The 60,948-nt window shown below is 37.2% G+C and overlaps 1 protein-coding gene across 2 annotated transcripts; it reads right to left on the bottom strand.

Annotated features, from left to right (window-relative positions):
- Positions 1–11,849: 11,849 nt before the first annotated feature.
- Positions 11,850–49,478, bottom strand: LOC149830327 (outer envelope protein 80, chloroplastic-like). Of its 2 annotated transcripts, XR_016433856.1 has the most exons (18): positions 48,910–49,478; positions 48,126–48,219; positions 47,908–47,990; positions 47,711–47,808; positions 47,551–47,620; positions 45,912–46,005; positions 41,648–41,729; positions 41,542–41,577; positions 41,106–41,259; positions 40,872–41,012; positions 33,764–33,834; positions 33,543–33,621; positions 33,350–33,465; positions 30,847–30,994; positions 13,316–13,385; positions 12,861–13,075; positions 12,528–12,749; positions 11,850–12,300 (listed from the first exon to the last, which is right to left on the bottom strand). XR_016433856.1 is itself a non-coding variant. In XM_090016448.1 (16 exons), exons 1-16 carry the CDS (start codon positions 49,456–49,458, stop codon positions 12,921–12,923), a joined length of 2,040 nt encoding a protein of 679 aa, XP_089872574.1. In that variant the 5' UTR covers positions 49,459–49,478; the 3' UTR covers positions 12,805–12,920. The 2 variants fall into 2 exon arrangements, 1 of the variants encoding a protein (XP_089872574.1); XM_090016448.1 differs by lacking the exons at positions 11,850–12,300; positions 12,528–12,749 and having other exon boundaries at positions 12,805–13,075.
- Positions 49,479–60,948: the final 11,470 nt, after the last annotated feature.

Raw genomic sequence — 60,948 nt, 5'->3', positions numbered from 1 at the left:
AAACAACATGCACATAGTTAGATTATGTAGCAGTCTAAGGCGTACGAAAGTACTCCCCTTAGAGAAGATTCGCCCCCACATACTGTGCAAACCAGGTTCCGGCGTCCTTCCCCCAGGATACAATAGCCACGACGAACCGAACGGTGCACTTCGGCGGGTCGTCCTTCGAAAACAGCCTCTTCGAACCAAAGTTGCAGAACAACCCCTTTCGGAATAACTAAGGAAAGAGAGAGTAACAGAGAGATGGGAAATCGCAGAGCTTCGGCCAGAAATCGCCTGTCTCAACCTCCTCGTAACCCCAGCCCTCACCACGCTTTTATAACCCACGAACGGTTATGAAACGTGGAAGGAGACCCGTTACGGATTCTGAGGAGACGTGATCCGTCGTGACCCGTTATCTATTCCCATAAATACTTGTCTTGATTGGATATGGCCCTAAAGGGCCAATTACCCGAACCCGAACCCGAACCGGCCTGGCACGGTGGGCGGGCGCGTGTGTGTGGTGGTCATCCCACTCCCTTGTTCTCAGGAACAAGTGTATGAGCTCACTAGTTGCTTATAAAGCCCTCAGAAAACTCAAGCAAAAGCAATATGGGACTATTCCACCTCATCAAGACCTCTATCTCTAAACAACCCATTTCTTCTTTGAATTTCTCTCCCTTCTTTCTTACACCTAACAAATTTATCTTTTTTTTTTCTTTCAAAATTACAACACCCTCAACAAGTGACTGCCTTGAAATAAGTTTGGTTATGCAAGTTGCATTTTTTCTCAAATTAAGTAAATAAAAAAAAACTAGGCTTTTTAGTTCTTAATCGTTCTCTTTTTTGCTGTTCTTTTCCAGGCATAATGACAAATTTGTTTTCCTTTCAAACTGGACCACATTTCCTTACATACATTTGGCTTCAAGTAAAGAAGAATCCCTTGTAGTTTCTTCTTTTATTCTCTTCTCTTTGTTCTATTAATTAGTTGTCCCTAGCAAGAAAATTAATGAGGGTCTGATTTTGAAGTGATAAAAAAATCGTTCTCTATTATCTTTTGCCTAGAGCTCCACTCCTTTTGAATGATGGAGCTTTAATAAATAAAAACCAATGACAAGCTTCTGTGCATGAAGAAAAGTCATGGCTCCTTTTAGGAAACTCATGCCCTCCAAAAATCCTTTTGCCCAAAATGGTACTTATTCAGAGGGCAATGAAAACCTACCCACTAAAAAAGCCTACCAAACTTATCTATTAAAAGCATTTTATCAGATTTTTGGTGTTTTTTTTTAAATTCTGACCTTGCAGATGCGATCTATGCGCTTGTTTTTATAGGAATCAGTTCTTGGAGGATTTGATTTCGATGCATGGATAGGTTTGTGTAAGGTTTCAAAAATCAACGGCCTACAATTTTTAGGCTCCAAATACCATTTTTTTCATCTAAAATGAATGATCCAAGTGTCAATTTTCAGTAAGTCAATCCCGCTAAACACATCTATAAAGTCAGAATTTCGAAAAAAATGCCGAAAATCAGATAAAATGTTTTTTAGTGGGTACGTTTGGTAGGTTTTCTAGTGGGTAGGTTTTCATTTTCCCTTCTTCAAAATCTAAGATACGGAGTAGGCACAATGTTTCCTTCTAGCAAACTCATGCCCTCCCAAAATCCCTTTGCCCAAAGTGGGACTTCTTCAAAATCTAATGTATGGTCCTCTCAAGATAAAATCTAAGGTATGGCACATTTTCCTGCTAGAATTGATGATTTTATAAAGTATATATTCAACTCTGATAAGTTTTACCATGCACATAAATGAATTCATCATTTATGGCATAGATTATAGAGATTTCTCTTTGTATTTATACCGTCATACAACTTGTCTAATCATCCTTGGGGAAATTTTCAAGTATAACTAAAGAATAAAAAAGAGACATCTAGAGCTTTATTTGACAAAAGTGTTTTCTTTGTCATTTAGAACTGAATTTCAGCTCAATGCACGTTAGATAAAAAAAAGTGACCTTTGCTTTATCTTTCAATTTCCACATTGGAATGTAATTTTTAGGTCACAGTGCTGGACCTGCTCTAGCTATTAATTCCTTGCATTTAGTGGATGGTTTTATTATTTTAAGCCTTGGTGTCAACATTGTTGAGCTGTATGTTTATCCAACTTTAATTAGAGGCATTTAATAAAAAGATGTGGTGAGAATTAAATTGAAAGTGAAAACACATTTTTAAATATTGAGCTATGGACTGAAACAATCTTATCACAACTGCATGGATCATAGATATTATTAGCACATTAAACATGATCTTTTAAAATGACATTATAAAGGGTGGAATTCTTTTTTCTTTTTTTGAGAAAAAGGCAAAGTATTCATTATATATATAGCATTTTTTTTAGAGAAAGGCAAGTATATATTCATTTAATATATATATATATATATATATATATATATATATATATATATATATATATATGTTTGTGTGTGTGTGTGTGTGTGTGCACATTTGTATCTCATAATTGTATCCTGTGCTTGTCAACCAAAGATATAAACCAAAGTTAAAGACCACTTGTGTGAAAAATAGTGCATGCCATTAAAAGGGCAGCCATAAAAGCTTCTGTACTGGGGAGGTAAAAAAAAAAATTAAATGGAATTTAATTGGGAATGGATTTGATGAAAGCCCTAACAGTACTAAAACAGGTCCAATCAAATACAGTTGCCCTTCCAGCCCTCACTGTGCATTTTTTTGGCCATTACTGCAATAGTATGTAAGGCCAACATGCAACCCAAGTGGCTCTATTCTCATTCACATGACATGATAATTGGATGTGACAAGCAAAGAAGATAAGCAAGTTGAGGTACCTGCACTATTCAAACACAACAACTACAGTGGATTGGACACATATCAGACTGGATCCAGTGTCCAGACATATATCAATATGGTCCAATTCATGAGACAAATCCTAATATAGTTCTAGAGCTTTTCTTTTATTCAAAAAAAAAAAAGGCCCATATTATATTTTAAGGTGCATTTTGGGTAGGGCTGGTAAACGAGCCTAAAAACCAAACAAGGGTAGTTCAGGCTTGGCTCGTCTGGCTCGTCTGGCTCGTCTGGCTCGTGCAAGCTGAGCCGAGATCGAGATGGTACAATCCCGAGCCAAAGGAGCTGAGCCACGAGCTGGTTCGTAAATAAAGAAACAATTTTTTATAGGGTCCCTAGTGAAAATGGAAACCCTGACCTTGCCTTCTTGCCCAACTAAACCAATTGAGCTTCCATATGTTTATTAGCATGCATCACACAAATCCCCTGAAAGCTCATCTAAAATAACTTAAACAAGTCTAGCCCAGATGAACACCCATTCTTCATGCTTGCCTCTATTGCACTATACCAGCAGCTCATGGCTCATCTCGTCGAGCCAACTTGATGAACACAAACAACCTTCAGGCGAGCCAAACAGAGTCGAGCCACGAGCTGTTAGGTTCATTTGCCAGCCCTGATTTTGGGAACATGGCCTGGCTCCTTCAAAATTAAGGTTCATGCATATAATCATGCACTAGTTTAATGACTTTCATAAGTTTATGGAATGGCTCTCAATGTTGCAGCAGTGAAATCATTCACCTAGTTCACAATGAAAAAAAAGAGTGATCCACTAGTTGTAGTAATAGTAGAAAGTTTGGAATTCATGAACTTGGTTACGTTTTACATGATGTCAAACATGCACTTAATAATTCAAACAGGATGCATGTTTTCTTTTGTCGAAAATGATTGTGAATGCGTAAGATGTGATCTGTGTAAAAAACAAAAAAGGAGTGATACACTAGTGACTGTGTCACAAAGACACGACAAATGACACCTGATACGTCACTTTTTGTGCATTTTTTCATGAAGAGTAATATAGAAGAGGACACGACACAAGGGTAGGTTGGAGTGTCCCCGTGACTTAGACTATTGATAGTGGTAGCTAGCTATGATATTTAATCATGCACAAAGTTTCTTGATTTTGGTAGGCAATGCAACTGGACCCGGGGAAGGAGCAACCTGGGTCAGACTGCTCACGGGTGTAGGTTCCACATCACCTAGTTTAAGGAGGTCAACTTAATGTGAACAAATATGTACATTAAGGGTGTGTTTGAATCACGGGACACACCCGAACAGGAACGGGACTAATGGGTCCCTGCTCGGGTGCAGCCCCACGTTTGATACGTGGGAACCATTGCTTCCTGTCCCTTTGTATTTACAATGGGTGGGATGGAGGGGTGCGACTCACTGGTCCTGGACAAATGACACCGGGCATGTCCAGGCAATGTTTGTCCAGTCATGAAGCAAACACGCCCTAAGGACGAGAAAATTTAGGAGGTCAACTTAATGCGAACAAATATGTAAATTAAGGAAGAGAGGATTGCCTTAAGAAAGTGGTCTAATTCTTGTAACAACAAAGCTTAAATTGGTGGGTATAATCACAACTATGTGCAAATATTTTGTAAATATCACGATCTTATGGCAATATATGTGGAAAAAACAATATTTCACCTGTTTTCAAAATATCGTGATTTGGTTGTGATATTAACATGCTTTTTATTTTACTTTCTTAAAAAAAAAATCTTTCATGTTACTATAGGTTTTCATAAGATTTTATATCATTACATGGGGCTGATATTTTCCTGATAAAAAATGTGGGTTTTTCCCTTGCCATTTGAGAAAATCTGCACATTTGGGTTTTAGGGTAACATGCTAATCACCTAATCCAATCCCAAAAGACAAGATCCAAATGTATCGGGATCGCCCCAAGGGGAGTTGGCGTAGTGGGGTGGGACCTTGGCTGCTAGACGGGCAGTCAAGGTTCGATTCCCACGGGTGTCACCCCTCTGCGCAAGCCAATGCGTACCATAGGCCCCGAGGGCAGGGGTCCTAGCCTTGGAGTTTTATGTTGTCGGCGTGACGACCATAGGTATGGCAGGCTGAGTCAGCGGGATCAGGTCTTGGTGCCGGTTGCTGTTTCTTCAGGTTATAAATCCAAAAAATGGATTGGGATCCATATCATTGCTGGCTTTTTCTTACCAGACTTACAAGTATTCATATGTGAAATCAGATCCAACTTACATGGATCTGACCTATATATGTCTGCATTAGGATCCATGTCAATGACACTCCTCTGATCCATAACAGACTGTTATTCCAATCATCAAGTATGGAAATTTTGTGCATATACTTGCATAAGGGCCTTGATTGGGGTTGAATTGTGCTTGATTTAAATCACGGATACTCAAAGTATCTAGGATCGAATTCCGCTGGTGCATTGGGGCTGCCATTGCTTTATCAAGGTTGGGGCACATAAGGCCAGGTGAAAGTGTCTTCAACCCGGAGTTTTACTTCGCAGGGAGGCGGACTCATTAAGCGACCCAGTTCTCAGTGAGGGTTTTCCTTGGCCTTCAAAAAAGGCTTAGAGTATCCATGTAGCAATCTAAACTTTAAGTGCATGTTTGGATATGGGGGGACTTGTGCGTTGGACTTGCTTCGCATTGAGTACCACTTACTCTTTTGCATTTTAAAATCTACATCCAACAAAGCAGTTGACCAACCATTCACTTTAACCACATAAAAATATTAAATGAGTCATTCAAGGTGAGTAAAGAGCCTTAATGGTCATTAACTGATCATTTTCACTTAATAAGGCAATTATGACCTTTGATTTCTAAGGCCATTATAAACCTCAACCCACTATGTGGATGTACATGGATCATGTTTGGATGGTTCAGGTACCCTACCAACCCAAGTCCATTTAACTCGCTTAAAGTTAGTATACCACTACTATATCCATGTCATTGTCATATAATTGGTGAGTTATTGTAGGCTTTATAGAGCCTGATCTGTGTGATGAGAGAGAGAGAGAACATTCACCATTCAACATTACTAAAATACATCCAACAGAATATTGGATGAGAGCGGAACATAAGAGTAAGACAGCCACAATCTCGATGGTGACAGTTCAGAGTACAAGCAGATGTAATTTAAGAGTCAGATACACATCATACATAACCTGTTGAGGAAGCCTTCCAAAATTGAATTTGATACCCCTGAAAAAGATGTCATTTCTTTCCGTTCAGATCACCGACCATGCTGAAACCAACCATACCTGCCACAATAATCTTTATTTTTTTTTGCATCGTAAAATCATTGGACCAAGCAAGAGGTTCCGAATAACGGAACTCAAACAAGTTTGAACGGTGCACCCCAAGTTTGAAAGAATAGGTCTAGAACCACCGGGCAAAACCAAAATAGGTGAGTCGTGTCCTCTATTGCCTTCTCGCAAAGAACACATGTGCTGAGAAATTGAAGCCCTAGAGAGACTCAATTGCAATCCAAACTCAAGTTCAGAATGGTTTACACTGTTGAAACCTAATCAACTCAGCCATTAAATCCAAGGTTTTATAGCCGTTGGACATTGATTAGGGGTTGTTGACTTTACCAGTATCCTCAACCCATAGCCAACTGTGCATGACAAAAGCATTCAAGAATTTAAATAATGAATTTTAGTGCATTTCTAGGTATCTCTAGGTTTGCTGAATTTTAAAAGCCCTAAAACTAGGTATGGCATTTCCAAAATAAATGCTAGGACTATTTCTGTAGTACAAAGCTAAATTAAACCTAGTTTTCTAGTGCTTAGTCATATGATGTAGGTTTATTTGCCTAACAAACTACGTTGAATCATGAATTCCAAAGGCAAGCTCTCTCCTCAAAAAACATTGCTGAACAAGTAGTCACAGATCCAGGATTTTGCTTAAAGGGGGTCAAAAAAAAATTTGGTTTCTAATAGGGGTGGCAATTTCTGACACGACCTGCCAACCGGCCTCTTAGGCGGGTTCGGGTTGGGCTTAAGCCAACCCGTTTAATAAACGGGTCGACCCGCGTAACCCGTTTATTAAACAGGTCGGGTTCGGGTTGGGGGTATGCCAACCCGCCAACCCGGCTGACCCGTTTAATAAACGGGTTAGGCGGGTGGGTCAACCTGCCAACCCGACCCGCCAACCCGTCTGCCAACCCGCCAACCCGCCAACCCGACCCGTCAACCCGTCAACCCGACCCGCCAACCTGACTACCTGCCAACCCGATCCGCCAACCCGCCAACCCGACCCGCGAACCTGAAAACCCGTTTACCCGACCCAACCCATTTATTAAATGGGTTGGCGGGTCGTGTCGGGTTACCCGTTTATTAAACGGGTCGGGTTCGTGTTTGCCACAGCCGACCCGTTTAATAAACGGGTCGGGTTCGGGTTGAGGTATGCTGACACGCCAACCCGCCAACCCGACCCCATTGCCACCCCTAGTTTCTAATATTTACAATTTTCAAAGAGGCATCACTTGGTTGAAAATTTTCAAAAAAATTTGCTTAAAGGGGGGCAAAAAAAAATTGGTTTCTTTAAAAATTTCAAAACTTTTCAAAGGGGCCATCACTTACTCGGTTGAAAATTTTCAAAAAAAATCTATTTTTTTTTTTAATAAAGAGGGGCAAAAAAAATTTGGTTTCTAATATTTAAAAATTTTAAAACTTTTCAACGGGGGCATCACTTATTTTCAAAACTTTAGGAGGGGCTCGAGCCCCTCCTCGCCCCGCTCCGGATCCACCCTTGAGTAGTTCCATGAAGAAGAGTTTGGCTCAAGTTTCTGGCTAGGCTGGTCCATGATTTCTTTTTCTCAATTCTTCTGTTTAGACCAGTTCATCAATTTTCATGAGATTTCAAGAATTTTTGCAATATATATATATATAGGATTCAGGTAATTCTTACACCGATTATAGGATTTTGCAGTAATTCTTATAGGATTCAGGTATGGTTTCTCTTACTGTGGGTTCGATTAGACCAGGATCAAGGCCTGATACCAGTATCTCAAATCAAGTCTGGGTCTGGTTTCACCTGGGTCCGAACCAAACCTGACCGGTTGACGCCCCTAGATACAACATGTCGGTTATGGATCGGGTCATGCTTGACCAAACGCTTTTATCTGTTTTTATCAAATTAGGTCCTAAGGTCACATGGCGGTTCCTGACCTGGATGTGATCTAAACCTTTATGGTACCATATCCAATAAGCAGATAATCTCCATGGTTTCTTCCTAGCATAACTAAATTGGGTCTGGTTAGATCTGATTCAGACATAAAGGGATCCGAATACGGTCAAATATTCGAAGCAAAACCGAACTCGTTTACAGCCCTGGTTTGGACCCACCAGAGAAGGTTCACGAGGGCCCCTGCTGGGGCCGGTGGGTTGGGAAAATCGAGGCGGGTCGGACCCAGTTATTGGGATCCAATCAGGCTCACTGTTCTGTCGAGGGCGATGACGTCATCATGAGAATCCCTAAAAGCACGTGCCAAGTGCCGACACTTCCCTTGTTTGTCGTCTTATGCCACCTCAGCTTTTTTCTTCCTTCCTGCCAGCTGCCAGTTGACCGCTCCAAATATGCTGTGCTGTCAATGGGTTGGGTTTTTCTTTTTTGGACCCAACCTATATTTCTCTATTCAGGTATGGATATAAAGTACTGATCCGAATGTTATTTGGGTAAACCTGACCCGATCAATATGTGGACAATGATATTTGCCGGATCCAGCTGACCCAAATGTTTTCTTATATATTTTTAAGTGAAAAATATGATCCTAAATGCCCTCTAAATTATGTGGGTCGTAAACCGAACATGTTGACAGATCTAATGAAGTGTTGCAAGAATGAGTTGCTTGATTAGGGTTGCCAATGTGTCGAACCCCAACCGAAATGTTTGGGTCTGAATCCAGATCCAAGTAAGAAGTGTTGTACTCTGGTTCACCCAGACCTACCATAGGTAAAACCATACCCCAAGTCCGATTAGAAATAGATCAACCAGAATCGGCCTGTACCTGATAAACTAATATCTTTTATATGTTTTACATTGAAAAAGTATGAAATTTAATAGGAACTTGGGTCGAATTGGTATGAAATTTCATAAAAACCATACCCAGTCCGTATTTTAATCCAACCCGAATTCTTAATTGGATCTCCTTCGTTCATACCAACCCCAGATCCTATTAGACCCAGTTTTCACCAAGACCTGCGTGTTGATAACAAAACCAGCAGTCTTGTATGGTCGCTTCCCAACCTTGGGCTCCTGCAATAAATGATGAGAGGGTTGGCTCTGCAAACTCAACCCAGTTTATGATAGAAATCCATCAAATAATCTAAGTAATGGCTTCATCATCAAAATTACAGGAGATAAGTTGATATAAATCTCTCTCTCTCTCTCTCTCTCTCTCTCTCTATATATATATATATATATATATATATATATATATATATATATATATATATATATATATATATATATATATATTAGGAAGGTCCAACCAAACGATGATCAGATGAACATCTCATTGATCGGACCTCATATATTTGTTGTTTTATAATTTATTTAGTAAAAAATATTCTTTACATGAAGACTTTATGACATAATAGACATATTTTTCAAAACGAGAAAAATTGACCGCTCACAATGCATTCAAAACTTTACAATAAAAGTATCATGAGACATTGATTCTTAGCACTTTAAAAAATGCATCTAAACATCAAAATTTCATAATCCAAAACATGTCATTCACTAAATGAATAATAAAAATCCAATATGTAAAGGCCGATCTTTGAAAAACTTAACCGTTAGAGAAGGAATGTTGTCGATCATCGGCTGTAGATTTTGGACCTTTGGTTGGACGGTTATATATATATATATATATATATATATATAGGTCGACACCCAACATAACCCAGATCCAAATAGTTGGATGTGAGCATGAAAATGAAGACCTGAATACTATTTAAGTTGGTTTGAACTGGGATTTTGTTGGATATTGATAGTTTCATGGGGCCTTGCATCCTTTGAGTTGATTAATTTCATAAATAAATAAATTTTTGTAATCAAATTTTTATGAAACAATGCATCCATGAGTGATGTAAAACGAAATTGTATGAAACCAACCTTTGTGCATGCAAGCTAAGTCCATGTGATGATCGATCACATAGTTAATGTGACACACTGCTTGCTAAAGCACTATATAAATTAAGTAACAAAGCCCCCAACTTAGCATTAATGCATTGCACTTTTATAGCTGGTCTCGCAATTAGAGTGTGGAAAGAGCTCAGGTTAAGTTAGAGTGATACAATGGCTTTTATATTTGGCAATAAGAGTCAATGGGGTCGTGCAAAATTATACACTAAGACCCATTATTGGTTTTCAACAAGTTTCAGGTCATTTTTAAGACCAATTACCACAGCTTGAATGGATGAATCAGGTGTGAACTTTGCTCCATAGCTAATTGAGGATGATTAATCATGAACTTTGCTCATGATTCTAGCAGGAATTAGAATAATAAATCTGGCTGTTGTATTCATGATTCAAATATTTATAAATTTTAATTGTTAATAAATTTATATATAAAAAAATGATTTCGCAAGGGATTTTAACTAATGGATCTAGTTAGATCCAATCTTTTCCTTTCAATATGCTTTTATATGGCATCACGTAACTAATTTATATTTTGACTCTTTTAGTTAAACAATTGCTATGACGCATCAAGAGTGAACTTTAGGCAATCTGCCGCATATGGCTTGGCAAGGAAATTTTGAGTCATGGGTACAGGACCCCTTACATGTAAGACCCCTTGCTCATACCATTTAAGATCCTCATTTTGGTCAACTGGTTGTAGAAGACTTTACTCGAAGGGGTGCTCTTGCCCCAGTGAATATTGCTTATTCTTGTGTTCATTTTTATTTTTTTTAAAGGCAAGCTTGGGTCAGGCAGACCCCTACTAGTTATACAACAATACCATTGGGATTTGAACTTGCAACGTCCCAACAAAAGGTGACGTGCACTAGCTGCTCCTACCAGACAAGCAGAGCCCTCGTTGGTGTATTCTTGTGTTTATTAATGGTGTATACAATTGACATGGGCACCAACAAATAGGGATGGCAATTGACCGGGGCAGGGCTCGGGGACAAGGTGTCCATCCTCGCCTTCATCCCCGTTTCATGTCCTCCATCCCCAATCCAAATGGGGCGAGGTGGGGTGGAGCCCTGTTTCCCCTCGATCCACTGCCATCTCTAAAGAAGGATCGGGGACGGGGCAAGGCAGGAAAGAGTGTAAGTCCATCCCTTCGCGGGTTTTGATTTTAACCTCCATCCCCATTTCATGTCCTCAATCCCCGGTCCAAACAGGGCAAGGCAAGGCGGGGCCCCGTTTTCCCCTGGTCCACTGCCATCCCTACCAACAAAGATCTTTATAGTGAAACTCTTTTTCTATTAATTAATTCTGCCATATCCTTAGTGGCGGGTTGGTTACATCTACATCCCAAAGGAAGGCCAAGGTTTTAATGGTTAAAAAATCACTAATTTCATCTCAATCACCATTTGTCAAGGCTCTTCGGAGTAAGTTCCTTGGCTTGACCACCGAGGTGGTATCCCATGTGGTAAGCAGGGTCCTGTGTCAAGCTGAAGGCCCAAGATCGGGGATCCAACTAACCCCAGCTGGACTTTCAAAAAAAAAATCTTGACTTGGGCATGGCATTTAGTTCATGTCGCGGTACTCGGATCAAGGGGTGAAATGTTGGATACAGTAATTTTTTAGATGTGCAACCATATCCCCAAGGATTGTCCAGAGTTTTTATTATCATAAAAAAGTATAGGTGGATTTTTGAAAATTTTTAAAACAAAAATGCACTTTTCAATTATGCTGAAAACTTGGGTAACGAATTGGAACCTAATTGAATGAAAAAAATATATACTTGCATATGTTTCTAAATGTAAAAAGTAGGGGAACGTTATCGTCGGATTTTGTTTTCAAAAATCAAAACGTGTATTATTCCTGAAATTATTAGATCAGTAAACTCTTACCCATTATCGACCATTCAAATTACAAAATAATCCAACCAACGCGTATCCAAACTTGTTATCCAGGCGCTTAATTCAGAAACAGACAGGACAAGTCTCAATTACATCCTCTGAAGTTCCTGTAATTATGAACAGAAGTGGCTCTGAAACATATTTTCACATGGTCACTGGGCGTTTGCATGTCACACAAAGGGGAGGCTTCCTTCAGAAACGCACGCAACCCTGTGCATTTCCGCAGGCCACACCACAAAAGGAGCTCGTTTCCAACGTTACACCCCCTCTTTCTGCGATAATGGTTCCTGTGGGGTGGGGGGTCTCGGACTCCTCTTCCGTGACACAAACACCCCCTAAGAGCGCCTGCTTGTGAATTGAATGGCCCCTATAACACCCATGAAGCCCTAGGGATTGGAATTTCCAATCCAATGTCCTGCAAAATGATGCAACAAACCTTTACAGATCATGATCCCAGTAAACCTTCTCCTAGGCAAGAAACAAACTGAACCCAGAACTAATCTAGCTTCAATTGCAGAAGTGTGAAAAGGTTTTGACAGAAAATTGCAACGCCCAGAATATCATATCAACTTGATAAACTGCATAGTAATGAAGCAACTATACACTGAACAGGGGAGATGAAAATGAAATAACATAATTGACCTGCTTGAAGGACCAAGTCAAGGAGGAATGAATTTGAACCCATAAATACAAGAACTTTAGGGAGTTTTCTTGAAGAACGAAATCGATGTTGCCCTGTTCATGGATCATGAGCGCCCATCCCTTGCCGTAGGTTACAAAATCAAGTGCCCCATTGTCATTGAAGATGGTCGAAAGCAAATGTCTCACAGCGCTCCCTTGATTAATCACACAAACTTTTTTTACCTGTTCAGGTATTACCGTATTATAGTATTGAAAGATTTCATGACTGGACTAGAAAGAACTTAACACTGAATTACAAGTGTAACAGGTGACATTGAAAAACTTGCAACGAACCTAAGCTGATAGAGGAGAGAAAATATGGCGCCCCTCAAGCTACTGAAAGGTGATCTCCATTTAATTTCTATATCCGACAGCAAAATGAAATCGTGTTGCAAACCTATCATTGAAGGCATATTCCAACCTCAAAGGTCCCAAGGGAGAGCCCACACGAATAGCTGCACCATATCCATAACCGCTGCCAGGTTTTCCCCTTGCACCAGCGGGGTCTCCTGTACCACCCACCACAGATGGAAGTTTGTGCAAAAATGTTACAAAGATAGTTTCAGGTAACTCTCTCTCTCTCTCTCTCTCTCTCTCTCTCTCTCTCTCTCTCTCTCTCTCTCTCTCTCTCTCTCTCTCTCATTGACACACATATATGAGCTCTCCCAAGTAACACATTCCACAACCTAACATTTTCTCAACTACAAAGAGGATCAGAAAATGCATATAAAAATTGCAATCAATCTCACCTGGAACAGTTGATCCTGATCCAAGGTCACTTCCATAGTCGGCAAATATTGCACCTTCTACAGGACCAAACTGCCAAAACACACCACAAATATCAGCACATAATTGAGAAGTGTGCTAGAGCAGCAATTTGGGAATGGATAAGCAGTGTGCAAAAATGATTTATTTAGATGAAAGTACTGTACACAAGCTGAGCCAAGGTCTTATTCAGCCAAGCCCAAGTTCTCCCGTGATAGTTTTAGCTCATTACCCATCCGTGGACAAAACCATGGTTGTCAGTTGAGGAAGCGGGAGCGGGAAGCGATACGGGAAGCGGGAGTGGGAAGCGAGGCACTTTCAAAATTTTAGGATGTGGGAAGCGTGGGACCACTTAGGAGCGAATCGGGAATCGTCTCGCAAGCGACCTAAGAAGCGAACCGGAAGCGAGGGGGAAGCGAAAAAAAATAAAAATAAAAATAAAAAATACAAAAAAAAATTGAAAAAAATGGGGGAAGCGTGATGGGAAGCGCGCTTCCCCGCGTGTTTCAGAAGCGCAACGTTCCGCGCTTCCGAAGCGTGCTTCCCCACTTACCTAGGCGCTTCTGGTAACTCTAGACAAAACACATGATACTCAGCCAAAAGTCATAATAACGTACACTAGGATCCAATACAAAAAAAATTAAAATTAAAAATGAACATGACTGGATGCCTTACAAATGTGTTTCAAAATGTACATATACCATGAGCAATGAATGTAAGCAGCACTATGTCCATGATTCTTTCATGGACAATATATATCAAGCTCCAAAAATCTTATAACATTGAGTTTTAGTGTATAGATGCAACAACTACATATATAAGGTCATTTAATAAATGAAACATTAACGCACTGCAGCAGACTAATGGTGGCCAAAAAATAACCGGAGTATCTTCATCGCATCACCTAAAATACTACCAATACATGCCATCAATCACTTCTATTTAGTCATTCATCGAGGGAAGTGAAGCAGGAGAGAGACCGGGAGAAACAACTATAAAAGACGAGAGAGAGAGAGAGAGAGCTCAGTAGCATGTGTAAGAGAAAATTATACTTGTGGTTTAATTGTTACAACCCCTTCATCTGCATATCCATTCATTTTGCAAGGGAAATGGTAACTTAAGCCCGACACAATAACTCCAATGGAAAGCATCTCAATTTTTTCCTTGTAAATCATGGTATCAAAGCGCCAGTGAATCTTAAGGATGCATCAATAGTATTTCTTTTGCAGCATTCCTTATAGAACATTGCATAGGGGTCAGTTGAGAATCCATGCCACTATTTTCTCCTCCATGATTGTAAAGGTTTACAAAGCTCATTTGGTAATTTTCAGTCTGATTAATTTTTCTGCAAACTGGTAAACTGCAGTGATTGTCATGGCCATAGTCCAGATAGAAAACCAAAACCAAAACCAAAACAGAGTCCAAGGAAAAAGCTACAATAACTTTCATTGGAAAACAAAGATAGTTGAGGAATCACCAGGGGGAACATCAAGGATGCGAGACATGAGAAGTAGAAATACAACTAATTAAAGAGCGCACCTCCTGTGCTAAAACCAATCCAGGAAATATCCCAACCTGCCCAATAGTGACATTCCTTCTGTTTCTGTTCAAGTTTGTTTTGAGGACATCTCCTGCTCATTCGACACTGGGGGGAGGGGACATTTTCTTTGGCTGTGAGGGTGCCAAATGCAGCAAGTTCATTATGAGATCACTTCAACACTTGATTGTTTTGTTTGTAATTCAACACTTGCCAATTCATTTAACAAGACTAGCTTGACATCGTTCAACTAATTCTTGACCTTCCACTTCACAAGGTCTATGTTCTTTGACAGGTTTACCCTGCCTTAGTAGGTCACTCAATAACCTGTATGTGTTAAGTTATATGTATAACTTCATATATAGTTATATATGTAACTATAATGAATAATGTAATTTGGGTTGCCCACCAGGGGCATTTTGGTCATTTTGTACAAGTTAGAAAATAGGTTTTATTTATTTTTCTTCTTTTTAATTTTTGTATTTTCTATTTCTTTATGTAAAGGCATTGTTATGTATGCTTCCACATAGTCATTGGGAGTACTCCCAAAGGTCATAAATATGACTGTTGGGAGCCTCCCAACGTCTAATTTGGAGGCTCCCTCTTGGCCTCTTCTAGTCTATAAATAAGGGCTTAAGGCCCCTTGTATTCTAAGCTCCTTGATGAATAAATTCATTATTTTTAAGTGTTGTCTCTCTTTTGATATTGTATACACTCTTGTGCTTGTGTAAGCCTTAGTGCTTTTTGGATTGTCCAATAGTGGACTTGTGCATGTGCAACTTTGTGATTGCATTCTTCATAAGCCTTTAGTGATTTTTGTGCTTTGGACCATTTGTGGGTGTGATTTGTGCCTCTTGAGTGAGGTGTGCGAAGACTCCTTGTTTCATTACATGGTATCAGAGCGAGGGTGTTCTTGGACCTTCAAAGTGTGATCGTCATGTGATCGTGGTACTCGTGTGATCTTGGTACTCAAGAGGATGTGTTGTCTACATCTTTCTCTCTTATAATCTTTCAAGTTAAATAGAGCTACATGATGTGGGCTTCGGTATGTATTCTAAAATTCTTATATATATGATTATTTTTTAGTTTTTTATCTTTAAAAAGGGTATTTATATATTTTTGAATTTTTTGTTTGAAATATTATGGTTATTTTTAATCGTGTAAAATATGTTTTCTTTAAAAATTAAATTGAAACTAAAGTTTGTGTTTTGACATTAACTCATAAGTAGCATATTGTTGAGCTCTTTATGATAAGTCCTTCATTTTTACTTTTCTACAAAAATATATATTTTCTATGCTCTCGTGTATATCCATCAATAAATTTGTGTACGTGTTCATTCAAAGTATATACATTTATTTGAAAAAATTTAAATACTTTATGATTATTGATAATTTCATGCAAATGTCAAGGCATGTTCTTTGAAATCTTGGTAATTTCATACATATTGCATTTGGTGGTAAATGATTTGTTGGTGCTTGAAGGTGTTCAACCCCTTCCTGCATTATTTGTTTGACCCCTTCCTGCATTATTTTATCATCAATAGAATATCATTGTGTTAACCACCTTGGGTGGATTTCGTGTCTGAACCCATTTTGTGGCTTGTTGTTCCTTGGTAGAACTCTTTGAGTATCCACTTTGTTAATTGGTGAACATCTTTGGAGACTTTCATTTTCTTACATATTAATTCAAAGTTTATTTTGGGTATATTAGTGTCTTTATGATTATTTATTCTTATAATATATTAAAAATTATGTTCTAAGTATGTGGTTTCTTAAGAACTCTAATTAATATGATTATATGTTTTATATACCTCTTCCTTTCTTGTTGAACAAATGAAATTTTCATTTTGAGCCTTTTATCGATGCCCTTTTGTGGGCTTTGTTGGTGTGCCCCTAATGGACACTAATTTTCTTGATTATCGGTTCTTGTCATTTATAAAATATTAAATATTATAGTGAATTTTATGTGGCCTTAAAGTTATTAGATTATTTGATATGCATGAATTTTAATCTATTTGCGAGTACCAATGATTGATTGTGCTTGGATATGCTCTTGGTCGTTGAGAATCTTTGTAAGTTTTGGCCCTTTTTATGTTGTATACCATTGTTGTCTCATAATAGACTAGATTGAGCTATCTCTATATATAGCTTGTTTATATTGGTCATACTCATTCTTCATTGTTATTGATGTAACCTTAATTGTCTTTATTTGCAAGGTTTATGAAAATTTATAAATTAATATCTTGTGTGCATATGATTGCACAAATCTTTATAAGATTTTTACTTGACTTTATTGGACTTGATTTGAAACTTGCTTTTTCAAATCGGATATTTGATATGAACTCACCCATTTGGAAATTGAATTATGTGAGTATGAATTGCCTTTTGTGGCATTTGGATTGTCCATCACAGAATTTTATATGATGCATCATACTCTTGACCTTGTTATTTGTTCAGAGATGTTTGTTGGGGTGAGTTGTATGCATCTCGTTTTATGTGAGTTTAGATTGTCAACTTGTGGTTTGGCTCTAACTGACGGTTGATTGAATTCTGAATTTGTGAGTGTGTTGCATCACTCATTTGTTGATTGGTCATTGTTATTATTATGGATGCTTATAATTATGTTCATCTGTGATGGGGCGGACAACAAACTTTTTCGATGGCAAATTGGATGTAGTCTACCAGGACACACGATAAACTCTTTGTCGTCTGCCGGATCGAATGACAAACCTTTTATCGTCTGAGCTACCAAACGGCAAAATGTTTGTCGTCCATAGAACAAGACGACAAATTGTTTGTTGTCCTATATTCTGGACAGCAAATCATTCTGTTGTTCGTAGAGCTGGATGACAAACGCTTTGTCGTCCGTAGGTCTAGACGACAAAACACTTGTTGTTCATTGGGCATTTTGCCATCTCTAGTGTTGAACGACAAAAAATTTGTTATCCATGTTCCAATTGTTGTGTTGTCCGACAGGCCGAGCCGAACGACAAAAACTGTCGTCTGCCTCAAGAACTCATGGATTTAAAAAAAAGTCACATACCGCTAGTGCTTCCTTCACCAACGAAAGTATGTTCATCGCTCAATCATTGGCGTGTGCTCATTGATCGAGTCACTCATTAGAAGATCTACCTCATCTCTCTCTTTCTCTCCCTCTTTCTCCCCTTTTCGTCTCTCTCTCACTCCCTCTCTTTTTCCTCTCTCTTCCTTTTTTCCCTTTTTCTTCTTTTTCCCTCTCTTTGTCCTTCCCCCTCTGAGCATGCCTTGTCATGTCCGTACAAACACAACTTGGGGACGACAAAAACTTGTTTGTTATCCAATGGGTGGATGGCAAAAAGTGTCTTGTCGTCCAATGGGCGGACAACAAAAATTGTTTTGTCGTCCGGCCCCTACCACCCTAAGATGGCAAAACAGTTTTGTCGTCCGGCCTCTTCCTCCTGCGAACGTCAATGCCATTTTGTCGCCTGGTCCCTACCACTCATCATCATCTCTCTCTTTCTCTCCCTCTTTCTCCCCTTTTCGTATCTCTCTCTCACTCCCTCTCTTTTTTCTCTTCCTCTCCCTTTCTTTCCTTTTTTCTTCTTTTTCCTTCTCTTTGTCCTTCCCCCTCTCCGCATGTCGTGTCATGTCTGTACGAACACAATTTGGGGACGGCAAAAATTTGTATATCGTCCAATGGGTGGACGGCAAAAGGTGTCTTGTCGTCCCATGGGCGGACGACAAAAATTGTTTTGTCGTCCAACCCCTACCACCCTGAGATGGAAAAACAGTTTTGTCGCCCGGCCTCTTCTGCCTGCGAATGGCAATACCATTTTGTCGTTCGGTCCCTACCACCGGCAAACAGAAAAACTGTTTGGTCATCTGATCCCTACCACTGGCGAATGGCAAAACTGTTTTGTCATCTGATACTTCTCACATGTGGACAACAAGACAATTTTGGCCATTTTGCCTTTCGTACCCCAAGCCTAGGGAACGACAAAGAACCGCTTTATCACCCAATATCTCGTTGAAAACAAGATCTTTTGTCATCTTATTTATGCCAAAGAAAGTATTTTCTAGTATTTTGAAAAAAAATGGGGCAAAAGGGAAAATATGAGTTTCATAGGCACATATATGGGGAGGAAAAATGAAATTAGACTTTGTTATTCAAATGAGGTCTATACATCGATGATGCTAAAAAAAATGAGCAAGCAACTAGTCTTCTTCCCATGCTTGCTTTTGTAATATCGTGTGTTTTTACACTAAGTTAAATTCTGGCTTTTTGAAATTTTGGTTAAGTGTTGTAGAAACACTGGTAAAATACTTGATATTAGGTGGTGTCAATTGAATCTAGGCTTGGCCCAGGTCTCATCGACAAGACCTAAACGAGCCAATTGAAATGCGATAAAAACTTTTATTTTCGACCTTTAAAATCAAGCGAAATTCAAGTTAAATTCAAGCGAAATTTAAGTTATATATCATTAGATGCGCCTTAAAATTCTAAATTCAACGATATTTTATTTTTCTGAATTCGGGCTATGGTTGGCCCGAAAATCGCTTTTTCAAAAAAGGCTCAACTCGATGAGACCGGGTCTGGATTAGATTTGATCCGATCTGTATGATCCAAGTTAATATGGATCAGGACTCAGCCCAAGACCCATATTAATTAGGATCCGATCTGGTTAAAGATCCATATAGATATTGGATATGGATTTGGATCTAGATCCAGATCCAATATCCAAGTCCAACAAAATTAAAGCTTTAAATTCAATATACAGGTTTAATTTAAGGAAATTTGAAGTTAAAACGACTCCCAGAGGGGTAAGGCACCCTCTGGAACCTTTTGAACATTTATTAATTAATAATTAAATAATTAATTATTAAAAATTAATTAATTCCGAAATTTATTTAGATATGAAATCAAGAAGGGCAGTTGGCCCAGATGGTATACCTATCGAGGCTTGGAAATGCTTGGGAGAGAAAGGTTTAGAATGGTTGACAAATCTTTTTAACTTGATTTGGCAAACAAATAAGATGCCTAATGAGGGGAGGAAGAGTACTTTGGTGCCTTTATATAAGAATAAGGGTGATATACAAGATTGCACAAACTATCGTGGTATAAAACTCATGAGTCATACTATGAAACTTTGGGAGAGGGTGATTGAGTCTAGGTTGAGGAAGGTTGTCATGATATCGGAGAATCAATTTGGTTTTATGCCTGGAAGATCAACTATGGAAGCTATACATCTTCTTAGACAACTTATTGAAAGATATAGAGAGAGGAACAAAGATTTGCATATGGTTTTTATTGATTTAGAGAAGGCATATGATAGAGTACCTAGGGACGTTCTCTGGTGGACAATGATGAAGAAAGGTGTTTCTCTCAAGTACATTAGTATAATTAAAGATATGTATGAAGGAGTAGTAACCAATGTCCGCACTTGTGGAGGGGTGACAACCAATTTTCCGATAACGGTTGGGTTACATCAAGGATCTGCTTTAAGCCCTTTCCTATTTGCGATAGTGATGGATGAGCTTACGAGATCAATTCAAGAAAATGTACCGTGGTGTATGTTGTTTGCTGATGATATTGTTTTGATTGATGAGTCTAGAGCTGGGGTTAATGCTAAGTTAGAATTATGGAGACAGACATTGGAAGCTAGAGGTTTTAAGTTGAGTAAGAGTAAGACTGAATATATGGAATGTCGGTTTAGTAAGCAACGAAGTAGTGATGGGAGTGTAGTGAAGCTTGGTGAGCAAGATATACCGGTGAATGATTATTTCAAATATTTGGGATCCATCATTCAAAAGTATGGAGAAATTGATGGAGATGTAAATCATAGGATAAAGGTTGGGTGGATGAAATGGAAAAGTGCTACTGGAGTGCTGTGCGATCGTAGAATGCCATTGCGGTTGAAGGGAAAGTTTTATAGGACGACTATTAGACCCGCTTTACTATATGGTACGGAATGTTGGGCTGCCAAGAGACATCATATTCAAAAAATGAGTGTAGCTGAGATGCGGATGCTTAGATGGATGTGTGGAAATACAATAAAAGATAAGATTCGGAACAAAGAGATACGTAAGAAGGTAGGTGTTGCACCCATTGAAAATAAGATGCGAGAGAATCGTTTACGGTGGTTTGGACATATTCGGCGAAGGCCTAATGATGCTCCAGTTAGAAGGTTGGAGAAATGGGAAAATATATTAGTTAAAAGAGGTCGGGGTAGGCCTAGGAAGACTTGGATGGAGATGATAGGAAAGGATATGAATGCTTTGAACCTCACCGAGGACATGGCGTTGGATAGAAATGATTGGAGGAAAAGGATTCATGTGGAAGACCCAAAATGAATTTCTTTTTTGGTTCATATCGCTGACCCCAATTGTTTTGGGATGAAGGCGTAGTTGTTGTTGTATGGTAGTTACCAAATAATTAAGGTCTCTATAAGAGCCCAATTTGGTAGAGTAAACAAAAAAAAAGGTAAGTAATTAAAAGATATAGAAAGTAGAAAAAGTCAACAAAGAGAAATTAGGAAAAGGGGGGTTAGAGATAGAGTCCCACATGCGAAAGATCTATCTCCAAACCCATATGGGAAACCCTAGAGGGGCGTTACCCTCTAGAGGATTCCCTCCTCTATAAAAACTTAAAAAATATATATAGGAAAGAAAGAAAAAGAGGAAAGAGAGAGAGAGAGAGAAGGAAAATTGTGGGAGAGGAGAAAGAAAGGAAAAAGAGAAGAGAACTTTCTCTCTGATCAATCGATATTTATTTCATGTAAAGTTTTTTTGTTGGAAAGGATAAAGAAGGAAAAGTGAAAAACGAAAACCCGACATGTATATATATATATATATATATATATATATATATATATATATATATATATGTATATACATAATGTTACATCGGTTATGTATATACATATACATCTCTCTCTCTCTCTCTCTCTCTCTCTCTCTCTCTCTCTCTCTCTCTCTCTCTCTCTATATATATATATATATATATATATATATATATATATATATATATATATATATATATATATATAAATTTATGTGATGATTACCTTTCTTTTTCAGCTACTATATATATATATAATGTTAAATCAGTTAATAAATTTTACTTTGGCATGTGCATGTTGTTTCGATTTATGTGCATCAGTCCCACTGTTCACAAGGACAGATCTGTCCCACCGTGTGTGCGGACAGATCTGCCGAGCACTACAGACGCGCAGATCTGGTCCAGATCTGCGGATTTAAATGACAATATAAGTATGCTCAAACAGTTCTCTTTTCCCATGCTCATAACTGTAAATTTTTCTTAGGTCATTTATGGTTTGTTCATGTACATATACATATGTATGTGTGTATATATGCATATGTATAGAAGAGTCGGGTACCCAGATCGCAGCGTCAGATTTCACCCAAACCATGACTGTCGCAGGGTTCCATATATATATATATATATATAGATATATATATGGGATTTCAAATTTATTTTAAGATGTATATGCAGTTTCTGTTAAGCAATTTCAGACTTGAGATTCTTTCAAATATTTGGGATCTATCATTCAAAAGTATGGAGAAATTGATGGAGATGTAAATCATAGGATAAAGGTTGGGTGGATGAAATGGAAGAGTGCAACTGGAGTGTTGTGCGATCGTAGAATGCCATTGCGGTTGAAGGGAAAGTTTTATAGGACGACTATTAGGCCCACTTTACTATATAGTACGGAATGTTGGGCTGCCAAGAGACATCATATTCAAAAAATGAGTGTAGCTGAGATGCGTATGCTAAGATGGATGTGTGGAAATACAATAAAAGATAAGATTCGAAACTGAGGAGATACGTAAGAAGGTAGGCGTTGCACCCATTGAAAATAAGATGAGAGAGAATCATTTACGGTGGTTTGGACATATTCGACGAAGGCCTAATGATGCTCCAGTTAGAAGGGTGGAGAAATGGGAAAATATATTAGTTAAAAGAGGTCGGGGTAGGCCTAGGAAGACATGGATGGAGGTGATAAGAAAGGATATGAATGCTTTGAACCTCACCGAGGACATGACATTGGATAGAAATGAATGGAGGAGAAGGATTCATGTGGAAGACCCATAATGATTTTCTTTGTTGGTTCATATCGCCGACCCCAATTGTTTTGGGATAAAGGCATAGTTGTTGTTGTTTGTTGTTGTTGTAATTAGATTCAATACACATGCAGTTTTTCTTTTCAAGTAACAATACATATATATGTGGGGGGCGGCTGATAACAGAAAGAATCCAGCCCAGCCGACTGCTGTCAGCTGAGCAAATTCTAAAAAAGAATCCATCCGAACCGACTACTGTCAGCTGGGCAGATTCTCAAAAAGAGTCTAGCCCAGCCGACTGCTGTCAGCTTGTCAGATTGTCAAAAGAAATTAACCCAGCCAAATGCTGTCAGTTGGGTAGTTTCAAAAATATATATATATATATAAGGGAAAAAGATATATGTATATACGAAGCCCGATCTGCAGGTTATATGACAGCTTTCCGAACTGTCATATGATTGTTTATTGGATTGCCATATGACTTTTCCGAGACTGTCATATGTCTGTTTATTGGATTAATATATGACAGTTTTTTGAACTGTCATATGCCTATTATTTGACTGTTTATTGGACTGTTCTTTGAACCTCTATGTGACCGGTTTTGGGGATGTTTACATAACTGTTCATGTTTATTAAGTGTCACCGAAATGCATGTCATATAACTGTTCATAATTATAAAAATGTCACTGAAAAAGTATGTTAGATATGATTGCTTATGTTTATAAAGTGTTACCGGAAAGCATGTTATATAAGACTGGTTCATGCTTTATAGAGTATCGCTAACCTACATATTTGTGTAACTGTTATGCACACTTTTACAGGACTGTCATGCTTTATAAATGTTACAAAAATACATGTTATGTGACTGATTATGCAAGCTTCTATGTGACTGTTCATGCGTTATATAATGTTACCAAAAATACATGTTTTAATGTTGTAAATAGTCATCTCATACATCGCTATTATGTGCAGAAAATAACTAAGACTGCATATGGTCATCAGCTGAGGCCGAGATTTGTTTTGTCTAAGCCCAACCGATTGCCAATAGAGTCTTAGTGTTGTTCCGTGTGGGGGGCAGCATAGCCTCAGGATCGGTAGTCATGTTTTGAATCCTGTGCATGCCCGAATTTGGCAAAAATATTGTTGTTTACGTATGTTCATGAAATCTAACATTATGTTGGCATAAATATGCATATTATAAACATGTGAATTTTGAAGTTGTATTATTGTAGCATTAACATGATCATGTGCATATTTGCATATTTGCATATTATACATGAGATGAATCATGAAAACAAAAAAAGGTGTTCATATGCATGTCATTTGTTTTTCATGTGCATTCGTATTGTGTGTGAATGAATGTGTATTTGTAGACATGCTAAACGATTGTGTGGTTACATGTTCGTTGTGGTTTTTGCATGAGATGCATCAGTGGTCTGAATGTAAACCACTCTAGGCCATGTGGGCCACGAGCAAGCGTTGCTCTAAGTCTTGTTGAATGCATTGCAAAAATCCATATAAAATTTATTGAGCTTCTAAATTAATTGCATTGTTAAATTGTGTAATGGGCCAAGGTCTCGTGTTGTGTTTTGCATGTTGTTTTGCAAAACGAAGCTTTTGAAAAGAATGTCTTTTTATAAAAAAATCAAAGAGATAAAACAATGTAATTAATGTTTTTTTCTTAGATGTCCCTTCCACAGTATGAGAATCCTGGATGGCGGTTTTGGAAAAACTGTAAGGATACTAAAACTCTGTGTACGATTGTGCCCCTGAACCCAATATGGTGGTTCACCTCTCGGACATGGTTTTAAGAAGTTGTCCGCCACTTTGCTTGTGGGTAGTGTGTAGACACAACTGTTGTTATTAGTATACCAAGAAAGTGGCATCAGTGAATGTTGATTTCCCTGGTGTCCCGACATAAAATGTTGATTTCTAATGTTCTGATGAATGGTGTTGATTCCTGATATCGGTCGAGGGCCAAGTGGGGAACCTAGTAATAAAATACAAATTGTGTTTTAAGCTACAACTGAGAACTTATCTTTAACTTCGAGAATTTGTGGTGCCCGTTTTGAGTATTCGCAGGTTTTAATGAAAAGTGAAACTAAACTTGTGTGCATTTAATAGGGACAGGCATGCAAAAGAAAACTTAGATAATAACGTAATAATATGTTTATGCATGTGCATTGGAATCATGCATATTTATTATTATGTATTAGTTCTTGCAACTTTACTTGTTTATTTCCTTGTTAGCTATTGACAATGCATGATATTTAATCTTGAATGCCTGAATAGCTATTGAGTTGTGAGATTTTTGTAGTTATGTTCCTCAAAAAAATATTGCATGGATTTGATTTATGCTTTTCTTGACGACGAGTCACCTTGAAAAAAGTGTAATGATGGTGTCCCAAAATGTTTCTTGTCACTGGGTGAGAAGTTAAGCGCTCTTGGTGCCTCTTGATAAAAGCGAAGTGAAGTTGAGCCATCATGATCTCGAACTCGGCGATACCGGGTCTCCACTAAATCTGAAGGGTGGCAAAAGAATGCTCATAGTGAAAATGCTCGAAGAACCACAACTGAATGAAGATCTTACAACCAAGAAACTTCGGGCTACTTTACAATGAGAACTTGCTCATGCCCATGTAAGTCATTGCCAAGACGACCGGGCCAAGGGATAAGTGTTGCTTGTTGACGTACAAACTCTTCAGCATGTGCATATAACATAGGTCCATAAGCTGGTCTCCTAGGAAAGAGCAAAAGTCCCTCAGCGCAGAAGTAAAAAAAACCCAACATATGCTTCTTTGCTCGCGAACTGGTGGTTGTGAAACCACGAGGTTGAAAGGCGAATTTCAAGTCCTCAAGCATGATGTGAGGATGCCATTTTTGTGTCCCAAAAAGGATAAATCAAGTCCCAATGCAAATATCTGAATAGAGAGGATAAAATATTTGAAACATTCATGGTGTCCTTGCTCACCATAAACCCATCCATGGGAGGAGCAGTTGGGGAATCGATCAACCCTAAAGGTGAATCTTCTCGTCAAGAGTAATGGTCATCTCTCCAAAAGGAAACCAAAAAGTACCAGTATGGGGACTCCAATGTTTCATGATTGCAGAAAGAAGGGCACTGTTAATCTGCATATTCTGCAGGCGACAGACATGGTAGATCCTAAAATTCTTCAAAAATTGGTGATGGACAGTTCGAAGTTCGATATATCATTCATCGAACCAATAAGGGGCAGTAATTCCCCCCTTGATATCCGTAATCAGTATGAAATAAAGTATGGAAGGTGAAGAACTAAAAGGTGACAAATATGCAGAGAGTTAGAAGAAAAGACTTACCAATCGCCCATAATGTGGTGATACACATGGACTTGGCAAGGATTAACTGAAAAAACATTCTTCTTTTTAGAGTAACCATGGTTGTGGGTGTGTCCATTGTAGAAGCTAGGCACCAACAAAGTGAGACAGGAAGCAAAAAAAATCAGAAATTGGGTGTAGTACGAACATTCAAAGGTAAAAAATACAGTTCCAATAGGAGTTGAAGTAGAACTCCTTGTCATAGTACGGACAACAAAACTTTTATTGTTTGTCACGAGACGGCAAAGCTTTTGTCGTCTATCACGGAATGGCAAAGTGTTTTTGTCATCCAGCATGGGACGACAAAGTGTTTTTGTCGTCCAGTGCAGGACGACAAAGTGCGTTTTTTGCCCAAATCTTGGTCGTTTGTTGCTCTCGTTACCACTCTCCTAGTTTTCAAAACTTGTATGGCCTCGTTCGGCAAGACCTAAATGGTATTGGCAACCCATATCCCATTTTTAAATTGACCCAACCTCGTTCGTCGAGACCTAAATGGTCTCAACGACCCAATTGTTTTAAAAAACTGACCTGACCTGGTTCGACGAGACCAAAACAGTCTTGATAACCCAATTGTTTTTAAAATTGGTTTGGGCCTTGTTCGGCGAGACCCAAACGGTGTCGGCAATCCAGTTGTTTTCAAAATTGGCCTGACCTCATTCGACGAGACCGAAACGGTCTTAGCAACCCATTTGTCATTTTTAAACTGGCTCAATCTCGTTCGAGGAGACCCAAACAGTATCAACAATCTAGTTATTTTCAAAAATTGAGCTAACCTCGTTTGGCGAAACCCAAACAGTCTCGGCAACCCAATTGTTTTCAAAACTAGCCCGACCTCGTTCAACCAGTTTCAATTTTAAAACCGGCCCGACTTTGTTCAATGAAGACCCAAATGGCCTCAGCAACCCAGTTTTCATTTTTAAATCTACCTGACTTCCTTCAATGAGACCCAATCCGTCTCAACAATTCAGTTGGTTTTCAAGACAGTCTAACCCCGTTTGACAAGATCCATGTGTGTTTATTTCTTTGTCATAAAATGAATCACCTTTGATTAATGCCAAAGAGAGGCATCTATAGACACCCATTTCTTTTACAACACATAGGTGCTAATACAACAACAACTACGCCTTCATCCCAAAACAATTGGGGTCGGCGATATGAACCAAAAAAGAAAATCATTCTAGGTCTTCCACATGAATCCTTCTCCTCCAATCATTTCTATCCAATGCCATGTCCTCGGTGAGGTTCAAAGCATTCATATCCTTTCCTATCATCTCCATCCAAGTCTTCCTAGGCCTACCCCGACCTCTTTTAACTAATATATTTTTCTATTTCTCCATCCTTCTAACTGGAGCATCATTAGGCCTTCGCCGAATATGTCCAAACCACCGTAAACGATTCACTCTCATCTTATTTTCAATGAGTGCAACGCCTACCTTCTTACGTATCTCCTCGTTCCGAATTTTATCTTTTATTGTATTTCCACACATCCATCTAAGCATACGCATCTCAACTGCACTCATTTTTTGAATATGATGTCTCTTGGCAGCCCAACATTCCGTACCATATAGCAAAGCGGGCCTAATAGTCGTCCTATAAAACTTTCCTTTCAACCGCAATGGCATTCTGCGATCGCACAACACTCCAGTTGCACTTTTCCATTTCATCCACCCAACCTTTATCCTATGATTTACATCTCCATCAATTTCTCCATACTTTTGAATGATGGATCCCAAATATTTGAAACAATCATCCACCGATATTTCTTGCTCACCAAGCTTCACTACACTCCCATCACTACTTCGTTGCTTACTAAACCGATATTCCATATATTTTGTCTTACTCTTACTCAACTTAAAACCTCTTGCTTCTAATGTTTGTCTCCATAATTCTAACTTAGCATTAACCCCAGCTTTAGACTCATCAATCAAAACAATATCGTCAACAAACAACATACACCATAGCACATTTTCTTGAATTGATCTCGTAAGCTCATCCATCACTATAGCAAATAGGAAAGGGCTTAAAGCAGATCCTTGATATAACCCAACCGTTATAGGAAAATTGGTTGTCACCCCTCCACAAGTGCGGACATTGGTTACTACTCCTTCATGCATAGGTGCTAATAATGTCTTGGAAAAATATTTTCTCAAGTTCTCAGGTGAAAATCCTAAAATCTTAAATCATTTCACACACCCTTAGGAAAATCCTAAAAGCTAAGCATAAACCCTAGAATTCTAGGAAAACCTAAATTTCCCAAATTTCTTTACAGACAGGAAAAACTTTTTGTTGTATGTTCACCGAATGGCAAAAGTTTTTGTCATCCCCTTTTTCGGTCTTGAAAATGTTTGTGTCTGCTGCAAGCCGGCAAAAAGCGTGTCGCATGTTGCTGGACAGCAAAAGTTTTTGCCATTCCCCTTTCAGTTGTTCCTCCCTTTTGGTTCAGACGATAAAAGTTTTTTTTGTCCCCCTTTTTGTCTTGTTTATTTTGGTCTGAAAGGCAAAAGTTTTTGTCGTCAGTTGTCGGATGACAAAAACTTTTTTCGTCCGCTATTTCGAATGTCAGGACAGGATAGGCCCTAGGCCTTATCCCTATCCTTACCCCAATCTCTTGTGCCCATTTTCAGCGCAAATCTCTCTATGGGATAGTTTTATCCCTTGTAGATGCACATGGGTCCATTGGGGTTAGATCCGAATCCAAAAATCCATCTAACCTATATCTCGTCTTTGACATCTATAAATAGGGGTTGACCCCTCAAACCTGACTCATCTAAGAGGTTCTTATCTGAGTGCTGGCCCTAGAAAGAAAGAACTCTCCAACCTTGTCCCTTTCTCATCTCGATCCTGGACCCTTATGCAGAGGTGCTACTAGATTCATCCCCTAATCCATCATACCTATGTGGAGGTATTGCCAAACCGAGAAGAAGCAACTCTTCGAAAGTCACACATGCCCTAAGAGGGAGCTTTGCCAAAAAAATCCTGCCAATTAGAGCCTAAAAGACTAACGGACCCTAAGTTCGAAAAAGGCAATATCTGGATTCATTCAGTTATTTATTATTTGCTTTTGTTTTTATATTCATTTTCAATTATTTGTTGCGTAAGTACTTATACATTCTCTTAATCTGAATTGCATATATCGTTTGGACTCTGGATCAGGATTTTTCCAATACTGGATTTTGAGCTACGAAGACTGAACCTGCTTCCCTATGTCACAGGGATTCGGCTAGCAGGGTGTCGCACCCGCGTCGACGCGACTCGACGCGGGTGCGGGTGCGGCACCGGGTGCGGTCAACCCGATCCTGGGTGCGTTGACCGCACCCAAGATCATTTGGGTCCATTTTTTTTTTGGATTTTTTTTTTTTTAAATTTGCCCTATGAAATGGGCTACGAATTTTTTTTTTTTAAATTCTGCTGACAGCAACTGTCTGTCAACTGCTGTCAGCAGAAAAACCCGTGTCGGGGAACCCCCGACCCCCTTTATATATATATATATTTTACATTTTTGCCCCTGGCGCAGCCCCGCACCCGGGTTTTTTGGAAGTGCCGAATCCCCGCACCCATGTGACATAGCTGCTTCCGCTTTACCTTTTCATAGAGAAGAATGGCCGAGGCTTGAAACTAGCTTCGCACATTTTCTAAATGATTTTGAAAATGAGTCGTGAAATTAAGGTAGTTGAGCTACTTTTTTCAAACAAATATAGAATAGCAGTACATTTCATTTGTCGCAAAATTTTTGTTAACTTGCTTGCAAGTTCCTTGACCATTGCATTTTTCTTCTCCTTGGATAAGATGTAGAACTTTTACATGCTCCATGGCAAAATATAGCAAAAGCAGGTTTTTGTTTCTTCCACTGAGTATTGAGTGATTACTTGAAGTTCAAAAGAGATTTTCTGGCCAGTCCAATTGCATACTGATATTTATGGAGTATTCTTCTTGCAAACTGCAGTTAACTGTCATGACAAACACTGTCAATTGGTTCCTCAAAAGGGAAAAGCATATTGATATACAAGATGTTAGTATGCTGGCAACAATTACATGGAGAAGTTATGTCCTTACTCTGTTGGGTCTGGTCTTCTGCATTTAATGAAGTCTCACCTCATGCTCATTATACATTCTTCAGGGTACTTGCATCCTTGGTTTCTTTGTGTCGCGTACCAGAAAGATGTACTAACCAATGACAATGATAGTCTTTAAATATAAAGTTGGTTTTGCATTGCAGCATATTTATGAAAGATGATCCAATGTTGAGGGATCTGTTCATTGTTTTCCAGGTCTTGGATCATTTTCACTCAAACAATACACTGTAGCATCCAATTAATGAAGGTTCCACTTAGCTATCTATTCTTTGAATGTGCATTTCCTGAGTTGGAAAGTGAGCTTTTAAGAAGACCAGAACATGAAAAAGAACTGAACCCAGAACTTGAGGAGGCAGAACATTTACCCCATCAAATGAGTTCCTTATTATATGTAAGCAATACAAACTAAACATAGTCATGTTAAATTCAATGTGTAAACTCTCCGAAAAAATAAAAAAAAAACTCAGCTATATAGAAAAGCTGCACATACCATGCGAAACGAAACTTCTCCACTTCCAACCACATATGACCTTCCAGAACCAACTGCACCTTCTTCATAACCTCGAACGCTGTTAGTCCCACCAATAGCAAATGCTTCATGTGGAGAGAAATTTCCCACAACAGTTCCACCAGTCAAACTGCATAATGACAGAAAAATATTTTATTTTTTCTTTAAATAAATAATAAAGGAAAATTGAGGAAAGGAGATTTTATGGAGGACTTGGATATGGCTGACAAACTTTACATAATTAAGTAAAAATTCTGCATCTAACACTAATACATATAAACGTGTATGAGCATGTGTGATCATTGTGGATAGATGGATTTGTGAGTGGAAGAGCTTTTGCTGCACATTCTCAAGTATTGACCATAAGATACAATTTTGGAACAGATATGAAGACAATTTTTTAATGTAAGTTGATGGAAACTGTCATCAAAGTGTGTTAAGAGAGGATTTGCAGAATTCCCTACACCTGTTTGGGAGGAACGAAATAACATGGGAAAGGAAACAGGTTGGTATTGGCAATGCCATATCCCTTTCTACATTTTAGAATACAATTTGATATTTCTTCTCTTGCAAGAAGTTGGTTGATCAATGAAGCATGATTGGACCAACTCTTGAAAGACATTGAGGGTGTATTGGGAATGGGTGTGGTGGTGGCTCTAGTTTCCACTTCATCAAGGGCCCTGGGAACTTGCCTAGAAGCAAGTGCATTGCTAACTTTGACAGAGTTGTCTTGACGAGCAAGCTATGCGACAGGAGCTTCATCATCTAAGGTGACCTTTTCATCCTTAATTGCTCTATGGATACATCTGACAAAAAGAGGCCAATAACCCTATCATCACTGGTGCCACCACCAGCGGCTTCCTCCAAATTCATCAGGCCTTGAGGTTGCTTCTTGATCAGTCCTCTTTGGGGCATCCTCCACACCATAATTAAGGCACCCATAGAAAATGGGCTAGAGTGGAAGGAACTCCACTTGAACTTGAAACTCACAAGAGCTTGAATGGTGGATATGTATGAGGTGAGCCCTCAGCCCTCCCACATGGGGTTGGCAACCCACCTTCATGAGTTTCCAACATTACATGCCAAATTTGAAACAGAATTATAAAGATTAATGCATAGGGCTTTTAATAAATGGGGACCTAGGCTGCTTACAGTCTTACTAGGACATCATACAAGCTTCACTGGAGCCACTAGTTGGCAAGGAAATGCCAATTCTAACTGGAATCTTATAAGGAATTTCCAAACAAATGGTGAAAATTTCAAATTCATCAAAAACACAAACTCTGACATTTGATAATTATTGGATTTGGCATTTTGTTGCCAAATATTTTCTCCTAAACAGAGCCTTATGAGATAGAAACTATGAGTATCAAGCAACCAAAATTTCCAGTCAACTAAGTAGAATAAAAGCAGTAAGTGAAAGCCAATCAACAAAGAAATACAAAAATAATACCGTGGACATCAAATCATTCAGAAGAAAGAATCACCACTGATAGGCATGGCACAAAGCAATTTTATTTTGAGCTTTAATTTAAGAAGTTCTAACTTATCTAAAGTAAGAACTCTCCCTTGACAACTTCAACAACTATATCATTGAGACATACCACTGATGTAGTGATATTTTGAAAACAAGACAATGCTATCACATACAATGGAAAAACTATCAAGGGAAAGCATCATGGTATTTTCAAAATATCAGCAATTTAAAAAATAAGGCTATTATAAATGATATTTTGACAACCTTTTATCTGTCTTTTTTTCAAATATGATCTCCTCTTCCATATTTTCTATATTTTCTGAAAACTTTTCTGTTTTTTATTTATATTATTGCCAAAGAAATCCAGAATTTATGCATTTTTTGTGTTATATATATATATATATATATATATACACACATCATGGTATTTTCAAAATATCAGCAATTTTAAAAATAAGACAATATTATAAATGATATTTTGACAATCGTTTTTGTCATTTTTTCAAATATGATCTCCTCTTCCTTATTTTCTGAAAATTTTTCTGCTTTTTATTTATATTATTGCTAAAAAATCCAGAATCTATGCATTTTTTGTGTTTATATATATATATATATATATATATATATATATATATATATACACACTTGTTTAGTGTTGAGATTTACCTCAGATTTATAAAAGAAAAGACACAACATCCCAAGAAATTGCATTGCCAAGATTGATAATGGTTATTATGTTAATGATATAGTAATATACTTCAATTACAAGTACATATTCATGAAGTAAGATAACGCATGCATCCAATATTGTGAAATCCTAAAGCTTTATAAACTAATAAAAAAATCAGTCACTGTACTACTTCGAATATAGAAAAAATAAGTTGTTCAAAACAAAATAAAAAAATTTACTAGCCCATAATTAGTCAGAATTTATCAACAGACAGCATATAACAAAAGATGCTATGAAAGAAAAGAAAAGAAATTAAGTTGCAGCCAATAATTTTGTACCTCAAAATGATGCGAGCTGGGCCAACTCCCATTCCTGTCCTAGCCCGAGCATTCACTCTGTTGAAACAAAGCCACTCCGGAAATACAGGAAGCCCTTGTTCCATGGTAAACACAAACTGCAATGACAATCACAAAATGCACTATCAGCACCAAACACACAGCAACCAAAGACCAAGGAGGTGATAACACTAACCATTGAAGAGCCATGATCACCAGAACCAGTATAGACAGTCTCAAGCTTCGCAATGAACATATCATCATACATATTACCACTGAAATTAAGTTTGACAAATTAAAGCATTTATATTAAAAGGTCAGCATAACATAAAACAGCAAGAAATGGCAAAAGATAGGGATCTATATCATTCTTTCTGAGATCACCCATCTCGAGAGCAACCAAGAGAAAATACAGACCTAAAAGTCAGTGGACTGCCATATGCATCCTTGAAGATGGGCTCTCCCCTATCATCACGAGCACCAGCATGCTGAACATATTAAAGTCCTGAATTGAGATATACTTTGCCAAAGGTAACTTATGATCTAATTATTGAATTTCATTCACAGGATTGATGGTGGCTTAAACCAGAAATGACAGAAAGGCACATGGGAGGGCACTAGTAATATGATACATCAGACTACCAGAGCATAGTGAGTTAACAATGACAAAATAGTATACGAGTAAGATCAGAAACCTAACATCAGTATAGAACTCACATGAACAATTCAACAGAATTATGAAAATAATTAAATCTTAAGAAACCAATAAATGAGCACTATGCAGTTTCATTAACATCATCATTTGCAACATCAATGAAATCAAGTACTACGCAGCTATAAGATCCAGACATTAGCAATAGCAATCAGCTCCCTTCTTTGTATGTCTTCTTTAAACCAACACCCTTGAACAGGCAGTAAATTAGTCTCTAACTGCTAAGTATCTCAATGATGTTAGCCAACTGAAGAACCTGCCTTCCCTCCCTCTAACATTCTTAGGCTTCAATTCTAGTCACATACACTGTTTTTGGTTATACTATATGCCTCTACCATGAATTTTTTTTAATAAATGGTAAAATTCCTCCATTCCACACCAAGGTATGCATCGTAAGGAAGTGAAATTTGAGGTGAGGGCTACCGTGGTCTTAGGATCCAGCAATAGAGGATGCCCCTCACAGTTGTGAGTTGAGGTGAGGGCTACCATGGACGTAGGATCCTTCAGATCTGAACCACATTAAAATGTGTCATGCTCTCCTCTCCTTTTTATACTTGTTTATGGTATCAGAGCTCCAACTTAGGCATCATGTCTTCCTCAGCATCTTTAAGCGTGAATGCTAAGTTCTATCTTACACGCTCCAAATACTTTGCAAATTTTTCTGAGTACTAAGTTGTCTACAAACAACTATTTGTTGTGGGAATCCCAATTCATCTCACTATTGATCTCATATGATTTATACAGATTCATTGATGGATCAAAACCATAACCAGTTAAGTTTATTATGGAAGGAGAAAAACAAACTCCTAATCCTGAATTTGTCAAGTGGCAATGCCACGACCAACTTCTCCTTAGCTGGCTCATCTCTTCCCTAACAGAATCTATTCATACACAGATCGTCGGATTGAAAACCTCATATGAGGTATGACAAGCATTGAAAGAGACCTATGTTGAATACTCTCGATCTAGAGTATTGCAGTTAAAAGATCAACTGCATACACTTAAAAAGGGAGAGAAAAGTATCGATGAGTTATTTCAAAAAGCCAAATCCATCACCCACCAATTGGCAATGGCAAGCAAACTTGCCCTAGATGAGGATCTTGTGTTATTTATTTTAAGGGATCTTCCTGCCGAGTATGCAGCCTTTAGAGTCTCCATGTCTACCCATTCAGATCTCATCTCAATAAATCAACTTCATAGCCCGCTTCTATCAGAAGAAGCATGTATAGCTGAGTCCGCAACATCTAGTCATGATGTCATGCCAGAAGCAAATTTTAATCAGAGATCAAATAATAATAACTCTGGCCGAGGACGTGGTAGAAATTCTCAGCAAGGAAGATGGTTCAGAGGCTGAGGTCGTGGGCGCCAAGGTGGACGATTCTTCAATAATCAAAGCACTCCATGTGTTATATGCCAGTATTGTGAAAAAAACAAACCATACCGCCCGCCAATGTTATCAACTTCAAAGAGATCTTCCTTCCAAGTCAACACCCATGACCGACCATGCATCTACATTAAGATACTTAGATGAAGGCCGGTTTTCGGATTCAGACGCCTCTCATCATATGATGCAAGATTTGAACTCGCTATCACTCAATTCTGACTATCAAGGCACTGATATAGTTAAAGTTGGTAACAGAACAGGTTTGCATATTTCTTATATTGGTGATTCTATTTTATCTAATGTTGGAACTAAATTTGTTTTACAAGATATATTTCATGTTCCGCAAATAAGAAAACAATTATTATTTGTTCAAAGATTTACTCAAGATAACGGTGTTGTTTTTGAGTTTCACTCGTCTCACTGTTGTATTAAGGATTAGGTAATGGGGAAAGAAATTTTGAGAGGAACGACCAAGAATGGTTTGTACCACATCCACCTCAATCCCAGTAAGGAGGCTCATGTTGGAGAGAGAACTACTATATCATAATGGCATTGTCGGCTAGGTCACCCGGCATTGAGAACTGTAAAACAAGTTATTTCTAAATTCAGTTTGTCTTTTATTAGTCAAGTTGATTCTAAAGTTTGTGATGCTTGTCAAAAAGCAAAATACCATAAACTTCTTTTTACTGATAGCATGCATAAGATTTTTAAACCCTTAGAGTTGATATTTGCTTATGTGTGGGGGCCTGCCCTGATTTTTGGTACTCAAGGCTTCAGATATTATGTTAATTTTATGGATGATTATTCTCGATTTACTTGGATATTTTTTTGCGAAAAATAAAACTGATGTGGCCACTATATTTCAAAAGTTTAAATCACAGGTTGAAAACGTTGTTAGCACAAAAATCAAGTTTTTGCAAACTAATGTGGTGGTAGAGAATTCAAGGCCCTTGATCCGTTTCTTAAAGTCTATGGGATTGGACATCGTATTTCATGTCCTCATACACAAAAGAAAAACATATCAGCCGAGAGAAAACATTGACACATTGTCAAAACCAGTCTTTCTCTCATGGCTCACGCCCATGTCCTGACCCAGTTTTGGCCTTATGCCTTTTCCAGCTCCGTTTATTTGATTAATCACTTACCTACACCTCTTTGCTTGAAGTCCTATTCAAACAAACACCAAATTACACATTTTTAAGAATTTGATGTGCTTGTTACCCTTACCTCAAACCTTATCAAGCCCACAAATTAGATTATAAGTCCTCACGACATATAATTTTAGGGTATAGTCCTACTCACCAGGGATATCTGTGTCTAAACCCCACTAACCAAAAAGTCATTGTCTCTCGTCATGTAATTTTTTATGAAGAATCCTTTCCTTTCCAAAGTCAGCGACCTATGCCTAAACCCAGCCAGGCAACCCACCCGATCCCTTTTCCACTTGTCGCAGCCCCACCTCCCTATGTGGCTCCCTCTGACCCACACCCTACCCCAGTAGGGTAGCTCACGTCCACTCCTCCCTCTTCTGCACTTGGGACTCCATTGCTTGTTGACGTTGGACCTACCCTTACAGCCTTACCTGCTCAGGCCATCCCTGCCTCGCCTCTCCGAACTCACCCAATGACCACCTGTGCTCATAATGGCACCTTTAAGCCTTGACTGTTCCAAGCTACCAAGCATCCCTTACCTATTGCCCTCCTGTCTAAATGATTCACCAATATTGAACCTACTATCTTTAAACAGGCTCAAACCCAATCCCACTAGTGTGACGCCATGCACACCAAATTCTCCGCCTTACTTAAGAACAAGGTTGCCAAACTAGGAAGCGGAAGCGGAAGCGAGAAACGATATGGGAAGCGAGAAGCGAGGCATTTTCAAATTTATACGAAGCGAGAAGTGAAGTTTCAATTTAAAAGCAAAATATGAATAAAAAATGAAACAATATAGAATCAAACAAGAAACAAATAAAAACTAAAATAAAATTGATCATTCTTATATTTCATGATTTTTCTGTAAAAGGGTTAATTTTTTTGTTAAAATCTAACAATGATGATTACCAATTTAAAGAAAGTACATGGAAAGTGAGTGAAAACGTGAGAAAATACATGAAAAAGATGAAAAGAAACATGAGAAAAGTATATAGTATGCATAGACCATGTGTATGAGAAGCATAGAAGAAGCATGGGAGAATCGAGCTTCTCATGAAGTTTCAGAAGCGAGGAGTATCGTGCTTCCGAAGCGAGTTTTCGGGAAGCGAGCTTCCCACCTACCTAAGAAGCTTCCGGTAACTCTGCTTAAGAATGACACTTGGATTCTTGTACCTTCTGCTCCTTCACATAATCATATTAGTTGCAAATGAATTTATCATATTAAAAGGAAGGTTGATGGTCCTCTAGAGCGGTACAAAACTCATCTTGTAGCTAAAGGTTTTCATCAGGAAGAAAGCATTGATTATTTTAAAATGTTTAGTCTTGTTGTCAAACCTCTCACTATTTGTGTTGTTCTTTCTGTGGCTCTCGGTCAGTAGTGACTCGTTCACCAACTTGATGTTCATAATGCTTTTCTTCACGGGTCCATTAATGAAGAGGCTTATATAGAGCAACCACCTGGGTTCAAGGATCCCCGCTTTCCTCACCATGTGTGTAAGCTCAATCGAGCTCTTTACGGCCTCAAACAGGCCCTTCGAGAGTGGTACCAACATCTCAATAATGCTCTTTTGGCCAATGGTTTCATGGAGTCTAAGACAGATGTCTCTCTCTTTGTTTTGCATAAACCACAATTAACTATATACATATTAGTGTATGTTGATGATATTCTTGTCACAAGCAGCTCTTCGTCGTTTGTTCACTCTCTCATTCAACGACTTGGTCAAAGCTTTGCCTTGAAGGATCTTGACCCCTTACATTATTTCTTGGGCATAGAAGTTCATAATGTAGATGGTCTCTTACTAGGATCTTGAACCCTTACATTATTTCTTGGGCATAGAAGTTGTTCACAATGTATATGGTCTCTTACTTTCCAATCATAAAAAAAGTTCTATTAGGACTCTTGTAGATCAAAGAGAGCCATACAAGGACTCTCATAAAAAACGTCCCACTAGGACTCTTGTAGATCCAAGAGAGTCATACAAGGACTCTCTCTTGTAACTCTATAAATATCCAGCAATAGAGGACACCCCTCACAGTTGGGGGAGTTGAGGTGAGGGCTGTCATGGATGTAGGATCCTTCATATCTGAACCACGTTAAAAATTGTGTGCATTGTGTGCCTATGTCTTGCTCCTCTCCTTTGTTATACTCATTTAATTATATACTGAAAATATAAAGTTATAAACTGAAAATATAATTATAAATTATAAATTATAAATTAAATACAAACTTGTATGTACAGAAAATGGCGTGTTCAAGTGTCGACACAGGGATACGCGTGTCGACACGGGTATAGAGGAAAAAATGGAGTGTCCGGGTACCATAGGCTAGAGCATTGATCTAGTAACATTGCAAACTAAGCAGGTCACATAGACCAATAAAGCTATGGTTGACTTCTTGCAATAGTCTTGCTATTGGTGTACATGAACCAAGTGACTCATATCATTGCTATTTCTGCTTTCTAAGCCAGTCTACCCTGATGCGGCAAGATGAGCAAGTCACTTGTGATTGTAATAAAACTACAACAGATAAGTTTTGAATAGACTACATCCAGATGTGGGTGTATCCATTGAAACTTGGACAGTCAGGAATCCATCCCAAGCCTATCCACACTGCATGTAGCCAAAACTCAAGAGGCTATCCAAGTCTATGCAATCTAAAAGAAGATCTGCACTTGACTTGGAGCAGCAGATCTTGGTGGAGATGGCAAAGACTTGAATAGCCTCTTGGGTTATTGGCAACAGATGCATGTGCATGCATGCGTGTTTGTGTGTGTGACAGATGCATGCACATGCATGTGCACACACACACACACACACAACAACAGTGAACAATGGCATCATGTCTTTACAAGGCAAAACTTTATGGGGTTTAAGGAGTTGGGAATTGCAGGAAAGGAAGGACTCCAACTGAAAGCTTTACAAACATCTTCTCCCAAAAAGATAATGTGTAAACATCCAGCAAGCAAAAAGCAAATCCACCCCCACCCCCCCTCTTAATGCCAAACCCTTCCCCAGCACCTTTGCTTCAACTGAAGCTTCACAAACATTTCCTCTCTAAGAGAGACTTCAAAAGCCCTATTTTCAACCTGTTAACAAAAGCACATTCCCCCCTAAAATGCAAATCTTTGCTCAACACCCTACTCCCAAATAGTGGTCTCCAAGAAATTTTGACCGAAAACCCTCCAATTTCTATAACCTACAATAACCATCGCCCAGCCTTGAGAGAAACATAAACGGAGACATGAATAGCCAGCATGACTCAGGCTTCTTTAAATAGAACTTATGGAGAAAATGGACTTGACAAGCTGATTCTAAATAAGGCCTGATGATGATGATATATGGACATGCATAAGAGAGAGAGAGAGAGAGAGAGCTAGCTGAAGTTTTAAAGTTCTTTATACTGAATTCATCTCAGTGATATACACAAATTTATCTCATGATATCCAATCAGAATGTGATGCCAAGCAAACACAACAACAACAACAACAACGCCTTCATCCCAAAACAATTGGGGTCGGCGATATGAACCAAAAAAGAAAATCATTCTGAGTCTTCCACATGAATCCTTCTCCTCCAATCATTTTTATCCAATGCCATGTCCTTGGTGAGGTTCAAAGCATCCATATCCTTTCCTATCATCTCCATCCATGTCTTCCTAGGCCTACCCCGACCTCTTTTAACTAATATATTTTCCCATTTCTCCATCCTTCTAACTGGAGCATCATTAGGCCTTCACCGAATATGTCCAAACCACCGTAAACGATTCTCTCTCATCTTATTTTCAATGGGTGCAACGCCTACCTTCTTATGTATCTCCTTGTTCCGAATCTTATCTTTTATTGTATTTCCACACATCCATCTAAGCATACGCATCTCAGCTACACTCATTTTTTTAATATGATGTCTCTTGGCAGCCCAACATTCCGTACCATATAGTAAAGCGGGCCTAATAGTCGTCCTATAAAACTTTCCCTTCAACCGCAATGGCATTCTACGATCGCACAACACTCCAGCTGCACTTTTCCATGGCATCATGTCTTTACAAGGCACAACACTCCAGAATGTGATGCCAAGCAAACACGAGGAAAGAAAATCTCCGCCCAAAATAAGACATTTTGTATCTTACCATACAAACAAAATGATGCACCAGAAGCACCCTTGGGTTTTGTAAGATGGAACAGTACAGCCCACCGATATTTGAATGAAAATGTTCAATTGAGTGTTAGGAAGACAAGGCAAAATTTCATGTCTTCTAAGTAATGTGCTTGATGATATTACCTGAAAAATAAAACCTGCAGTTCCACTCCATTTTGGTCTGTAAGGCCTACCAAATTCGATGACAGCAGTTACTCGACCAATTGTTATTCCACCATGATCAGACTGGTTCCCATGAATGAGGGTCCCTGGCGTCCTCGAGTTCTACATTGAAAATCAGAAATAAATTACGTTAAGAGAACATGAACACATGTTTTCACCAATGCATGTAACATATCACAAACATTTTCACAGCACCTGGATCATGATTGATCTCGACGTCCTCTTGTCATCTCCTTCAATCCATGGGTCTGTGTAATTTATACGGAATATAGAATCAATCTGTCCTCTCTCCAATGATATGTTAAGTTTCTGATTGCTTCCAAACAAATTTCTGTGGGAATATGCAAAGCTGCAATCAACATGAGACTGGAAATCAGTACAAGAAATAAGGTACAAATTATCAAATGAGATGTCCTTTGATGTTTGAAAAACAAAAGGTATCAAATAACCATTCACAACTTTTGTCAAATATAAGGCATGCATCAACATGATCAAAAAGACAACTCAAAGAAACTTGTGCTGACCTATGTCCCAGTTTCAAAAGCTTCATGAGTAAAAATATCCAGCAGAAAAAAAAAGCACAAACAAGATAGGATTAAGATTCGTAAGTTGGAAAACAGAAGGATTTTACCTCCCAATTAATCCTGAAAGGGGGCCACTTGTTATCCTGTATATAGAAGGAAGTTAGCAAATGAAAAATTAAGCATGTGCAGTACTACATTTAAACAGTAACCTACCCGCTTGAAATTCCACCACCAGCAGAGAAACCTCCACTGACTCGCTCAACGACATTCATCGTCAGATCGACCCTACCAGTATCTGAACAATACAACTGTCACTCTAGTGGGTGTAAGAAAAACAAACCTTAAGATTTATACTGACAACAATAATACCAAAAAAGGTTATCTAGACAAGAATAGTGGCAGCATTTTTATGATCTTTTCAGAGTTCTCAAGCAAGTCTTTACAAGCAGTAAAGTTTTCAAAAAAATATAAGCCCAAGATCGACAAAGGGAAAGAATAGAAAAAATATTCCAACTATAATACATTAATCTTTTGTCAAAATCAAACCATGGTCATTTGTAAAAGTCAACCATGGTTATAATTGTCTAGGAATTGTAGGGGAAGCTTATTGTAAGTCATTTGTAAAAGTCAAACCAAGTCATTTGTAAAAGTCAAACCAAGTCATTTGTAAAAGTCAAACAAAAGTTATAATTGTCCAGGAATTGTAGGAGATGACTATTGTAAGTCTTTTGTAAAAGTGAAACCAAGGTCATTTGTAAAAGTCAAACCAAGGTTATAATTAGGGGTGTCAATGGATCGAGTATGGTCCAATCCCGAACCGTACCAGATCCTATAGTGTCAGGTTTTGGTTACAAAGAAGCATGCCGGATTAACCATCTGGGTCAGACCCATGAGCTCTGATTATTAAATGGGTAGGGTATGGTTTATGAAATTTTATACCAAACCCGGGTCTGACCCGAGTTTCGACTAAGATCTGTAATTTTTCAATGTAAAAACTTTAAAAAAAATTATTTTACCGAGTATGGACTGGGTCTGGTTTATGTAATTCTTATCGGATCTGATTATGCTTTTTCTTATAAAAATCTGGTTGGACCCAAATCCAGATCTGATACCTGTATCACTTGGTCAAAATCGTTAACACCCCCTAGTTATAATTGTGTAAGAATTATAGGAGACGGCTATTGTAAGACTTTTGTAAAAATCAAACCAAGGTCATTTGTAAAAGTCAAATCAAGGTTATAATTGTCCAAGAATTTTAGAAGATGGCTATTATAAGTATTTTATAAAAGTCAAATTAAGGTCGTTTATAAAAGTTAAACCAAGGTCATAGTTGTCCAGGTATTGTAGTGGATGGCCATAAAGGGAAAATATAATAATTAATTAATTATTATTAGCATTTATCTTTTAATGGCAATAAACATGAAAAAATTTAAACAACCAACTGAGTGGCCATTTAATGTGTTGACACCTCAAGTAGATGTGTGTCAACATAAAGGGTAGACACACCAAGTAGTTGGATGTCAACATGAATGTAATGCAAATTAACAAGTTGACACCCCTACCAGTTGGGTGTAAACTTAAATGTGAAATCAAAATAATGTGTGGGCATCTCAAGCAGTTGGGTGTCATTGTACATTTGTTACATAAATGAAATGGCTGATTTGGTGGCAATACCTAAGTGAGCTCGGAGATTTATAAATAGGAGAGAGTTAGGACCCCCCTTCCCATCTTCTAGGTGTCCTGCTAGAGGTCGACCCATAGGGAGAGAGAGACCTACTTCATGTAAGTTACAATTTGCTACTTGTAACTAGAGTTATATTTTGATTATAAGTTATTAATTATGCCTCATAACTAGAGTTAATCTCCTTAAGCTATTATTTACAACTTCTAATTAGAATTATATTTTGATTTAGTTATAATTAGAGGTTTTCTTCATATTGTAAGTGATTAGTTTTAACTTGTAATTAGAAAGTTATATTTTGATAATATTTTATTAGTTACAGTTTATAACTCAAGTTGTTCATTTGTGTAAAGTATTAATTGAAATTTATAATTGAAGTTATCTTTCTTATTTTAAGAAACTAGATGCAATTCAGTGCTAGCTAATTTGCTTATTTCTAGATCTATTTGTTACAAGAAATTTTTTTATTGAAAGCTATTGAATAACGTATATGTCATCTACGGTTTACAAATACCTAATTATTTTAGAGGATTGTTTTTCTAAAAGATTTAGAATACATATCTTTGAAAGTATATGTGAATGCCTAAAATAGCAATAGCTTTCACTTTTGAAGTATTTGTGAATTTAAGGTCCATTCACCTACTGTATTGTAATTGTATTGAACTGCTAGCTGGTTAAATTGACTCACCACAACCATCCCAAGGAAGGCCTCTGGTGTTGGTATTACATGTTTAAATGGCCCAAAGACTTATCATAGGAGTTCTACCAACTCAGTGGATTGGTCTTGGGTTTGATAGACCCTTTGATCTAGTTAATGGGATTAAATATTATCGTTGAAGATATTGGCCTTGTGTCTTGACTACTCTCGGGAATTGAATCATCATAAGTAGACCCATCACCAGTTGGTATTGTTAGCCCAATGAGATTGGCATTAAATGTTTATTGGTGCATCAATAGTAATGAAGGGATTTTGTTCAACCCTTGAAACTCTGGTGGGAGTGAATTGGACATGATTTAAGACAATAAAATTTTAAAGTATTGTTTATACTAATAATTATTATTTTGAAATTGAATTAATTTTGCAAACTACACATTTTATATTTTGAAAGTGACCAAGATTCTTTTGTAACTCTATCAGGTTTCTGTAAGCCCGCAGACACTAATGAGCAGCCTAATAGTCACACCTTGAGACTGATCATTGGTTGGTTTTGGAGGCATGACACCAACTGTTTCAAATTGAAAAATACTCACATGAAATAAGACAAGTTTAAGAAATCCTATTATATTGGTAGAGAGCACAGATGATCGATGATCTATATTTGTAATGATCATACAGTCATACCTGAGTTAACCCAGTGACTGAACCAGCAAACATTTCATTTTCTTCTAATAGAAAAATTGAAAAGATTTAGAGAATAAGAAACCATAAAGAAAGTTTAAAAACAAGCTGAAGGGAAAAAAAAAGGAACACAAGGGTTTATGCTATACCATAGAAACAAGAAGAAGGCATATCCCACAGATTTACACATGAAAAGGATTTCCTTGTGAAAGTTAACAGCATTTCATCTCTATTTATTTTCTTAATGCTTAGACAACTAGGAACTCTATTATTAGACTTTTAGCATGGCTGGCCAGAGAAAGTTATCCTTCAAAGGTCTCAAAGTTACTGCAAATACTACTGGATAAAGATTACTGGCAAGAAAGGTTTTCCATTGCATTGTTGCTTACATTGCAGTCTTCATGAAAAGAGGAAAACACCAAGGTCTTCAATGGCATCCACAGACACTACCTCTCCATACACACATGCATAAGAAGGTCAGCAATTGGGCAGATCTCAAACCAATCACCATGGATCAATCTTGGATTAGACTCTGTCGCAGGAAGTGGAATCTCCCCTTGTAATTAGACCCACATTGTTGGATATTTGCACTGCTTGCTAGCTTTGTATCCTTAAGCTGACTCCTTTTCATCTCTCATCTCCAATAATTCCTTTCTACAGCTTCCACTGGATGTTGATAAGTTCACCAAAACTCTTTTACTTTATGGCTCTGTTTGGGACCCAGTGGTTGGGACAGGAATTAAGGATTTGGGGGAGAGTTGGGTCAGACTCCCCAACTGATGGTAATCTAGCAAAAAAGGTGGTGAGGAGGTAGTTTATGGCTTTACACCCTTGCCTATGCACCCAAAATAGAATTTGCAATTACCTCCTCTGGGAGGAATTATTTGTCAATTCTAGGAATTGGAGGCCTTTTATTTCTCCGGATACCCGAATGTTGAGAAGTGGAATATGTGTTTTACTATTCTATGTATTGGCCCCCTCTTTATGTACATATCATTATTTATAGGGGCATTATTGTATTTTTCCTTAGTTGTAGAGTCCACCATTTTCGTCTTGTAGTGCCCTAGAGGGATCGATCTCTATATACTATTGTAACCATTCATTTTAGTGGATCAATGAAGCTTTCTTCTAATGGTTTCTCTTTTCATCTTCTTGCTTGTGCCTCACACTTTGCCTTAATAACTCCCTCTAACACCTAGCTACCCAAAAGAGCCTAATAATTCTTGTAATCATAGCTTGATGAATGTTTAACTATGATAGCAAACTTTTGTTAGTGAAGAATCAAGTGATACTTAGTAGTCACACTTTAGAAATGTAAGAAGAATCAACTTTTGTTATTTACTTTGTTTCAAATGTAGTCTGGGCAAGCTACTAAACGTCATAAACTTGTCAAGGAATTAGCAGCTCAAAATTACAAAAGGAAAGAGTCTGGTTGACAAGGCAGAACTGCACACTACCTCCTGCTGGTTGAGGAATAATGCTAACATCTTCCATGATTCCCATTGTTAAGACTGTTTCTACATCCCTTTTTCCTTGTTGCATGCTGTACACCTACACACAAGTAGTTTATCATTTCATGTAAACTAACAAGAAATGAAGTTAAGGACAACAATTACTCATGGCAAGAAAACAGAGTAACCTTTTCCCATCAGCCTAAGATGACCATATAGTGACAAGCCAAGAACATCTTGAATTTTCACAGTCCATGGGCAAAAGGTTGAAACAGAGCCATTTATAGGATGTTTTTGTGCCTCTCTCTTGAGTATTAATTGTTAAAAAAGGAAAAAGGAGTGGAATATATGGGCATGTGCTACCAAAGCAAATACTTAGTGCACTACAGTTACCAAACCATAAACCAATACGCAAGCAAGCATACATGCATATATATGGATATATATTGATAAATTGATTTTACATATAATCTAGTTGGAACCTCTTGATATAAGTTGTTTTACTCAATCTAACCTCATAGATGTGTTGAGTATGTTTGATTTAGGGGGAATTGACCCTGGGGTCGTGTTTTTTCAATGAAAAAACATGTTTTTTGAGTCAGGAAAATTTGGTGCATTTACGGTTGTCGATTTTTGCATCACCGGAAAAGCCAATACACATGTCGGATTCCAGTGGTCTAAAATCCAGTTCCTACTAAGGAGCATCTACTTGACATCTATGAGGTTAGATTATAAAACAAAAAATTGCTAAGTCACTTGTAGGTAGAATCAATTGTAGCAAATACTAACCCTGTGTGTGTGTGTGTGGAGAAAAATACAGCATGTTGTATCAACAGATAACTCCGAGAGGACTTCATTCTTACACATCAGATTGGTAAAAATGTTCTTTTATAATTCTTAGTTGGAGTTATTCTCCATCAGTTACTGAGGTGTAATTGAATGCATGTAAGAAAGTGTACTGATATATAAAATTAATTCATTGCAAAGTCAGAAGAGCAATCGAGCTGCAAAAATACAGGATTTCTAATATACAATCTCTTGTAACTACAACCAAACATGATAGAGTTGGATGGAAAAACTTGGGGTATCTGCCTCTATATACATTCTCAGGGTTTAACATCAGACACGAAAAATTAAAGTAATAAGACTCAAGAGATGGCTGACATGCAGGTTGGATATGGCTAAGATGAGACAATGCTAGTGATACCGAACAATGATGATGATAAAAGTATATGTACACTTTATGCTTTAATTTCAAGTCAAGGATTAAAACTAAGAATAACACAGAATAGAGATTATATAATATTAGAAGGACAAGTATATTGATATCAGATGAGAGAAGATTAGTTAGAGATACTAACCTACAATAAAATGCATAATTATCTTAATGTCGTCTCTGAAATTACAATACTAAGAGTAATTTTTTTATATTTTACTTTTTCCATTTTATTTAATCCTACAACATTTTGCTCATACGTTTCTAAGAGAAATCAATTTGACGAAGCCTCACAAGATATCCCCTGGCTGATAAATTCATGGGAATGATATTTGTGATAAAAGTTCATTATTAACATCCACAGAACACTCCAGCAACCAGATTTGAAAAAAAAAATGAGCACAATTTTATACATCCATAATAACGGACCTGTTCTTTTTGGGTTGTTAGTTGTTGAATTATCGTTTCAGGCTTTGTCTTTCCAGTAGTTGGCTCCCCACTAATCTTGCAAAGAAGAATAATTTGATATTGGTAACACAATTTGAATGATAAATATCTTGAAAATGTCAAGAAAAAGTAAGATTATTACGTCCTTCTATCAAGGAAACGGATAGTGATGTTATTGACCTCAGCCTCTGAAACTTTTAGTTTAAGGATTCCACCTGAAAGCATCTCAATATCTGACACCTACAACACCAAACACGCATTATTTGCAAAGAACTCAATCTTTAACTTCAAAAGAAAGCTGATCACAATTGAACTTCACATGAAGGAACAAGCACAAACCATTCCAAACAGGCCACGCTCCATGTACCACCCATTAATGGAATATATGACTTCATCCAAGTGCCTAACATTGACAACTTTTCCTGCACAACTTAATAACAGATTAACTTAATTCAAAAGCTGTGAAATTTAAAACATGGTAACATGGTCACAGAAACTGGCAACCTACTCTACCGTTTGGAAATATATGCTAAACAAAACCCATCCAAAGAACATACCATATCCATCACGGAAAGCATCATCCAAAAATTTGACAGGAAGAACATTTGCCCCCTCACATATCAGGCCTTGAAACTCTTGATTTGGTTCTACCTAGAATCGCCAAAGAAGTTGACAAAGGGGGAAGCAAAAAGAAGTTTTTTGACAAAATACAAACTAAGAATACCAACTTCAAAATAAATATCAAGAACCAATGAAACAAAATCACATTGCACGGATAGAACTAGGAAATAGTTAAAAAAACTTTTATTCACTGTGCGTTAAGAATCGCAAGGCAAAACACAGAGAAAGCCAAGTAACTCTGCATCTAAATCTTAGCTAAAAAAACACAAATGTAGAACAAAAAGGATCAGCAAGCCCGCACCAAAAAAAAGTCCAAAATTTGAAGAACGGTCAACTTGCAAAATGGCAAGAATCATGATTTTATCCAAAGTATACCAAAAAAAAAAAAAGAAAGAAAAGCGAAATCCCAACAAGTACGTTGAAAATCTTTCTTTCCTCTGCACCAACGATCCATTCAGGAAGAGAATGGTAATGCACCCAATGCCAATGTTACCCATTGTAAGAATAGCTCGAATTCCCGGAGGGAAGCAACAAAGCAATGAAAATGAAAAGATTGAACAAATTACTTAATCCAAACAAATCGACTAAATTCAACTCCAAACACTCCAATAAAGCAACAACGATAAAACGGAAAAAATTTATAAGAATTAACAGACAATCCCACCAACATTAAAACAGGAGAAATTGGCTAAATTGATCGAAATTAAGAGATAATTAAACCTGAAAAATCAACCGAATTCCATCGCGGGTGTCGACTGCAACCGGCATGCACGACGTAAATAACCCACTGTCGATCACTCGGAGCACGTCCTCGTGAACCTCCCTGACGGTGAGGGCCGAGTTCGGCCGGCAAGCCTTGAGCGCCGCCGCCGCCGCAGCCTCCAACTCCTTGCTCTCCAACTCCTCCCCGACCTTGTTCCGGACCAGCACCTCGCTTATCAAAACCCTCTCCTCGTCCTCCTTCGGGTGTCGGCCCGGCCGGACAATGGGGCCAGCGGCCTCCCTCTCCGGTGCATTTCCGGCGGTTTTCTTCTCCTCCAGCCTCGAAAACCCCAGGGAAGACGAGCAGATGAGACTGTTAACGCCGGAAAACGGGAAGCTCCGGACGGGGATGAGGGCTTTTAGGATTTCTAGGGTTTTGGAGAGGCTGAAGGAGAATCGGTGGTGGCGGTGGGGAATCGGAAGAGAGGGGGCGGGGATCTTTACCCAAGACGATACGAACCGGACGGGATCTGGCCGGTTCAAGCGAGGGATCTCGTTTTCCGGCATCTTTCTCCGCCGGTTTCCGCCGGAATCCGGTGGCGGGGATTCTTTGCATGGACGGAAAGTGGATGAAGCGGTGCTCGCCATAACTGATAAAATTGGGTCCGTGAAGGCTTCGGATCATGATCTGGATCCGGTTACTTTTTGGTCGGTCCGGTAAGAATGATGGGATCCACAGCCCAGTCCAGAGTAGTCTAGGACTAAGACGGGTCGGATATAAGTGTATAGTCATGGTTGACCCGGTTTAGATCCAAAATTTTATCAGTAGGCCCGAATATAAGTCCGGGTCAGTACTAGATAGAATGAAATGAAATATATTCTAGATTGGCATTTTTATATTGGAAAATGTTTGTATTTTACATAAAATATGACTTGTTTCTAAAATGCCTTAAAAATTTTGCTATTCTCCTCATGTCCAAAATCGCAAATACCCAACTTTACTATGACCTTTTTAACCCCCACATGTATGGAAGTGGTGAAATTCTTGCTATATATGTTTAGATTTTTGGATAACGCAAACTCTTACTTAAAAGGAGATCTATGTAAGACGCCTTTGAAATAGGGTTTCTCTACAAACTATAGACAAAAAAGAAAAAAAAAAGGAGATAGATTCTCAATTTGTCGTCTCACCCTATTGTAGGGTTGTCCAACAATATATAGATATCAAGATTGTAAGAGATTACAATAATACCCTTGATATGATTGGGTATTTATAATTATAATATGTTATAACTACTCAACCCAAAACCAGATTTGACCGATTCAAAACATATTTTTAACATGCACCCTCAAAGTGAACATGGGATAAAACCATAAACAATTTGGATTTTAAAAGTCAAAACTAATTCACTGGAAGTGTCTTGGTAAACAAATATGTCACTTGATCTTCTTTCAGAATAAATATAGAATGTATTTTCTTATATTCGACTTTTTCTCTGACAAAATGTTGATCAATCTCAACATGTTTTATTTTTCTATGCTAAACCAAATTAGTGAAAATAGAGATTGCACTGCGATTATCACAATACAACAAGAAGCTAAAAATACGTTGATGTAAACTACAAAAAATATGCTTGATCCATGCAACTTCATCTGTAACAACTACCATGGCCCAATACTCGGTCTTTGTGCTTAATTAAGCAATTATTTTTTGTTTCCTACTTGCCTAAGAGACGAGATGATAACCTAAATAGACACCATAGCCATTAATTGATCTTCTCATCGTGGGATCATGAGCCCAATCGGCATCTAAATATGCAATCACTTTAATAGGATGATGTGTATTCATATTAATCGGTTTGGTGTAAACGATCCCATCGAAAAGAGTATTTTTGATATATCGAAGAATGCATTTCAGAGCTTCCATATATCTTGTATGAAACTTATGCATGAACTGAGATACATGATTTATAGGAAAGATCAAATATGGTCTACTGAAGGTCAGGTATTGAAGAGACCTAACAATACTTCGATATTTTTCAGAATGAGCCAAATAATGGTCATCTTCTGAGTTTGTACTCAAATGTGTATGAACAACCATTGGAGTATCCACGAGCTTACATGGTAATATGCCATTGCGCTGCAAAATATCACAGGCATATTTTTGTTGAGAAAGAACAAGATGATTTGGTTGTTGATTCACCTGCACTCTAAGAAAAAATCAGAGAGGTCCCAAGTCCTTCATGTAAAAATTTTCATGCAATAATGTTTTTAACCAAGCAATTTTGTCATCAACAATTTTTATAATAATGATGTTATCAATATAGACTAAGATAATAGTAATGTTGGATTGTTCTCTCTGCACAAATAAATAATAGTTATTTCAGCTTTTTTTAAAACCAAGGTTTTCACAACAGTACTAAAAGTGTCAAACCATGCTCGGAAAGCCTACTTAAAAGCATAAATAGCCTTTTTCAATCTTAGCACAGTGGTACTTAGGTCTCCTTCTGAATATCCGGGTGGATGCTCCATATATACTTTATCACATAAGTTTCCATGAAAAAATGCATTTTTAATGTTTAACTAAAATACATTTCATCCATGTGTCACAACCAGTTATCTAACAACTCTGATGGTTCTAAATGGATGCTCTATATACACTTTATCACATAAATTTCTTTGCAAAAATATATTTTTAACGTCTAACTAAAATAAATTTCATCCATGTGTCATAGGGCTAAAAGTCGTATCATAATCCAGCCCATGCTTTTGAGTGTAGCCTTTGGCTACAAGTATCACTTTAAAGTGTTTAATGCTACCATCTAATTTGCGCTTAATTTTATATACCCAATGACAACCAACAATGTTTTTGTTTGTAGGTCTAGGGGTGACATCCCATGTATGACACTCATGAAGTGCAGCGGTTTCATTATTCAGCGCCTCTATCTAACGAGAATTTTGACTTGCCTCAACAAAGAATTTGGGCTCTTGAGTATGTTTAAGAGTTGCAACATATATATAAAAGTTCAAAGAGAAAGATTCATAGCTTACCCATCTAACTGGTGGTTTCTCACTCGAGTAGACATACAAATAGGAGGATTGGCTGAAGAACCCGCATCCGGATTGCTATAAATTGGTGGCTGAACTGCACCAGGAGCATTCACATCTAAGGGTGCATTTGTTGCATGATCAAGAGTAGCCTCATTAGTCTGTTGTGGATGATCCAAAACAAGAATAATATGAGGCAGATTTTATTGCGATGACATCATATTATTCGTTGTTGTTTCATGGTAAATAGATGATTGCGATATCATTTCTTTTCTGGTATAAATGTGATCAAAATATGAAAATCAAGTGGATTGAGTTGCCCTTATGTTGTGAGAAGAAGGAGCATCAGTTGTGTTGGTGCAACAACATTATGAATTTCTACACTGGGTACAGTATGAGATGAAGGCCAAAATGATTGCAAAAGATTATGATCAGTTGGCCATTGTGTGTTGCCACACACATGCTCATGGAAAGTAATATGTCATGAGATGATAATTTTGTTGAAAGCATGATCAAAACATTGATATTCCATGAATTCATCATCATATCTAATGAACTGACAAACTATGACCCTTTGAGATAATTTGTTCCTCAAGGAACTGTGAATATGAACAAAGCATTGGCAGTCATATGCCTTCAATCGAGAGTAATCCGGATGCTTTTCATATAGTAGAAAATAAGTTGATTCACCCTCAAGAGTAAATAAGGGCATTCTATTTATCAAGTAAATGATTGTGTGGAAAGCTTTTAGCTATAATTCAACCCTCAAATTTGCATCATACATCATCGTTAAGGTTGTTTCAACCACATACCGATGCTTTTGTTCGACGACTCTGTTTTGTTGAGAAGTTGTACGATAACTAAACTTGCATTGAATACCATTATCATGCAAATAGCACGTAAATTCATTTGACATGTATTCACCACCATCATTACTTCGTAGGGTAAATTTTTTTTTTGAGAATTGAGTTTTCACATATGACTTGAATTGACAAAAGATTGTAACAATATGATATTTGGATTTCAAAAATAATATCCAAATAAAATGATTATAATCATCAATAAAGATCAAATAATATTTGAATTTTGATAAATACATAACAGGAGGTCCCTACACACTAGAATGAATGAGTTCAAAAGGAAATGAAGTCATTTTTTTAGATCTTGAGAAAGAAAGTTTATGGCTCTTACAAACATGACAACTAATACATGAAGACTCATTTCTTCTTTTACCATTAATGAAACTTTTATTACATTGACTATCATGAAAACTAAAATTGCAATATCTCAATCTATGATGCCAAATGTCGACATCTTGACTATGAATGAAATTTGAAGAAGTAAACAAAACATGATTGGATGACTTTGGGGCTTCATCAAGTAGGTATAGATTCTCACATCTTCTTCACTCATCAATAGTCTTATTTGTGTGAATTCCCTTCATAAAAACAGAAGATGGAGAAAGTAGACACATGAGTTAGTATCACGACAAAGTTGGAAAATATAAATTAGATTTATTTTAAAGGTTAGGAATCAGAAAAATATTAGATAAAGGAAGAGAACCTCGACTAGTAGGAACAATGGCAGTGTCCACACGAGTGATATGAAGATGTTTTTCATTTCCATTGATAACACAATCAATTTTATGATAAGGTTTAGAATGAGAAAGTTTACCTGAATCCTTACTGATATGATTTGTTACTTCGAAGTCAACAAACCAGACTAGGTGAGTTTCAGATGGGTGTGATACTCTAGCGTGTGCGGACCAAAGATTGCCTATAGGATTGTGGGGTGGCAGAATTTTCATTTGTCCAAAACTTACATTAAGAGCTGCATTATCATTAGAAAAAATAATATAATTTGCTACAATAGTAGGGCGCTAAATAAAGTTGGTTTAGATCCACAGTTGAGAACCAACCATAGGAGTAGCAGCTGCATAAAATAACACAAGGTGAAATAGGCATTGTGGGTGGTTTGTACGTGAGAACATAACACCAATAACAGTTGGAAGTGATGTGACCTTTCTTCCCACACATTTGACATACAATATTTGAATTATTCTGTGAAGTAGGTGTGGATAAAATAGTTCTACCTTGACCACCATCGAAATTGTGTTCATGCATGTGACATTTGCCTCTAGATGAAGAGAAATCAATATATCCTTGGGCAACAACCATTACTTCATGATTCACCTCATCTTTCTGAGGCCTAGAAGATAAACCGAACATGACCTCATGTTCCAATAATGATCAAAAGGTGAACGCGGTACTATGATAGTATACACAATAATAAACATATTATCTTCAGCTTCATGTCCTCTAACAATTTTCGTGCATGTCTTCATCTAACAAAGGAGAGTTGACGACAACCAACTACTCTACAATCATTTAAATCTTGGTAAGATAGTCTGCAACAAAAGAATCTCCTCTCTCCAGCTTAGCAAATTTAGTCTTCAACTAATATATCTTTGGGGTGAAAATCTCTTCATTCCAATGATGTAAAACATCCCACAACTCTTTTGTAGAAACACGAGAGGGAACATGCAATAATACCTTATGATAAAGGGTAGTTATAATGAATGCAACAATTATCTGGTCATCTTTCTGTGAAGCAATAAAATCTGGATTTCGGACTTGAGATACTATGACCTTCTTTGTGCTTCCTTCCTGCACTAAAGATGATTGGGAAACAAATTCCAAAGGTATAGGGATCGACTTGTCAAAGTGTCCCATTAAATCATAGCTGCACAAGAAAGTAATTATTTATTTATTTCAGGTGATAAAATTGAAAGAATCAAGGTTTTTAATAATAAAGTGGCTGAAAAAAGAAGCATTAAGTGTGACCATTAAAAGAAGGAAAAAATTCAAATAAATAAAGGAGAACAAAAAATCGAAATAATATATATAGTGACATAAACAAACAAAGGGATCATTTTTTTTAGACGTGAATCATATCACAAATAATGTGTGATCTCTGTCAAGGATGACATCTCCCTTTTTTTTAAAGGATCCCCAAGAATGGCAAAGTTCTCTTTCCTTTTTACTTTAAAGAAAAAGGGCAAAAAATACATATAAAGAGAGAACGACTTATGATTTGAAAGATTAGATCTAGATTTTTTTTTGAAGTACTGCTCATATCTGATGTCAAAGCCAAATCTGATGAAGAAGCACGATATCTATTTTTTTTAAGGAAGAAAATACCGTCAAAATCTGATTTGAAAAGAAAATGGTGTCTGGTCAGATCTGAATGTGTGACATTTGAAAATAAAAGTCAGATCTGAACAGAAAAAGGCATCTAGTTAGATTTGGATGAGCGGCATATAAATATAGAAGAGAAAATATCATAAAGAGAGAAGACATCTGGTCATATTTAAAAGCTTTGAGCGGCTAGTCATATCTGATGCAAGATGCTCGAAAAGAGAGAATAAGAAGATCTGATTTGAAAACTAGATTTGGAAGATGAAGAAGGGTTTTAGAAAAAATTGTGCAGCTAAAATTTAACCAGACTTACCTTTTGATGGCTCTGATACCATGTGAAGATGCCTTTGAAATAAGGTTCCTGCACAAACAATATATAAAAAAGAAAGGAGAATGAGATAGATTCTTAATTTGGCATCTCACCCTATTATAGGGTTGTCCAACAATATATAGAAATCAAGATTGTGAGAGATTATAATAATACCCTTGATATGATTGGGTATTTACAATTGCAATATGTTATAACTACTGCACCCAAACTAGATCTGACTAATCCAAAATATATTCTTAACAATCCGCACATTTTTCTTACAGACATCACAAAGGTCACATAAAATTATATGCAAACTTTGTGTTAATCTTGAACTTCAGAACATCACACATATGTCATGAAATTTACACTTGATTTTATGTGAACCTCATTTTACTCTCAAGCTTCAAAAGATCACACAAAACTGACGAAGTTCACACATATATCACGAAGTTTGCATAAAATTATATGTGAACTTAGTGAGTATAAAAACTAAAACTCCGCAACCCAAAATCTTTTCGTAGAAATTTTTAGGGTTATTTGCAATGCGCTCCCTGCAACGACTTTTCTGACAATTATTCCGGTGGGACTTCATCCTCAAGTATTCTGAAATCATTTATGATGATTTTTTTTGTAAACATATTTAACGATTGAACCATTTTTTTTAAACATAAATCTTTTCATTTGTTTCAACAATTCATATACTTTTATTCCATGCTCCAATTTTATTGTTTATATTTTGCAGATCTTGTATAATAAACATGGTACGTAAGGTACAATGTTTGATTTTTTTTATTATTTACTTAACGATTTTGGTTTTTGTCCTCTATCGCTATTGCCCGCCTATTAACCTATATTTCCTATCTTGGTAATATAGAAAATTCTTAATTTGTTTAATATAATATGCAAACTAAGAAGAATATATTAGAGGGGTCCTGTAACGACCCCAAATTCACCTCAAAAAATCTAGGATTTTTTTTAAGGAAGTGAATTAACTCCAAGACTAAGCTATGATCATGTTTCAACCGTACTAAGCACTAGATGACCCACCTGAGCACAAGCGCGAGCATGTCTTAGACTCATAGTATCAGGTCCAATACGGAACTATCAAAGATAAGATCTTTTGTCGAAAATCAAATCATTATTTTAATTTTTAAATGCAAAATATAACCCAAAAATCTAAGGTGCATCACAAATTTTATTTACCATTCAAACAATTTATTTTAAAGCATAATAAAAAGTAAATAGTTTGAATCACTATTCCAAATAATCAAACCTTATAAACTTTAAATGTCAAGTTTATAAAGTCTAAACAACATCTACACGTTTACAAATCCTGGGCCATAAAACCACCACCATTGTTACGCTAGTCAGCCATTTATCACCATCACACAAGAGCTACGTCTGAGTTTCACCATCTGAAAATGTAAATACAGGTGATAACTCATAGTTTTTCGTACAAAATCATACATTGATTCAGTAGAGAATAAAACACAAGTTTACCAGTTTGGAAGCCTTAAGCCTTTAAACATGTAACATGATTAACCACATAACAAATCTTATCATGTTTATATCTCAAATTAATCTGACGTGCTTGTAACAATTCATTCATACTTGCAATGCTAACATGATTCATATCTCAATGCTTACATGCACAAAGCATACAACAATGCATATCAGATGCATGAATCATTGCATACTCATGCTTACACAAAGCATGTAACAATGCATATAAGATGCATGAATCATTGTATAACTCATATTTCACGCATGAACTAACACATATATCAATCACATATTTCATGTATGAGCTATCACACTACATGATGCATGAATAACTTTTACCTTATTCCTTACTATTGTTTTTTAATGTATACATATGATTAAATACAAACATTTAGTTGTTAATTCTGACCATGCCGTTTGCTACTAAGTCAGGCCAGATCTCATGCATTCATGTGCACAACTCAGCTTGTATCTTATTCATATGGTATTTTATTAACTGAGTCAAAACCCGAGAATCTTGAGCAACCAATGACATACACTAGGTCAGAACATTGCCGACACATGCATAATGTTGAGGCAATAGCAACCCATGCTCAATGCCACTTTTGTTCGGTATAAAAAATACTAACATCTGAATCCAACCCTCACTGCCACCAGGAAAAGTAGTGGAAAGTCTCCTACAATTGTGGCTAGCGACTGTGGACCCCCTATGTGTCCATGGAAAAAACAACAACGCTCATGGTGTCCAGTATCACATGTTTTCCATAATTAACAACTGAGTTCCCACACCTAGTAGGCAACTAAGGAAATTAAGACACTATTCCAATTTCTTTTATCTGTAAGTTAACATTCATTTATTTCATGCAGTAACTATGGACTCACAATATGCATCACATAGTGCATCTTTCGATTGTGACACATCCGCTCAAGAAATAACAATGTATCATTGTGTGCCAACAAGTGTCATTACACAAATGCATCACAATACTATATAACGAATGAATTCACATGATTAATACATCAATATTGCACTAACACACAACCATCCATAGTCTCGTATATAGATAACTCACAAACCACAATACAATTTGGTTCACCTTTCAAACCATCTCATGTACTCAAGTATTACCCATTAAATGACATATAATGCTCAGTAGCCATACACCACAGCCACATGATGTACATGATTAACAAAAGCATTCTTACAAAATCACATCATGTTGCATACATGGTTCACAACTAAAACAATCACATGCATGCAATTCAACATATCTCATCTGGAGCAATCACATGTAAACACGCAAAATAATTTACATGAAAAACTATCAAAATAGATTTTTTTCTATCAATATAAATTCCATCATGGATCATAGCGAATGAAATAAATTCTAACATTTTATTATAGATGCACATACGTGTTATCTATCTATAGCCAAAAACCTAGGTTTAATCTCATCTAGATAAGAGAGAAATAAATCTTTTACTAAAACTGATTTTCTGTTAACAGAACAAATCTGTTTGGTTGTCTTTATTGAAGAACTATTAGTCAATGAATTTACAGAATAAAATAAATTTTATAATTTTTAACGTAGTTAACTTGATATGTCTGACATAAGCTCCAAAAGAAATTAGGTCTAAACTCCATTCCAGTTGAAAATTAAAATTCATGTGCTATAGTCAGTTTTTGTTCTTAGATAGATTATGTTCCAGAAATTTTCGGTTTCAGAATTGACTTTTGTAATTTTTAATTCTCAAACGGTAATGAATCAATACAAAAGATTTTTATCGTGAGTTCTCAAGTAAATCAAATAATACACATAAAAATCTTGGCTATAAACATTGAGTAATTTAGGAGAAATAAAATTGACAAAAATTATTTTGCTATTATAGAATGTCTGTCAGAACAACGATTCTATGTTAACTTTCAGAGATTGTATCTCCCCGTCTGGACCTCAAACAAACACAAATTTTTTTTCAGACTGCCCCTACATGCCTAAAACATCTCTCTAAAATTTGAGAATTTTTAGATTCACTGTTTTGGAGAATCATAAATCTTTTTAAAACTGGTTAGAATAAAAATACATAACAGAACATAGTTTTCAAGAAATACATTAAGAAATTCATGATTTTCATAAAGAAACACCAAGACATACTTCCAACGGTTTTGTATTCATTATAAACATATCATACACATGCATATAAACATCTTAACATACTATAAAGCTCAAATATATCTGATCACATGTATTTAAACACAAATCTAAGTTGTTTTTTATCAAAAGAAGACTTAAATCACTCCTACGAAAGAAAATTAGGTTTTATAAAACAAATTGAATCACAAAAACTTGATTTCATGCTTGGATTGACCTATACTAAATCCTAAACATGCTTTAAAATGTATAAATTTGTACCTGTAAAGCTTAAACTCATGAATAACATAAAGAACACGCTAAAGAGTATCGAATTATGGCAAAACATACTTGAAACACCGTAGAAACCCGAAAAGACACCATAGATTTCTCTACAACTCAAGTAAATATTGTATAAGGCCAAAATATAAACCTTGTATCAAATCATACTACATAAATAACTATAAAAAATTAGAAATGAAGGCTTGCCTTGGCCCCTAATATTGGTCGGTCTGCTCTTCTTCTTCCTTTCCTTCTCTCTCTCCCCCAAAATCATGTGGGAGAGAGGAGGCCCCCTCCTCTGCTTATATAGAGGAGATAAGGCTCTTTGGGTTGGAGTCCTCTTTTATGGGGGACTCCACCCCAAAATTGTCCCTCCCTCCCTCTCTCTCTCTCTTAGTTGGATTTTCCCACCTTGGGTGGGACTCCAACAAAAAGAGAATTCCCCCAAGAGCAGGAGGGGAGAGACATCCCACCCTTGGAGTCTCTTACTTGGTTTTCAAACTCCATCTAAACATCTTTTCTAATTAATTTAAATTCTTAATTATGTTTTCTATTTTTTCTAAAAAAACAAATTATTATTTTTAATAGATAATAGAATCCTATATGAACTATGAATTCATGATCTACCATGACACCCTACTCTATTTAATTAATTTAACACTATTAATTAATTAATTATTAAAAAATTTACTAAATTATTTTAAATTTAATTTTTGAAATATAAAAAATGCTAGGCATTAAATATTCATTGTAACATGCTCAGAGATTTTCAACCCTTGGAAAACACTTGAAAGTTTAAAACTTTTTTTAATTTTTTTTTACTTATAAAAATCATCAGCAAAAACCTTTTCAAACTGAGGTTCAAAACCTCGAGCGGGTTACATTTCACTCAAAATGATTATACTAAATTCGAAAAAGGATAACATGATGCAAATAAAATACTTTCATTCAAAAGAATGATGTATCATTTAAAATATTACAAAATCAATACAATGTCATGTGTTTGAATTCAGTGTCTGAGAAAGGAAAATGATTGGCTCAGTCGACAGTGTCGCAACATCCCGCATTCGCTCAACATTGTATTCTTTACCTGCAATAATCTACCCATAAAAAGGGTCAAACTTTTGACATTCTAGTAGGTACATACACCAATTCCAAGTAACTCATAATATTAAAACATATTCAAATGCCATAGTTTAGGTCTACTATGCAACTCAGATATCACAGTTCATCTATAGCTAAGACTAGAGCTATTCAAAAAAATGTAAGACCAAAACACTGAAAAGAACATACTTTATTGTTTCATATTATAAAGACATTTTTTTATCTCAAACTGTGTGATTCAGAGATCTTTGTTTCGATATTTATCCACCTTGGTACATGGGGTGGCAGAATATTGCATATGGCCAAAGCATCTGGGGATATATTATTCTCAAGTATTTTAACCCAGGTGCCTGATTGAGCAGACCTAAAATGGGCGGTTTGTGACTGAAAGAAGTCACCGCTAAGGCAGAACAAAAATAGGATATATCCTGGACTACTGCAGTAGTTGAGGATCTATCACCTAGGACACGTGGATAGCCCT

The sequence above is a fragment of the Nuphar pumila genome, chromosome 8, assembly GCF_984573655.1.
Source record: "Nuphar pumila chromosome 8, dmNupPumi1.hap1.1, whole genome shotgun sequence".
NCBI lineage: Eukaryota > Viridiplantae > Streptophyta > Magnoliopsida > Nymphaeales > Nymphaeaceae > Nuphar > Nuphar pumila.
The sequence above is the reverse complement of the archived record's forward strand: the minus strand, read 5'-3'. Positions and strand labels throughout refer to the sequence as shown.

What these genes read in the sequence shown, in the direction of transcription:
- LOC149830327 (XM_090016448.1), bottom strand. Translation starts at nt 49,458, where the DNA reads ATGCCGGAAAACGAGATCCCTCGCTTGAACCGGCCAGATCCCGTCCGG. An exon ending in CGTTTCCTTGATAGAAGGAC is followed by an intron (nt 47,621 to 47,710) that starts GTAATAATCTTA and finishes TTGCAAGATTAG; the next exon opens with TGGGGAGCCAACTACTGGAA. An exon ending in GTGATCATGGCTCTTCAATG is followed by an intron (nt 33,466 to 33,542) that starts GTTAGTGTTATC and finishes TTGTCATTGCAG; the next exon opens with TTTGTGTTTACCATGGAACA.